A 63,821-nucleotide genomic window follows, 5' to 3' on the forward strand; every position below is an offset into this window, starting at 1 on the left:
AACAAAATGTTCCCCCTAAATAATTACATAAAACTCCAAATACGTTATCAAGTTATCAACAATTTACGATCTTACATCATATTTGACAAAATAGCTGCAGATTAATAATGGAATAAATTAATTATCAACAACAGATAAAAGAGAAAAGGACAGACAGCTGACGTCCGTTTTTTTTTGAGCTTCCTCGTGATAAGCAAAGAAAACACTACGCAAATAAATCACGTGGCAAGAACGTGAAACAGTAACGTGTCCGGATAGACAAATTAAACTAATTTGCGGCATCTATAATTACGCTTTAGTTATTATTTATACTAAACATTATCTCGTGTTTTGAAGATTACGCTTGTTTACCGATTATGTAGTTACAGTGTTAGTGGGTAAATAAAAGAGACACGGTTTCTTTCATAAATTATTTAAAAGCTTGTAAGCTGCGTTAAGATTTTATTGAAAATCTATTCGCCTTCTAAGTAACTGTATTAATATTAAAGAATAATAATGCGTTCCATTAAAGTACATAGAAATGTATGTGTTTGAAACTGATCTCCAGAAAGTCATTAACAATTAACTTGCTTTTTGCTTGGTGGTAAGGTTTTGGAGCTCACACTCTGTATAAAGTGGCTAATTTGACAGTGCGCCAATCTATTATAAAACTATATATGAACTGCAGATCGGGTCAATTGAACTTATTGTGACTGTCAAGAAGTTTATCAGCATTCCGAAGCTCGGCAGTGTTCCTTGCTCTGGAAATCACGAAGTAAGTTCTGCACTTAATATTTTTCCGATTTTATCGGATTGCCGCTCCAAAGAATTATGTGAGTGAAGGAATATAAATTACACTAGCATATGTTTTTCACACACACATGCAATAATATCTCCTACCACCCGAAATTTGTAAGTTACTTTCTTGTGTGCTGTGTATACTCTGACTATCTTTCAAGACTAAAGTTGCATTTTTTTAGTTGCCGTTAACAGATGAACGAGACAGTTTTTTGACTCGATATTAATTCAACCGTATGAAAACCTTAATGCGGGTGAAACAGTTGACCTGTTTTATGGAAACATATTTATATTTTCATACCTAAAGTACACTGTGAGAAAAACAACAGCGGCTTAGAAACACAGATAGGCTACGATGTTAATGATAAAGTTACTTTTTATCTTCATTTGTATGAAACTTGAACGGAAAAGTAATGTTAATGAAAAATACTTATTAAAACATTTTAAATATGTAATATTCTAGCTTAGCTTATTTACTTTTGATAGTCAAATTAATAAAGAAAACACCCTGAACTACGAAAAACCGACGAAGAAAAATCAGCATCAAACATATAAGTAATTTGTCGGCCAGCACAATAACAAAGCATTAATTTAAAAAAATAGTAAAACGTCTTTGGACGTTAATTTTGGAAATTAATTTAAATCTGTACTAACTTTTTTTTATAAGTTATAACTACACCTTAAAATGTAAAACTCATTCAGCATTGTTCATCAGCATATTATGTAATATTTAATGGAAAAAGCTCCAAACCTTCTCGTCAAAAATGGAGAGGAGGCCTTAGCCCAGCTGTGGGACATTTACAGGCTGTTACTGTAATGAAATCATAATATTGAAAGCATTATATTATATTTAAAAACAAAATACGGAAACACTTTAAATAACTTTTATATTACCAATAACACTTTATTTTATAGGTCAAGAAACTCAAAACGTAAACTTTATATGATTGTAGTATTTTACTTAAAACTTGTTGCTTTGAGGTTGATTCGCTAAACAAGCTGTTGTTTTCTTCTTTGAATGTCAATTTAATAATGAAAGAAAGAGATAAATTAGTGGTTAACTAAACAGACGCTAAACAATGTTCATAAGTAAGGTCGTAATATTAAAATTATAATGTGCGCAAAGTATTCTCTGTTTTCCAAAGTCGGAAGCTGCGGTAGCCAAATATATTTTAATATATACTTTAATGAATGATCTGTGTATTGTATAGGTTAAGATATGATGGGGATAACATGTTTAATTGGACAAAAGTCTAAAAAAAATGAAGATTAAAAAAAAATTTTCAGTGTGACGGAGGTCTGCAAAGCGAATGGTGAACAATATCTGTAAATATTTGTCCGTTCTATCGTTATGGAATAACCCAGTCAGAAATCCTGTCATTGACGGTTCGTAGTAGAAAGGCAGTCACATATTATTAATATTTTTTAATGACCATGGTAAAAGAATGAATCTGATGTTAACCTTGGGAACTAAGATATTATGTCTCTTGTACCTGAAGTTTCAATGGAGCCCTTCAACCGTAACAAATTCCTCGTCTACGTACGGAGCGCTTCCGAATCCGAGCGAATCCAAATTTATTATTCGCACTGCGAAACTGTGGAATACTTTGCCTGAATTTGTATTTCCTGATAGGTACAACGTTGGTGTCTTTAAATCCAGAGTAAACAGGTTTCTTCTAGACAAGTGTGTTACATCCTAGACCGTGTCGATGCTTAACATCAGGCAAGTCAACGGTCAAACGCTGGCCTATTAAGAGTAAAAAAAAAAAAAAAAACAAAATAATACCGAGTATTGCTATTTGGTAATGAGTGGGTGGTACCCAGACAGCACAAAGCCCGACCACCAAATAAAAAATATAAATATTTTAATTTATAATTTATCTTTTAACGTCATCAATAACATTTAATAAATAAAGATATCATTTTACTACGTTCTAATAGATATCTAAAAAAACTAACATACAGAAAATGCCACTATTAAACAAAATCAATGTTTATTAGATAAGATGACAGTGACCTAATTTCAAGTATGTAATAATTTTATGACTGACGTTTTAAGTTTAATAGATAAATGAAAAATTTAAAAACATTCCGAAGATTGTTAATTTGGGACAATGGCTCGTCACATCATCATCATGACCTGTGTTGTATATTATGATTGCTTTATCTGAAAATACTTAGAACTTTTATTATAATGTGAGAAAAATAGCCGAATATAACAATAATAGTCGAAAACTGAAGATTTTGAGTTCAAACCCGGCCAAACATTACTAATTTTCGTGTGATTTATCAGTCTTTATAATCATCAGCGTCTACATTACCACATGCTCTGCACTGAAGGAAAACACCGTGAAGAACCAACACCAACAACTGTAAACTTGCCTCTCAAGAAGAGAAAAGGCCTTAGGAACTAAACACTAGAATGAACAACTAGAATATTGCATATATCATATGAATTATTTCACAATAGAACTTGTTTTAATTCTCAATAATATTAGGCCTTTAGCAATTCTGGCGCTTATACGTCATATTAATTAAAATTCATTTTAAAAAATATACGTATATTTTATTTTTACAATGCCTTTTTACTTTAATAATACGTCTGTAAGTACTACACACCACTTATTCAGCCACTTAAGAGTAATACTTAGTAATGTTATGTAATGGTTTGAAGGGTGAGTGATCCAGTATAATTACAGGCACAACTGACATAACATATTAGTTTCCAAGGTTGATAGAGCTTTGAGGTTGTAAGGGATGATTAATATTTCTTACAGTGCCAATGCCTATAGGCGGTGGTGACCACATACTATCAGATGCCCCATTCATGCCTAGCTAGGCAGCCTGGTAAATTTCTCTAAATCCAAGCGGAATAGCTATTAATAGAAATTCGCTTCTCGTAAATGAGAAATAGAGTTGAAGGAGAGTTTTTTATATTTTTTTCTTATCATCGCGTTATATATACAAGTTGAACAATAATTTATGTATCCGGCAAGACAATCTCGGTTCGAAGTCCACTTATATCTCAACGGCAAAGTCTATCATTTCGCGATAATATGATGAAATATTTTAACGTTTGACCGTTTACGATATACGGTGTAACGACACGTGTGGATATTTCGTTTTAAGAACAAGAGTTCAAAGATTCGTTGTAATCTTTTCTTATATAAAATTGGTAGGCGGACCAAATGGGCCACCTGATAGTAAGTGGTCACCACTACCCACAAACATTGGCGCTGTATGACATATTAGTCGTTCCTTATATCTTCAATGCGCCACCAATCTTGGAACGTGAGATGCTATGTGCCTTACGCCTGTAGTTTTTTATAACCATGTTAAAATTATTTACTAATTTTATATAGTTATTATTGTACTTTATTACAATATTATTAAGATTTACTTTTTTTTATTATATACAAATCAAAATTTTAAATAGCTACTTTATTAATCATGGCTGCGTGGAATACTATGGATTTCCCGTAGAATCGTAATTCCGATGCTCTGGGTGACAAATTATAAGACGGGTAATATTACTCCAAGATTCGATTTCGATTCAACTGAAAACGGATCAAAAATATAATTTGTAAACTATAAACTATTAAAAATTTACGTGGAATTTGTTCATGTTATGAAAATAATAGTTGACTTAGTTACCAGAGGATTTGTCACGGTAGCATGCGAAAGCGATCCCGTGGCGCTCCATGTTAAGACGGAAAGGGTACCGCTGGTTTTTTAGTAGGTATTCCGATGTTCGGGGCGCACTCGGCGCCTAGTACACCGACGAGTCCCAAATACCCAGAAGTTTTTCCAGCATTAAAAAAAAAATAGATAGAAATATAAATTTCTAGTACTTGCCAGTACGCCTGGTGGCGCTCTAAAGAGGAATAGAGAATTCTAAGAGGCAACGGAATTAATACAGTCAGAAATGTATTGACTACTAACAAGAAGGCCGTAGTTAAAATCGCATTCAAAAATTTAGTTTTACATCTCGAATATATATAAATAAAAATAATACTTCCATTGTTCCCAGAAAAAAATTGAAACAAAACTTTATACCTACCTTACAAAAAAAACTAATATTGTATGTGATTGTGAACATAATTCGGGTCAAAATGTTTCCCGTCATTGTCACGTAGTCATGACAAAAATCGTAGTTGATGTTTGTCATGAAATATGCGTCATTAAAATAATGACATGGCAACACTGGTTTATTAATATTTCTGCAGTTCTATTCTGAAAGAACTCACTTCATTACTTACCCGTGAAATGTTGACAACCGGCTTCTAGTTATATACTATTTTGATGCGTAAATACATGAAATTATATAACTATTATAATGAATATAATATAAATGCATATCACTTCTGATATTTCACGATCGTTTTCTGCGGTGAGTTTTGAGTGTTCTTACAGATACAGAAGATAAAAGAAGGGATTCTTCTTTTATGAGCCTTTTAATAAAAGGATAATGACATAGTAAAGCAGATTCTGTTGTTCTACTGTCTTGTTCAAATTTCTATATATATTTCTGTATTTATTTATTTATTTTTTTTTTTTTATAGAATAGGAAGGCGGACGAGCATATGGGCCACCTGATGGTAAGTGGTCACCAACGCTCTTAGACATTAGCATTGTAAGAAATGTCAACCATCGCTTACATATCCAATGCGCCACCAACCTTGGGAACTAAGATTTTATGTCCCTTGTGCCTGTAATTACACTGGCTCACTCACCCTTCAAACCGGAACACAACAATATCAAGTATTGCTGTTTTGCGGTAGAATATCTGATGAGTGGGTGGTACCTACCCAGACGAGCTTGCACAAAGCCCTACCACCAGTAAAATTTATATTACAGTAATATTTATATTGAATACTCCGTTTACAAACAAATTAAAGTTACGTAGTAAGTTTAATGGTCTTTAGGTAGCATATCCACATTCCGAATTCCGGCGGTTGCGCTTGACGATTCATACTTTAAGTACTAGTCTATTTTGAATAAAAATTTACATATTAAGCTTATTCTCAAATGATAGTTTTATTTTATCTATCTTAAAATCGTACTGTAGTCTTAATTAACATCGGCTTTCGGCTTTTATAAAGCATCATAGCCTCTGAACCTGCTCCTGAATACCTTCTGTCCGCGTCGAATTTGCCCTCCAATCGCATTATGAGAGTGACGGAATAGCGTTTGCGGACACACTTGTTACATATCATGCGCAGATGGCAAGTTTCGAATGAGAGTGGCATGAAAATCGTTAAGAAGTTCATAATCATCATCACCTCACGTTGTTTCAATGGAATCGCGAATAATTCATCTTTAATATAAATGTAGCCCGAAAAAATACCCGTATTTGAATCCGCAACCTTTTTTTAAGTGTATTCACGCGTGGAAAACCACTTTTAGTCTTTACAGTTATTTCATTAAATAAAAATTATGCCGTACGTTGACCCTAAATGATAATCTACCAATAATTAGTTTTACTTTTAATTTAACTTAACCATACATTTTAACTATAAAATAAATTCATCTTTTATTAATTTAGTTTAATTTAAATATATATAATATGCGGAATATTGCTTGCAAAATCGTACAAAGTTTCAATACAATCAGGTGAATACTAATCTAGCTTTATCATTTATTTTTGATAATAAAACCAGTATAATATACTAACCTTTAAATATAATTTAATTATGTTAAATAGCGATACAAAGTTACTTGTAAGAGCCCACTTGAATAAAATATACCTTTGACTTTGATATGGAACAATCAAAGTAATAATAATTCGTTTAATATGAGCAAACATATAATTATTTAAAATTGTTTTTCGAAACTTATCGTAATAGTGAAAGTGATAAACATTATCTTAATGTACATCGAAATGCACGAAACCGAATTAATTACAATCGTTTTGTTTTGATAAGAACGAATAGACTTAATATAGAATAATGTTTCTATGTTATTTTGGGTATATAATTAAAAAATGATATCTTATACGCCAATTGATTGATAAGACTTAATAAATAAAGCAAAAAAGTGTCCTGTGTTTTATGAGTGCTCATAGAACGATAAACTTTAAGATCATGGGATTAAAATAATACCCCTGATATTTAAGCCGAATATGATTTAGTCCAAAAAAATAGGGTTGTTAAGTGATAATATAATTATTATATTAAATCGGGTATTTTAAGTTATGTGGATGAATTTTTATGTATTGCCCAGTGGTCTAGCCACTTGAATATACGTGAATGTTAAATGAAAATTGTGAATTCAATCCCGGGTTAGCACTAGTGAATTTTCAAGTGCTAATTTTTGTTTACAATCGATCTCGTACTTGACGTTGAAGAAAAATATCGTGAGGAAACCTGTATGTGTAGGATAAAAATCTTCCATATTTGAAGCAGTGAGGTACAGTAAGCAACCTTGCCCTCAAAAGGATAAAAGGCCTTAGCCCAGCAGTGAGACATTTACAGGCTGTTACATTATTTCTTTTCTTGAATTTTTTTTATTAAAGTTTAGGTATTTTCTGAACAATCCCATAGGATTTATAAAGGTTATAAAAAATATTTTGATGTATTATTACTTTTTTAATAAGAATACTGTTTTATAACTTAAAATCATTTGTAAAAGTTTTATAACTACTTTTATTTTCAGTCCAGTCAAACCAGCTAGTGGAAATTAATTCTAAAAAACAATTAAGGATTATGCGTGAATGGATCTTGTTATGTATTACTCGTGTTTGTGTCTTGTTCTATTAAATTGCAGATTAATGCGCTGATTGTAGTAACTTACCGGCATTTCTTCCTTCGATATCCCGCGTAATCCGCCCACTGCGCCCGCCGCCCTACTGCCGTGAGCAGCGAGCCTCCACTGTGCCAGCGCACCACCTGGCCCCATCTGAAGTCTGCTCGCGTGACCGACACTATCATCCTGCATACCACAAACATCGCTCTTACAACCCACCGAAATAAAATCTCTTTTTATTTGACGTTCCTCATTCTGATTTACATTCGAATTTGATGAGTCTTCGACATCCGCATTAGTTACGATAATCGTCGGCATATCCTTCCCATTACCAACTTTATCAACATCAGCACAAGAACCCGAACGTGCGGCGTTCCCGAATTTTTCTTTTATCGAATTAATAATGGCTTTCCTTGCCAATTCGTAAGTAGATTTCGACTTTCTCTCCCTCCATTTCGTAAGTACAATGTCCTTTGGTTTTACTCCTTCTGTCGCTTTGACTTTATGGTAAGTATTGTTTAGGAAAATAAATTGGTTGTTGTTATCTGTGCTTGTTGATTTATGTTTTGTTTTTGGTTCGGGTAAACTTATAGCATCAAAGTTTTCGTTGTATGTATCATTGCAATTTTCTTGTTCTTTATATTTTTTAATTTCCATCGAACTATTATTGATATCGCTAAAATTATTCCAGCATATCACTCCATCTATATCAATCGGTTCTCTAGATCTTGGTGTGGTCAACAAGTTGCATTTGGCAGACATTGTCACTATAATACACGGCAAAATTAAAAAAGCTTTTTGAGTTAATTTTACTTAATTTTATTATACTTTTTAAATCGGCAGGTGTAATTTTGCCGACGTGTGAAATGCAAATGACTCCTTATAAGTAATTTAGCGAAATAGCAAGTCAGTAACCTAATTATCTATAAAATTTACAAAAGACACGTCTTCCGATACTATGTGTGTACATTTTAAATAACAATGGCTTTTGTAGTAGGTACAAAAGATCTGCCTACCTATGCTAGGTTAGTATGTAGGTAAGGAATGCAGAATATGTTTTAGAACGTTTTGCTTATGTATTACGTAATATCTATATTGATTGATTCAAGAAAATTACCATATTTAAAAAGCGTTTCATTAAAAAAAATTACTGTAGTGTGTAACACATTTGTTTTTAAATATACTTATGAGACATATGTCAGAAATCTATCAGCACCCGATGTATACACTTAACATTTATAATAATTATTATTATTGAATATGTATTTTTAATTTTTAAGAATATATTCATTTATAAATTACATATACAATAATAATAATGTCTTCCTGGCCTTTCGGCCTCAGCTTTCAACTGCGCAAGACATACAATCGTATACAATTCACAAATATCTGCACAACCACAAGTTGTGCACACACACCCTGATTCACAAACGGAAAATCAATAACAAATACCTTTTTTACCTCGCTAGAAACATACTATAAGGCGTTTACTCCAAATTAAATGGTGGTATGTATGTGGGCCTCCCACTGAAAAAACCAGCGGTACATGGGTACTGGCAAATGTGCCACCTGGTCGTAAGTGCTATCGCCTATAGACATTGGCGTTGTAAGAAATATTAATCAATATGTTATGTCCCTTGTGCCTGTAGTTACACTAGCTCACTCACCCTTCAAACCGGTACACAACAATACTAAGTATTACCCTTTAGCGGTAGAATATCTGATGAGTACCTACCCAGTTGTCTATATTCTATATTAAACATTTTAAAGCTTCATTGGGTATTATATGTTCAGTAATAGCCTGTTAATGTCTCACTGCTGGCCTAAGGCCTCCTCTCCCTTATGAGGAGAAGGTTTGGAGCTTATTCCACCACGCTGCTCCAATGCGGGTTGGTAGAATACACATGTGGCAGAATTTCAATGGAATCAGACACATTCAGGTTTGCTCACAATGTTTTCCTTCACCATCAAGCACGAGATGAATTATAAACACAAATTAAGCACATGAAAATTCAGTGGTGCTTGCCCGGGTATGAACGCACGATCATCGGTTGAGATTCACGCGTTTTAACCACTAGGCCATCTCTGCTTTTTCTTATTTGTTATATGTTTAACGAGTCCAATACATGAACTTATTCGTAATACACGAACACGTACACGGAGCGTGTACCTACTTATTTATTAATTGCCATATAAATTGTAGGTGTTCCTCTTATAGGTGGTCTTTGTACTGATATCCAGTGATTTATAGCTTAGATACGCAGATACACTCAGATGTCTAGACTTCGAGGATACATTGAACTTAATATAGAGTAACAATTAATAATATTTATATAAATAAATCAATATGGTTGTTTGTATGTTTGTCCTTTATACGTTCCTTTTCTATTTATCCGATTATAATGAAACTTTATGAGTTGTTCTAAGTACGTCCGAGAAGATTCATGGGCAGAAAAAACAAAAACTTTTATTTATATGTTTGTCCTTTAAAATAAATGCTTTATTCTAGCCGTGTGATTAAGAGAAGTGTAACTTATATGTTAACATAAATGAATGTATGTAACGGAATTTTTCATAGATGAAGAACGCCTTGCTTATACGGTGACTTCATCCTAATCCAAAAACAACACAGGAAAATTGTAAAAACGTTTTTATCCTATTTATATTAATTTTTCAATCCATTAAAAACTAAAACCTGATAATAATTTCATTAATTTTTTTACTTTTACATAAACGATAATTGTTGATATGCTGCGTATATAAATATAATGTTATGTGAATATAATAATTCTGTCTACGGCAAATTCCGAAATCAGACATATTATATTAATATTAAAATGTTAAACATTTGAATGCGTTAAATTAAACTTTAGCTACGGCGTAGCAAGCTCAGTCAACCTGGCTACGCTAAGCTACTTGATTTCCTAATTCACTATATATATGTATGTATGTATAAGTTATGCTCTATTATTTCTAAACGTATACTATTTTTAAACTATAACGAATAATATGGACACAGAATTCGGATACACAGTCAGAAATTACTGAATTTAAAATGATTTAACTTAGAGTATTAATAAATTTAAGATTCTCATTAAAAAAAAATATCGGTTTATTACTCGATAAAAATCATATCTATTTTCATGCAGTATAAATAATTAATTTAACCTTTTTTCATGTTATGCTATGTTAATTGGTTGAAAACTGCTGAATTTGTTGCCAGTTCTAGTCTGTTGAAGGTGGGGTGAGGTTTCCGGATTTTAATTGATTATTTGGTTAATTAAATTGACATTGAGAGCCTGCCTTAAAACCTAATTATATCTCGCTATTATGTAAAATAAACATACAAAATATCACCCATTCTAGATTTAGGTCGTATCGTCTGAGTCTTGGACTTTGTACGTCTGCAGTCTGGTGTGATGGCAACGCGTTGACCCGAGAACTTTCCACGCGTGTGTCTTCACAAGCTTACTTCAACGTGATACATTAATTCTCAAAAATACATTTAATACATAAGACTTGATGAACCATTCTCATAAGTGGAAATTGTTTCGAAAAGACAAATTAACAAAAAGACATAAAAGTGTTAATGGTCATCATCCACTTCTAATTTATATTTAAAGTGTAATACTTACCGTATTAGTGGAGTCCAAATGCGACGACGGCCAGTACAGTCGGGAAGAATGTTCTGCTCTAGCCGCATAATTATTCACACATAAATTCTCATGATGAAGTATATGTTACGGCCGTGACTTTGTACAGGTCTTCTTTTGGGATTTTCGTATTAAATACTGACGGTATAACACATTATTGTAATATTAATTATTGTAGCCATTATTTATTTCAAGATTTTTACGTCCGATTTGGAAATAGTGATTGGTGATACAAAAGATGAATATAGATACTACAGTACATGGATCAAACTATTGTATTAAAATTATTATTGTTTATTTATCTTTTATATAATATATTACACTAGAAAAATTAGAATTTGCATTATTAAGGTCAAATTACGATAATTCGTGACATTAATTAATGTTTCATTGGAATTATTTCATAATAATTTTGATAAGAACAGAAAAGCATTTCATTTCAAATCATCATATTGATGATTTATATTTGGTTAAACAGTGTGCTTGAGAAATTGTTCCGATATTTTGAAGTATTTTAATTTGACTAATTTGTACGATTTATGACGCAGGTGTCAATTTTATGATTCTAAAAGTAGAAGATATATTGTAGTTACTTTACGGTACTTGTAATAACACAACGGAATATTGACAAATATATATTTAAAAAGGTATATTTTAGAAAGATTAATATTGCATCTAAAAACGTTAATGAGAAGTCATTAGATGAACAGTAATGACACATAAACCATTTTTTTAATTCCAAAGACTAATAAATGACATTCTTATGTTACTTTTACGAAGGATATACTCGTATAGTATGCGCACGTGATACGTAACATGTTGCTTGGCAACTGTTTATTTTTTAAATGGTTTTGTTATAGCGTTGAGCGTTTTGTTTTTTCCATTTTTTCCTATACATAAGTAATGGTAAAAGTTTCAATTATTCAACTTTAATTTAATATACACAGATACAAAAGTGAAGCTGAAGATATAAAATACCCACAGCCATTAATATATAAATATATATATAAAAAACATATTTAAATTTATTTGTTTTGCATTACTAGGTACTGTCGAAGGCAAGTATTCTAAAGCATTCAGTACGGTTATTGTAGCGAAAACAATTATATATCTGACATTAAATTAAACTGTCATTATAACTTTTGAAATAAAAAAAAAACTGCCTAATGTTTAATACGAAAAAAAAGATAAGCAATCACCAATAAGTCTACACCGAGTCTGACCTACACTGCACAACCTTGGACGATGGACACGAATTACAATATCGATGATAACATTTTTTTTATTTCCTCAAAGTATTCCCATTGTATTTGATTATAATACTACGCATTCGTTTACGAGCAACAAAAAAATATATTTTGAAAACATATTTTTTTCAACAAAAAATAAAATAAAATCAGACACTTACAATTAAGCTGCAACTTATTATCGTCAAAAATATACATACTTCTTAACTTTATTATTATTACTACTTAAGTTTATTTTTTCATTTTTCACCCACGAGCAGTCTCTAAGAACGTATTCATGAATAATTAAGAATCGTGTATGATTGAAACTTTATTTGGGTGTATGTCATTTGTCTTTAAAAGGATACATAAAAAAACTATAAATTAATATAATTAAACAAATACATTTATAAATATATAAACGTCGAATAAATTGTTTTATTTATAATATATTTAATTATGATTGTAAAAATTGTACCCCGAAATTGAAAATATCGTTGTGTTGAACCGAAATGGCCCATCGATTAGAACGCATGACTCTTAACCGATGATAGCAGGTTCATATCCAGACAAGCACCACTGAATTGACATGTGCTTAATTTGTGTTTATAATTCTTCGTGCTCCCACGATCATCGGCTATGATTCACGCGTTCTGAACACTAGGCCATCTCAGCTTTATTAAGTAATTTATTTATTTTAGTATAAAGTTTGCCTATTTACCTAATTAATGTTGGATATTTCCAGATTGATAGAGGAATTGAGACGTATCTAGAACTACATATAGAATTCGTTTTATTTCGTACACATCCTGGGTCAAGTGGGCAGACGAGGACGTGATAAACGGTTCCAGAGACAACATTTATATTAAGTATGTATTTAAAATAAATTATATAATGAGACTGATTATATTTATCAAGGGAATGAAAGGAAAAGTTTTACACGTATCCCGATTACAATACAATTAGTCATAAAATAATTATATCTAATATTATATAAGGAAGTTGCGGAAACAACAGCTTACTTAGCTGTTGTTTCCGCAACTTCCTTCGAATATTGAGCGAGAGATTTTTAACTGTCTTTTATTGTTATTTTAACCATTATATCATTCCAATCTCAATTTCTTTATTAGTTTCCTTATTAAACGTGCGTCTCACGCTTCAATTTTCATACTTCTTTTTGAAGGGATATTTAATAAATATTATAACGCAAAAAGTATTGCTTATTTATTGAATAAAATCCACAGATATATAAACAATTATTTAAAAAAAATCTTCTCAGTCTGTGATTATATTACATAATTATTAATTTGTACATTGTATTTAACTAACTGATTCAACTTAGTATACATGACGTTTATTTATTAGCGTAATATATTTTCTTAATAAAGACAAGATTGAATGATTCCAAATATCAAAATTTCAATATTGATCGTTTATTTAGTGTAACACACACGAAGATATGTATGTAATTAATATAGTAATGACATGGGCTCATAGTAAATAGTAAATCAAATACGCACCCAAATACCGCTATTACCGCAATAAATATTTATACAAAGATAATAAAATAATAAATCGAAATCTGCATTTATAATGTTAAGCTAAGGAAGAATATACATGATTGACAACCGAGCGGTATGTCAAATATAAAATAAGGAATTTGAGTCTGTAAAATCTTAACCACATATTGCGGGTTCAAACTCAGGCAAGCACCACTGAATTTTCATATGCTTAATTTGTTTTTAAAGTTGATCTCGTGCGTGGCGGTGAAGTAAAACTTCATAACGGATCAAAATCTGCCACCAACCCGTATTGGAGCAGTGTGGTGGCATAAGCTTCAAACCTTCTCCTCGAAGAAGAGGCTTTAGTCCATCAGTGGGACTTTTGCTAATTTTAGTGCTTTTGTTACTTTTAGTACTTTTTTTATACTAAACCTTATATACTCTGTGACTCAAATATGACAAAATTAAAATGTCCCGTTGCACGTATTAACCAGCTTTATGTTTGTTTAATAGACTTTGGTAGACACGCACGAGACGGCTGACATATGAATATTGTAATTTGTTAAAATTTACCCAGCGATAACGCATTTATTTTACTTTTGGAACAAGTGCCGTTAATATCGCGTGCGTTATTTATAGATATTATTTAATTACGCATAATTAATTTCGTCATTATAAGGATGTAGACGAGTAACCTCAATTTAGCTTTATATTGAGTTACAATACAAAATAATAATAATGGAAGTGCAGGTCATGTCACAGAAATTAATCTGTTTATTTTATAAGGATCTTTGGAAATTTTAACTACGAGGGAGACGGGTGGGTTACTTTGTACGTATTTTACGCGTTCGCCATTCGGAACAGGCAACGTGTAATATTTTTAACTTAATTGATGAATGCACATGTGATTCGATCCCTTAAAAATTATATAAACATCTACACGTGTAAATTTATCATTGATACGATAGCCTGCAACGTGATGCCGAGCCAGAACAAATTTTCTATTAAAACATAATTAATCAGATTAAGGGCTTAAGGACGATATTATTTCTTATCCGTCGTATTAAGGCAAAAATAAAAATTTAAATAAGTAACACAGTTTTTGTTTTGAACGCTTCGTTTTATTTCGAATCTTATAATGTTATTTCGATTCTTTATTAAAATTCCATTTCATTATACATATACGAATAAATATATATAAAGCTTATGTTACAATATATCAATACATAAGGCATCATACATAGACATACAACAAAATTATATAGACTAGTGTTCGTCCAGTGGCAGAAATTCATATACAATATTAAAAAATAGTTTTTATAAATATACGTAGCAAACGTAGCGTAGGACGCCTTCCAGCTAGGTGGAGTGACGATATATGCAGTGGCTGGCTGACGATGAAGATTAAGAGCTGAAAATCGAACTCAACGTGCCATCGGAGAGGCCTAGGTCCAGCAGTGGATGACGAAGGGTTGATGATGATGATGATAAATATAATACTAGATTTCACCCGCGGCTTCGTCCACATTTTAGGACGGGGGATGTTAGCTTAGCTAAAATAAAATAGATATTTACACCAGCTCAGCATAAGCTTATTAAATAATTTATTGTTCTAAAAATAAATACTACATTAAAGTTTTAAAAACTTCAGCACTATATAGAATCTGCGATCATTCAACTGTACGTACAGTCATTTAAATTCAAATCATTCACATAGTATATCATGCGTTAGCTATCACGGGCGGCGGGCATCTCCCGCCCGTAGCCAAGCACGCACGCGGCTTATGGCCGGTAATCACGACACAGTCAACTATTTACAAGCCAATCACTTCGCATACGTTATAACCTACTGCATCACAAAGCTATCGTCGAGAATATCATGTTTCTCAGCTCTGTAAAATCACTGAAGGAAATTCTTAGACTTGGTTAATATTGATTATTTGTTATTATTGTTATATTACACACCTATTGGCGCGCCTTGGGGTTAAAACCGACTGCTACGCCGTGACGACGTGGCTAGCGGCATGACACTGGTGGTAGAGCTTTGTGCAATCTCGTCTGGGTAGGTACTACCTACTCATCAGATATTTTACCGCAAAACAGCAGTATTTGGTATTGGTATTGTTGTGTTCCGGTTTGAAGGACGAGTGAGCCAGTGTAATTACAGGCACAAAGGGACGTAACATCTTAGTTCCCAAGGTTGGTGGCGCATTGGTGATGTAAGTTAACATTTCTTACAATGCTAATGTCTATGGTCGTTGGTGACCACTTACCATCAGGTGGCCCATATGCTCATCCGCCTTCTAAAATAAAAAATAACATAGTATTACTGTGTTCCGGTTTGGAAGGTGAGTCAGCCAGTGTAACAAACCATCTTAGCTCTCAAAGTGGGTGCCATTCAATGCGTAAGGGATGTAAGTTAATTTTTCATACAGTGCCAATGTCTATGGCCCGTGGACGTACAATCAGATAGCCCATTGGCCAGTTTACTTACCTACTGTAAAAAAAAATATTTTGCTCATGGTTATTGATTTGTACGTAAATTACAATATATACAACAAATAAAAATCATCTTTTTCAAAATAAAAATATAAATATCCTTATTTTTCTTTCTATTTAAACGTAAAATTGTAATAAGACTTGGGATAACGTTAACCCATGGGTTCAGAATCGGACCTGGAACTTTAGTTTTATAATAACATCCCAGTAATTACAACGGTTAGACCCAGTGATAGTATATGTGATGAGTATTTAGTACCTACGCAGACGGGCTTGCATAAAGTTCTACCGCCAAGTAAATGACATATATGCTTCTGTATAGCATAGCATGCATAGAATTTTTAAATGGTTTGTATTACGTAAACATAAAAGGGAAGAAAATCATAGATCCGAACTCTGGTCAGATAGACTAATTAAAACTTAATATGAATGATATTGAAGTTCTACAAATGCTTACGGAAAAGTCCACCTTATGGATTAAAAAATTGTGAATAAATAAAAACAATTTATAGAAAAAAAAATTTGTTACATGAGCTTACCGTTGCATTATGAGCATTAACAAGAAATATACATATAGTTTTATAAATATTGAAAGACTACATTTGAATTGAAAATGCATCGCTGTCTATCTTGCGCTTCAAGTAGGTACGCTGCGTGCTCTAATGTTATGATGAAACTAATTGTAATATTTTTTTTCTAAAGACATCGAACAAAAAGTAATAAAGCCTAATTTTTTTTTACTATTTATAGTCCAGCGGTTGACTGTTGACTTGCCTGATGTTAAGCATCGACACGGTCTAAGATATAGCACGCTTGCCTATAAGAAACCTGAACCTATGAGAACCTATGAGAACTGAAGCAAATATTGTTATATCATTTTGTAGTAAGTTTAAAGTCATGAATTTAAGTTTAAGTAAGGAAATCTTTGCTTATTTTTTTAATTGTTTTTTTATTAAAAAAATTAAATCACGAAACAAATCAAATCACGTGCAGCCATAGTAATGTAAAAAGCAGACGAATTTTCCAATAAAGTCAGTCAGTTTTTTTATTATTGATAAGTATTTGCCACGATTCATCGAGAAAGGTGTGCTCTTTGTCCGGTCGCGTCTGGTGACCCGGACGACGATAAAAGTTATCTACAAGTGCAATGCAGTATCTTCATAATAACATGTTTCAGGCCTTATCGTGTTGGATGCAGAAATATCTGTTTACTATTGGAAAAATAAGTCTTGATTCCACATTACAATTTATAATTACACTACATGTTATGTAGCTTAATATTGTTTGTGTTTTGTCTAGACAGATGGACTTTTTGTAACTTGAAAAGAAAACGAAATTCTGTAAATATAATTACTTTAATTCATTCAATTAAATTTATTGTTTGTCGTATTTTACATTATAATAAATATATATTATTATATTATTTTCGAATTCGTTTATATTAAAACAAGTTATCGAACATAATCCGTAGGTATTGATATATCAGACACTATCTAATTAATTATTATTGTAGACTTATTAGTCTACTTTGCTTTTACGCCCTAATTGATTGAAGGTTTGCTAATATAATTAATAACGCCTTTCCATTTGGCTTTAATTAGTTAATATTATTGGTCTTTTTGCAAGGTGTCATTAAAAAAAATAGTAATATTCCTGAATTTTTATTGAATAAAACAAGAATAAATAAGGGGATACATTTTTATCTCCCGTTACAAGTACAACATAATTATTATTATATGGGATAAAAAAAAACATTACGTGGCACCATTTGGACTTAAACCTAGATGCACAATCTTTGTGATCTCTTGACATCCTTACAGACTTTTTGATATAATTATACAAACAACATACACGGCATAACAAACGCAACTTATAACATAAACTTTTGAGTAACATTTAAATCATCATATATATACACAGAAAATATTTTAAAAAATATGAAACAAAACAGTCTAATAAATTATTTATCATACCTTTTTCATATTTTATTTCTGTATAAAAAATTATAGACATGTAATATTAATTCGTGAAATTAATAAAAAGTCTACAATCATAAAATGTAATTCTCATGTAATAATATCTACTTAGTAGTTACAAAATAATATCGTCCTCTGACTCCACGAACTTTTATCTGTCGTCCGAGCGAGAGGACAACTGAAACAGAGAGCGTGACTCCGAGGACAGCATCAGAACCTTGCACTCACGCACTCTTCAGGTACTCGAGCGTCTTAATAAATAATCACCTTAGCGACTATGTGAGGCATATCAGCCTCGCGTGAGGCTTTCAAAGAGGTAAATTTGGTGGAGTCTTGCATGGCTCTGGCGTCGGCGGCCTCCGATCCTCAGGCGATCGAGATTGGTAGTATGCGCAATAGGGTAACGGATCCCAAAATGCGAATAATGCTTCACGTGTGTCGAGCACAGTATTCAACAACTTGCCCACAGTCGCTGTATGACCACATCTTTTTGCTCCTTGACACAAGTAGGGCAGAGACACTCCGACGCGTGCTCCGATCGCGACCATTCCGCTTCCCTGTCCATTAGCCGTATTTTCTTCACGTACTAATCTGAATGATATGTGTCCCGTCATAGGCTTAGATGGCGAAATGCAAGTAACAAATCTTTGAACCCAAGCGTCGGCTTCTCCATCCTTTTGCGGCACAAGACCTTTTTTCGAAGGATCTACGCGACAGGTTACATTATTAACAGCGCGAGACTCTTTTAAAGTGGTGCAAGTTACAAACCTTTCTCCTTTTGGTTCTCTCACGATAACCCAAGGTTTTTCAACACTTATTTCTCGTGGAAATCTAAAATGTGCCTTATCTTCTGGCATAACAAATCGTAGTCGATCCCTAGCGCCTCGTGCACCAGCGCTAGCAATAAAATGACGGCCTTCCTTTGACGTACCGTTGTCGTACCACGCTCGTACATCCTCTTCACTAGTTACAACCCAGAACTGAGGTGTAGGCAAACTAGCCACACGGCACATTCGCATCAATTCCAACGGGTCATCCAAGGTAATTACGTCCCGCGCACTCGGTACGAAACATTGACAACCTATCACTTCTAAATGAGGCTTAGCTAAGGCGTCGTAGTATGCTGGCGTCGTTGAGCTGACAGGAATATAGAACACAACAGATTCTCTTTCCACTATTTCTTTCAAGGATCTTGCATATGCCAAGGGATCCGCTGGATTTGGCCGAGGAACAGTATAAAATTTGTGAACAGCAGCTGAATACTTTAATAAGGTAAATTGTCCTTCTACTTCGAAAGCAATCACTTTGGCTCCAGCAGAGTGAAAGTTTCTGGCTAAATGTAAGGCTTGAACAGAACTCCCTCCGCTAATGAGTACAGTCCGTTGCTGGTCAACATTCCTCGAGATCGCACTTCCGATCATCTTCAAAAATCCAATAGGGCATTGAACGCACTTCCAAAAAATAAAAAGCGATGCTGCGATCCATAAGGTGGGTAACACAACTAATATCTGTCTCCAGGCTGGATGAGCTATAAAACTGAACAGGGCGAAGAAAGGTCGAAGAAATTGGCTGGGTATCCATGTCAGAATTTGAATCAATCGCGGTAGTGATGGCGGATGCTCAGGCGGAACGGCTCGCTCTTCGGGGATAAGAGAAAACGTTGATGAGAAGGAACGCCGCAACGCCGTAAAGGGTGGTGGTTGGTGCGAACATCTCTTGACGCGCGGAGAGAGGGTGAGCTCGGTAGCTGACCGCATGAGGCGGTACTCAGACGCACAGGCCGGCATGGCGAGTGGCAACGGCAGACTGGCGCGCGCGCTTTACTCCTTCATATATAAACTGCCCTTATCTCGTTCGCCTGCGTACACTCTTCGAGTCGTCTTTGCACCCAATTAACTATTACCCAGTTAAAAATGAACCAACATAACGTACACGTCTGTTAAATTTTGTTTTTCACGTATTTGACCGTATTTAATTTTTTTTTAATTTAATTTAACACACTTTAGAATAGTATAGCCACTTTTAAAGCTTTTAAATAAAAATAAATTCACTTCTCGAGTACCTAACGGTCTAAGAGCTGAGTGTAAAGTGTTTAGGTGGTAGAGATTTTATTTTATATATGTACTCTATGAGCAATGAGAACAAATGAAATATACCTAATTAATTCATTATCGTGAAAATTATTTTTAGGGGTGTGAAAATTTTGATGATTCTCTATTTGTATTCAATTAATACTTGTCTTGAATTTGCCAGTATGGCTTAAGTTTGTAGTTAGAGCTCCGTCCCGTTAGTATATACATAGATACATATAATTATAGAAATATAGTTTCATAATAATACATTTGCGTACTCCAATTCGAAAAATCGCTAAGCTCTACTTAGGGATTTTTCGCACTAGTGACAGGCTGATCGACTGCTTTTTTTCTCTTTCTATAGGTTTAGTCGATTATTTGTTATGAAATCTCTATAATCTCATAAATCCATAAATCAATTAATCCATAAATCCCTAAGTCCATAAGTTTCTACCAAAAAAGACCTTAATTGAAATTTCTAAATCTTGGAACATTATGCTGCAGGTTGAAACCTTGTTGTTCGTTTTTTTTCTGACATATTATTAATTGGAAAACTTAAAATTACCCACTTTTCTGAAACTGGAAACTATGAAACAGATTCGAAAGAATCATTACTGTCGCTGTAAATATAAAGACAAGTTAACAAGAAAACAGATAGAGGCAATAAATAAAATATATAATAAATTCAATATATTTTGAAAATCATATACAAAATATATATAATAAAAATAATATAAACTATAAAATTAAAAACAATATTAAGTCAATACATCGGAAACAAGAAAAGAAAATAATTACCTTGGGTATATTAGTTTAAAATAACAAATTGTCGGTATAATTTTATTATAGATATAATAAAAAATGTGTTTGCGAGAAAACTTAATATTATAGTAATTTTTTTATTAATTTGATTATAAGAATATAGTTTTAGAAGTTATCTTGTTTTGTTAAAATCCTTAGTCCAAAGTCCAAAAAAACGGAAAGAAATCCTTAAATCCAGATGGCTTAGGATAAGACCAAAACTTTATTTTTTTCAATTATTATTGATATACAAATAGCTTTATAGGTTTTTTTTTTATACCTAATATATTTAGTTTGTATTATAACATGATGATATTTTCATATTTAAACACCACATGCTTTCTTTTCAAAAAATGTTATTGTGCTTACGTTTCTCATTGCTCAAAAAAGAAAAAGTGGACTTAGCCATTTTTCAAATTGGAGCAATTAATTATTTATATATAATTTTTGAAAAAGCTTACTGCCTTTGCCCAATTCGTTACTTTTAGTTTATAACTTTATCCGATTTAAAAAAAAATAACTGTCGTGAAGTTTATGTATAGCTTTATTTTTTAATTAACATTCAACTATCATTGATATTAATAACAACAATAATTTATTATTAGATACAAATTATAAATACTTTTATAATTACATAAATCGTGTCGTTTAAGTAACAACATTAATAGAAATCTTTAACGTTCTACGCAGCAATTACAATATTTAAAAAATACATATTTTTTAGTTTTTACCACTAATTTTAAAATTTTATTCAATACATAAAATAATAACGGGGTTTATACTTATATTTACACAAACTCAAGACTCTAACAGTAATAATAATGTAAAAAATGTATTTTTTTACCTACCACGACGTTTAACATAGGGTATATATCACCATGAATATTATTATAGTATAGTAACTTGGTAAAGTCGCCATTTAATAGCAATGTAGCAGTGTTTAAAAGTTTTAGTGTTTATAAGTATGTTATACTTAAAAAATAATGGATTTTATAATAATAATTGTTCTATAATCTGAGACAAATTTATTTTGTTAAATAAAATCATATGAACAGACATTTTAAAAATAGAAATGTTGTTTTTTTTTAAAAGCTTTCGTCTGTGGCATAGGCATTCTATGGCATAGTTTTCATTAAAAATGGATTTTTTATATGTACCTTATGTAGTTAATCAAATATTATTATTTTTATTAGAAGTTAACTTAAAAGTATATATATCTTCATGTCCAAAATTCGCACAAGTAGATCTGCTGTTCATCTACTAATGTAATATTTACACTAAGAAATTAATTAGGAACCAAATACCAACGCAAAGTAGGAATTCAAGTAAAGTAAACAATTTATTAAAAAATATTTTAAATATTTTGTTGTATTTTAATTTGGAAACTAAAATTTATGAATATATTCATAATTTTCTGTTTTCCTTTCATTAAATAACTAATAATTATTAATCATACTCAATTAATTCAAGTGTCTTAAATGCTTATTTTTAATAACATTTTTTTAAATAAAATATTCATACAATTTTTTTAATATACAATAACAATAAATCTAATATCTATAATTTGGCATACTATATTATTTAACAAATTAAAATATTAAACATACAATTCCAGATATTATATATAATATTATATTATAGTATTGATTCTCAAGCAGAAAACTTGCTTCATCTATCTAGCTTACTATATATAGATGTCCTAATTTTTTTATTTATAACTATTATTGGCTAGTAAAGCCTTACAATGTCGCCATTAGATGGCTCATAATCTCTATTCATTGGAAAATTAAAATAAATAACAAGAAACAGAATAACATTTTACTATGGCAAATACATTGTAAAATAAAGACATCATTGAACGCTATATTTTATTTAAATGCTTTTAAATATCATATTATTAAATAATAATTAATGCTTGGAAAAAAACAATGTTATATCTATCATACTTAATAAAATTGTCAAAAGTTTTATCTACATTCAGTGAAATACAATTATAATGCCATTTTAAAATAAATAACATTCATTTTACTTCATACACAATGACTAGGATCTCCCTAGAGTATTAGATTTACAAAAAAAATGGTAAGTTTGTGTCTTTCAATTCAATTGATCCATTTTTACAGACTATATGCAATTCATTTTGAGGTTCCTTTTCAAATCTGAACCTCTTTGGATGAGAATCATCCATAAACCTTCCGAGTTTCAATATTTTATCATCAACTTTAATTTTTTCTGCTATAAGATTAGTTGCTGGTAAGTTTTTTAGTATATCATGGACCAATAACTCAACTTTGCCTTTCTCATGTATAAATATACTACTTTTTTCTGTTAACTGTGCTGCATGCATGAATACTTCTCCACTTTTCAAGGAAGCTTCTAGATTACCCGAAAATCCTGTGATGTATAGGTTGCCTTTCTGTATAACATCTATTTTCACAGATCTGTGTAAGTTATCAAGTTTAATATTACCCATTAAAGTTGTGAAATGTGATTTGTCACTATAACAGGACTTTACAGATATATGACCCGCATGTGATGATACATTGAAGTTATTTGCCATGATACTGTGACACTTGATAGCTCCGTTAATTCCTGTTTTCAACTCAATGTTGCTTGCCTGTAACCGACCATCTGTTAGTACATCTCCAGATGCACTTTCTACTTTGATATTGTCGGCTTTTAAATCGGCAACGTTGACAGAACCTTTTTGAGTTTTGACCACGAATTCTTCAGCTTCCAGTTTCGCTAAATGTACCGACGCATTTTCTGTAGCTGTTACTTGTACCTTTAATTTATAGGGAACTTGTATTAAGCATACATCATTGCGGTCTGGTGAAGTATTCTTATTCAGTAGCTCAAGTCGCTTCGACGTCTGTTTTACTTGAAAATCATTCGTATCTTTTCCCTGACTGTACAAAGTCATAGTTAGTTTATTATGTGCCTTTATATCATTCACGTCGATAGGTTGCACCTTCACATGAATAGGACTTTCGATAAAAATACTCGTGTTATTTTCTATTGTTTTTTCGACAGTTCTTACAAGATTTAAAGTCTTTATATCGGGTAAACTGCTAAAATATACTTTAGTTAACCTCAAAATCTTGAGACACTTATGTAAGATACGTTGACCACCTAATGTAAACATTTTTTGCGTATTTATATTAACGACGAATTATAACAACATCGAATGTGCATATAAATAACTATTTTTTTGAAAATAGCATTTTTACTATAACATTTGACATTGTCTGACATCGATAGATCTATATTCGGACATTCCTGAGAGCAGCTGACTTTGACGTACAAACGCTACAATCCATGCATACCTTACTCTTTGGTACCTAATTCCTTTTTCAAATTATGAATCAATAATCTTTTATTATAAACATTAAAAGGATAAAAAATATTAAAAATTACACATTTGTGATATAAGTACGTAAAATATTTACAAAAGAATTGCCGCGAACTATTTTGAATATAAAATCATGTGTAAATCAATTTTAAAAACGTCGTCGCGAAAATAGTGCTGCCATCTTAAAAGCTCGGTCTACGAATAATATTATTACTAGATTACAATACAATTTCAGCGACGGCGTTTTAGAGAAAATAAACAATTTGTATGTTTATCGTAAATCAATTATCGGCTTTGGTGCTATTTGCAAGCAAGTCATCATTATTCTCGACTCATAACATAATAAATAACCATTAATGTAAATTAAGCTAAATTTAATGTCTAATCTAAAATTTAGGTTTGCTTATGGGCACTGTCAAACTACGAATTAGAAAATATGTGCACAGTAAATTATTAAATAATTCAATATTAAGTAAATTTCTCTAAATTTATCTTAAAAATAATATTTTTTACTACCTATAATAAAAATTACACATAAGTACATACATATATACATGTAGCTAAAATTAAAACTTACCAAAAAATATTATTTAACGTTTTAATATTAAAATGCAGTTAAAGGACTGTGCTATCTGGTTTTATAGGAATAAAGAGAAACATACTGGAGCATATTGCCAGGATCTTAAGCCGTATATTTTGAATATTGATTAGGTTTTAAATTATAAGTTTGACACAGATTAATTTTATTAGTAGTTGTCAGTTTGACAATAGACATGAAGATTTATTCCTCAAAATGGTTATTGTTTCTCTGATTTAAATATAACTATCTTAAAAATGAATTAAAACATTTCCATAGTGCGTTATACGTTTAACCCACGTGTTAATCTAAACGGCAAGATGAACGGCCACATGAAAGAGGCTTTTAGCCGAATGAAACCATTATGTGACTTAATTATGGTGAACCCTTCACCAGAGCATATATCAACATTTGCGGCAATGGTTTGCGAATTGAAAAAAGATTTATTGCAGGAACTACAACAGTATATGCTGTTTCCTTTCATAACTCACATACAGTCTAAAGAGATTGTGTATGTATAGTATTGATTTTTTCTTTGTATTTGAAAACATAATGATAATATGGTTGCTAATTTGATCACAACACTAGATTGCTTGCTTGTCCTCTATTTAATACCAAAAAGTGTTATTGATAACTTCTGTTATGTTCTGTTCATTTACAGAGGAAAATATGAATTACAAAGGCTTTTGATAGATGGAATGAAGGTTGTGCTACAAAGAGTTCGAATATTTAGTTTTGAAATGTGTATGAAAATTGAAATGGGACTCCTTGGTCTTGTATTTGAAAAACCCAAACCGGGAATGAGTAAGATTATTATGTGATGTTATAATTGCCTCTTCTTTAATTATTGTGGTTAACATTTATCATAAACCTGAATGTTACTCTATTATTTGTTGCACACATAAGTAAATAATAATTTACACAATCTTTTAATAACCCCCTCGTTACCCATGTTAGTTATTACATAGACAAAAATATTACTTATTCTGTACATAATAAAGTCACGGTAAGCAATGGAACTAACATGTTTAATCTCTTTTGGAACATAGACCCCTATACAATTTTGTTTTTTATGGTAGAATAATTGATGTATGGGTGCTACTTATCCAGAAGAGCTTTCACAAAACCCTACCCATCATTAAATATTTCTACTATATAAAGTTCTAGCTGAACAATCATTCTACTGCCTATTTATACAAAATATATATGGTATAAAGAAGGCAGCACTATCAATTTTCACTATCACTATTTATTTTATTACAACAAAGTGGATAGTATAAAAACTTTCTTCTAATATACATATTGCTGTCTGTTCCAACTTTGTCAGGGTAAAATTCATACAAAGTAACCTCTTTAATTTTTTAATTTAGCTTGGTGAAAACTTCCAAATTTCATCTGATGAAAAATTAATTTTGGATAGGATTTGCTTTGAATTCATCTATGTCACATAAGCAGTAACTATGCTAAATTTCATCTCAATTGGACCTATTGTTTGTGAAACATCATGACGAGTCTGTCAGTGTGTGTTATTTCGCTTATTTATATATAGAGTTATATATAGCTGTATCATTTTTTTTATTATAGTTGCTGATGTTCCGGAGGAATTGAAACTCAGTGTAATTCAGTGCTTAACGATGTTAATGCTGAATGTGGACCATCCCACACGGGTGAAATTGGTACAAACACAGGTGCCAATGCTGGCCCAAGCTATTTTTGTATCGGTTCATTTGGCTAAACTTGAAAAACTACGTGTTTTAAGGTATGGTAAATTATTATAATATTTATTGTTATAAAAATGTAAACATTATCTTGAAATACGCTACGCTTAATATTACAATAATATAAATTTAATTATTTTAGATTGGCTGCTATAAACTGTCTTTGCGCGCACACAGCTTCACACCCACAGCTCACTGATAAAGACTGTCATATAACCGATCCGGTGCTAGAGACAGCTGTTGTGAATATGATGTCATGCATTTTGCCGGGGGTGATGGCAGCTTTGCAGGATGTCGCCACTTGCACCGATAACCCCGGACATGCTATTGTTGTGGTAATGTCTCATTGTTACATTGACACCAGTATTGAATGCTACATCATTTAAATTTCAAGATTAATCTTGATAAATATGACTTCAGATCAGAAATTATCTTTTATATTTAAACAATACTAATATATATATATATATATATTTTTAATCTCCACTGACTAATTGTATTTATTATATATTTATATTGTTATTTAAAAAAGTAACAATGGATGTACGAGTATGTATGTAAGGTACATTGCAAGCATTAAATAAGCCTACACGAATAAATACTATTTTGGTTGAAGATTACCTTTTCGGATTCAGCTGCATTACGCTGGTAACTTCACTGTTCAAATTCGCTCATTCCAGCTCCTAGCATTTTACAGTCATTTACAGACTTTATATATATGACAAATTGTTAATGTTGTTATAAAAGCTAAGTTATCCGATTTATTCTCAAAATAATTATAACAAGTAGGAATTAATATAATATTTAAACTGGTGTTACTGAAATCTGCAATAAAACAAGTTAATTCTATAGCCACAGTGCTTAAATTTCTAAGCATAATTGTAATCAGGGACTCAAATCAAATGTTATATCTCAAAATTAAAATGCATGAATTTCATCCAACATTACTAAAAAATTTTGATGATCGAAACACCATGTACAAAGGATAGAATGAAAAATCAATGGGAAATGTTTTATTTCCAGGCGGCCCTTAACGCTACACATCGTGTGCTTTGTCTAACAATGCACAACAAACACTTGCCCAAGAAGGATAATATAACAGCCGACGACTTTGTCAGTATGTTGTCAGATAGGGCCATGACAGACAAAGATGTAAGCAGTAAGGGTAATTCATTTTTAAGCATTTTATTGTAGTTAGTAGATGTTGTTATTGTATCTGTACTAAGCTTGTACCATAAACAAAACTTTTTAGAAATTAGATTAGGCACTTTGCGTTAATAACTTATTTTTTTTAATGTACTCTATTCCATTTAAAACATCTTATAATATATACAATCATTATTTATAAAATGTTTTTAAATGTATTTTTTTTCTATATAATTATAATTAGATAGACCATTTCTCTAGCTTTTATATATTACAATTAATTTGCTCTTAAAATGAAAGCCATTATTATTATTTTAATAACTTCGAAATAATAATATAATTATTTTATACAAAATAAGAATCTTTTGACTATGAAAATGATTTTAACTTTATTTTTATTTAATTTATGATAATAAAAATTCAATTGAATTAAACTTATTTTCAAATGAAATTATGTAATCGTTCGTAAAAGAGCAAAATATAAGTATAATTTTTAATAAGACAAACTGGACATCTCAGAAGAATTAAAACACTTTTGGCTATTAATCTATTACACAGCGCCATAAAAGTTCTTAATACAAATATTTTTAAAATTAATAAAAATATTTTAAATTCCTATAACAAAAATCCCAATGACCTTAATTGTGGTTCAAATTTAAAAAAAAACTGCCTAATTATACCTTAAAAGTTAAACTTATTTAAACGACATTTCTAATATTCCTTATATCTATCTATGACTTTGAAAACGACTAATTTGTTACAAAATTTTTATCCAACCTCATAAGAAATTGGTAATTTAATTTTTCTATGTGCTCAAATAGTTTAAGTGCGCGGTACAAATTCTAACTTATTCATTCAATTTGGACCATTACTTATTGATATTAAAAAAAAAAACAAACATTCGAAAAAAGAATATGAGTACTCTGACATGAGAAGAACCGGCGAAAGAAACGGGATTTTTTTGAAAAATTTTGTAATTATTTAAATAAAACAAAGAAATAGCTAGAAGGCGATCAATATTTACTGGATAAACCATATAAAATATTCTCTTTGAATATTTCTTATAAGCAAAGAGCTAATTGGAGGACATATTAACGAAGTTCAAATTGAGAAACGGAGATATTGAAGTAATACTTTAACAAATAAACATCTAAAATTTTACTAACAAAGAAATGAAATCGGTGGAAAATTTTATATAACTGTATGAAAACCATGAAATATTTTTGACACTCATATTGTCGTCTTTAAGACAGCCAAACTCAAAATCTTCACAGAGGAAAAAAAGCGGACTGGAATTCTTAATATCAAAAGAGATGAAAAGCAGATTATTAATGAATGGAACTAATGACTAATACTTGAGGATAAAATGGCGCACCACTGACAAACCGAGAATATTTTGAAAACGAATAGAAAAATAATATATAATAAAATATTCATAGAACGGTGGTGTAAGACAAAAAAAAAATTAAAACTCAACAGATAATAAAAATTTAATTATAATTTTGTCCGTTATCTTTCTCTAAGCCTCTTTATATATTTATTAAAAACTTTTATTTATCATTGTTGTTAAACGCTGCATGAGATATATGTGCATATATAATTCAAAACGGAGACAGTATGCTTGTATTTATGAATGAAATATGTAGATTTGAAGTTCAGTTTGATTATTCGAAACGAAAATAATCAAGCTCTCTGAAGAATGTATTTATTTTGCGCCTCTGTCAGTGAATAAGAACCAGACAAAATCAAAATGGTGTATTTTTAAATTAAAGCAAAAACTCTTTTGTAAAAGAAGTATGAAGTAATACATCACAGACAGGGGTGGCTTGAGAAAATTAGTTTCATTTGAATGGACAAATGAAGAGGTTGTAAATAATTTGCAGATATTTTACGGGATGTAACGTTAAATGCTATAATTGCGTCAAGAGATTACCATTCATTGGCTGAATTTATTAGATCTGGGAAAGATCTGGAAGCGAAATCGAATGTATCGACGAATAAAAGGGACAAGGGAAAGGGGTCTAGGGCAAAGAATAAACGTTACAATAACGGTAATAACTCCAGAGATGGGAATCACAATAGAGATGATAATGGTGATAGAGCTTCAGCGACATTTAAGAACTCAGGTAATAAGAGAGAAATACTCTTATGAATAGATGTTTTGAAAAAAGAAATTTCAAATGTGGAATTAATTATTTAAATAAATGAAGTGAAACTTTGGATAGGATTATGTAATTTATTTGTCAAAACCAACATGTAGTACAAGGAATTTACCCAATAAAACAAAAATTAATATCGGTACGTAAGTAATTGCCTACTAGTTTTTTACAGGCGTTCTAAAATTTCTTAAAATATAGTCACCATCGTAAAAAAATAAAATTAACAATAAAGTGGCGACATTATGAACAATAATATTAAGATAAATTTTTTAAATATATTTATGTTAATAGATTAAAAATAAAATAAATAAAAATAGTTGATTATAACTTATGTGCACATTAATGATTTATAAATTTTGAACGAAATTAATATGTTTAAATTAATCGTATTAAATTTAATGTTTACAGTTCATATCAAATCTCAAAGACGTTAATAATACTGCGGATTCATATAATATAAGTTAACAATTATTATTAATATACATAAAAGATTTTTTTTTTAATTAATATTAAAAATATAGCGCTCAGACTTATAAATTGAGTTATTTGTTTCTTTATTTTTATAACAATGTGATAATTAATGCTTAAAGTCCGTTGCGATTTTTTTTTAAATATTTTTTTGGTACATAATAATTCATTAAAAGTACGAATTCCGGAACAATAAAAAGAAATCGTCGTAATTAAATCGCTTACCTTGTTATCCTCACGACCACGTAGGATATGTTGTGTTGAAATTACTAGAATGATCTACTAATCCATTTTTCACCCCTTTAGATTAGTGTAGTATTAATTTGTTACAGGATTAGCACCCAAAGACATACCAAAGCGCACCCCCGAGTGGTACGCCATGGCGGGCGACAAGTTGACCATGGTGGTGAAGAGCCTGGTGCCGCTCGTCACTCACGAGCACTACAAAGTTAGGAAGGAGCTCGCGGTTCTCTGCTACAGGATCGTTTCTGAATGTAGCTCGTAAGTGATATTTATATTTTTGTACACTTTTTTTTAAATATAATTTTAACAATGGCCATTTTAAGGAGTTATATTATGATGTTACTATTTTCTCCTCCGATTGAGCGTAAAGCTTGTGTTAGGAGTGGGGACGTCAATAGCCCAAGGGTCAGATCGAACCTGCGATTTTTAAATTATTAGGCGGCCCATAAACGCTTATATACGTTAAACGCGATGTATGTGAGTCTTATAATAACCTATTTTTACCGTTTCGTCTGAGTTGCACCTATTATGCTCACAAATTGACTGGGACCTCCGTGTGCCCTTGTAGTTGACTGCGCCAGTTCTCTTCGTCAATCGTCATTACACTTTTATTGTAGCGTTATAGATTTCTGTTCTTATTAATCGCGACTTGCTACATTTTGCAGTGTCAGTATGACCAATGGTGACCACTTACCATCACACGGTCAATATCTTTTTGATCGTCTGTCTTTATATATATAGAATAGGAAGGCGAGCGTATGGGCCACCAGATGGTAAGTGGTCACCAACATCCACATTAGCATTGTAAGAAATTAGCATTGTAAGAAATGTTCACCATCGCTTACATCACCAATGCGCCAGCAACCGTGGGAACTAAGATGTTATGTCCCTTGTGCCTGTAATTACAGTGGCTCACTCACCCTTCAAACCGGAACACAACAATACCAAGTACTGCTATTTTACGGTAGAATATCTGATGAATGGGTGTTACCTAACCAGACGAGCTTGCACAAAGCTCTACCACCAGTAAAATTAAAATAAAGAACTAAAAAATAGGGACCGATTTCATTCCCCTCCTTGTAACACTAAAAAATTGTACGCAACTTATATATAAATATATACAGATATAGATATTAATCATAAAAAAAGGTAATTGTTTTCCTATCCATACTTATTTAAAATTGAATTTGTTTCTTTTAGAACAATGCAGCTCTCGTTAACAATGGCTCTCGACGTTTTGATATCTTTGTCAAACGACCCATATAAGGAAGTCTCGGAGTACGCCTCGAACGCCATCAACTCCTTCTTCAGCTCCCAATCTGAAACAAGCAAGACGGAGGCGATCGATAGTATGTGCGAGAACTTTTTTACGACGCTCAACTGTTTGCCGAGAATATTAAATAATATAGGTATGTAAAACGAAAAGCCGTGTGTTCGCAGTAAAGGCAACTCAGATTTCAGTCATTTCAGTCAGTTCAGCCAGTAATTCTGTGCTCAAGTCACAATATCTTCCTCTTGTCTCAGACTCGAACAGGAAGCTGTCTGCGCTGTACCTGCTGCTGGGCTACCTACGCGTGCTGTGCGGCGGACGACCGCAGAGACTGACCGGCGCGCTCTGCGCCAGTGACGGCTACGACAGACTGTGTGATGCGCTGCTCTGTGCCGCCTCGCACCACTCGCGACACGACCTGCTCGTGCGCCACTCCGCGCGCGGTACGTACCCGGCACCGCCTCGCACCACTCGCGACACGACCTGCTCGTGCGCCACTCCGCGCGCGGTACGTACCCGGCACCGCCTCGCACCACTCGCGACACGACCTGCTCGTGCGCCACTCCGCGCGCGGTACGTACCCGGCACCGCCTCGCACCACTCGCGACACGACCTGCTCGTGCGCCACTCCGCGGGCAGGATTTTAAAATAAAAATCATTTCAATATTAGTGATACAGGACTTAAACATGTACACTGTTGTGTTGACTCTTTTGATAAGATTCACCAAAACAGTTATAAACGCCAGCGTCGCAAAACCTGTTTAGTAGTTATTGTATAATGAGTCAATAGAATTAAATTCTCTTTTTATCAATATTAATTCTCTAAATGTGTACTAATACAAAATGTTACGACAAATAACAATAAAATATTTTTTATAGATATATCTTCTCCAATCCCCTCGGACGGCCCGTGGCGCCGCCTGCGACACCTGGACACGCGGGAGTGTGAGTTGAAGCTCCAGGAAATCTGCCAGAAGCTAGGCGAGGCCGAATGCGCCGAGCTATTCCTCGACAGACTCCTGGAACTATTCTACGAGCGTCGGACCTGCGAACTCGTCTACGTCATCAATTTCGTCGGTTCAGGTAAGCATATCGAAGCCGAGTCGAATGAGCCCGTGCCTCGGAAAGCACGTAAAGCTGCTAGCCCTGCGCCTGAACTACTTCCGGTCGTAACGGATTGCTGTCTCACCGGATGAGAGGGAGGGAATAAAGAATGCAGTTGTCTAATCTCTTGAGATTTGCCGACGTAGCCGAAATCGATCAGAATGACATAAATCGAAAGGCTGGTGCTGGTTTAATTTCCTCAGCTCCAAACTCGTCGGCGCAGCTGGCGAAGCGCATAATATCGGCGTACACGGAGGAGGACGTGTGGTACCGGCCGCTCGAGCTGGGCGACGGCGAGCCGCCCGCGCGCGACACGCTGGACCGCGACGTGTACGACCCGCGCGCCTGGACGCGCGACTGCGTGCCCGGTACGTCGCTCGTTGTACTGCTGTAGCGTATAGGCTATCTTGAGATACTGAGGCGTATGTAAGCTAGCCAATACTCAAAGACCGAACCAATAATATATTTTTATTTACGACTCGTCACAATTGTTTGAGTACCCTGTACCGACTGATTAATGTATTATAACAATCTTATAAGAAATTGTTATGATTTCGTCATCACGCCAAATATGGATTAGAATTAAAAAGGCGATATGCTGACGGAACAATGTTCACCCTTCAACCGTGCTTTAACTCGTGCTTTAAGTCGAGGTCGAGTTTTTACAAATTAAATAATACATATTATATTATGTATATTCTATTTACCCGCGCTCCGCGACGTGTGTCATCCGAGATGACAGATGGATAGATACACAGATAATACATATTCATATTATAAAATACTAATTAATACATTATTGTAGACGTGTGTACACTACACTTGTGTTCAAAGAGGACCGAAATGTAGACTTACAATTCCTTTAAACTACTGTACAATCTATTGCATTTGGATAAAACAGAAGGGCTGTTTAATCTTAGCTTATTATAGATTTTTTTTTTATAAATATTTAAGCATTGCACTTATCTTTACACTGGTAATTGAATATAAAAACATTTTTACTGGTTTATTTAAATTAAATATTTATCGTCTTCTAATTATACGTTAATTAACTCGTGTAACGTTACCAAGTAACGTTACACGAGTTGCAAGCAGAAGTCGGTATGCGTAGACGTTTCCCGAAAGGAAAAAAACAGTCGCACCCGCATCTACCCGCCATTTAAAACCGCCATTTATAAATTTACATCTTGCGAATACATACTGCGTTTACTCTGTGGTAGGGCTTTGTGCAAGTCCGTCTACCAAGACGGTACCACCCACTACTCAGATATTTTACCGCCAAATAGCAATACTCAGTGTAGTGTTTGTATCTATGCAATAGATACAATACATTGTCTCATGTACACGAGTGGAGAGGGTAGCTATCAATCAAGCAGCCTGGTGTTAGACAGCTTGCGTGTAATAATGAGCCAGTGATAAAGTGATCACTACACTCAGTATTGTTGTGTTCATGTTAGAAGGATGAGTGATCCAGTGAAAATTCAAGCACAAAGGACATAACATCTTAGTTCCCATTTTTGGTGGCGCATTGTCGATAATATAAGAAATATTAACAATTACTTACAATTGTTAATATTTCTTATGGCTTCAACGTCTATTGGCGATAGTGGCCACGGCCATAAACGGTGTTCCTCAAATATTCAGAGTGTTTTTGTTTTGCACAGCGACATCATTATAAATAATTTATAGGTCTCTTCGAAGGAGCGACAGAAACTCGATACACAGATATTAGCCTCTGTCATCCGAGGATGAAGTACGTGGAGCCTAACACGTGTGCGTCACTCTCGGACGCGCAACGGAACATGGCCTTCTGCTGTCTCGTCACTGAGGGCCTGGGACTCATGGCCAGGCGGCTCAAGCGGGAATATCAACCATACTTGCTGAAGACGCTATGTCTGATATTGGAGCGAGTTGGTATGTCATGAAATCAAATATACTATATCCATGTAACTTTTTTATCCGTCCTATACAGGGATAAATAAAACGTAATTTAATTAAGTTTATCGTAGATTAATTAAAACGCATTAGCTGCCACGGTTCGAGTATTGTTGATATAAGGCTTAGTGAATCGCAGGTAATGACCGGTCACGGTTGTTTTGGAGAATACCTGTGATCGGACGCGAATCGACGGCGATGTGTCACCACTGTGGCGCGGACGGGGACACCGCTCAGCATACGTTGGAAGTGTGCCCCGCGTGGAGTGCGGAGATGGAGATCCTGGTCCGTGAAGTCGGACAAGACCTGTCTCTGCGAGCAATCGTGTCGGCGATGCTTCGCAGGGAATCGCCGTGGAGGGCCGTAGCCTCCTTCTGTGAGACCGTCATGGTTCAGAAGGAGACGGCGGAGCGGGAACGGGAAAGGGCCGATCCTGCTCGGCGGAGACGACGACGGCGTCGTCTCGGCCCTCCCATAGCCCAGACGCCCGGGGCTTAAAAGTAAGGGCGTACCCTGGGGCCGTGGATGCGTGAGGTGGGGGCCTCACGTGTCCTATTTCAGAAGGCCCTGTGGAGGACGGCAGCCGTGATGGCCTCGCGCTGCCGTACGCACTAGCGAGGAGTTCGGGGGGGGGGGCGAAATTCGCCCCCTGATGAGAGCTCCGCCGAGCCACGAGTGGAGCAAAACACGGGAAAGGCCGCGGATGCGTTATATCAACACGATCCCGCAGCCTCTCCGATCCGTGCTGAGGACGGCCATCGCAGTGGTTTTAGTGGGTAAGAATCCCACATAACCCGGTTTCACCCCCATAGGACCCGGGTACCTTTCTGAAGGTTTCACTGCGAGAAAAAAAAAAGGCTTAGTGAATATTTTTAAAATGCCTTTTGCGTGTCTTATAAACGTAAATAATATATCAGATTCGCATAAATATTCTACCGTTGATGTAAGAAATAAAAATCGAATTAAAAAAAGCAAGCTTGGTAAATCGGATTGTGTGAGAGCTTCTCGAAGCCGTGTGCTAAAGCAACAATATTTATTTTACTTTTTCTCATAGCAAGTCTCTCAGTTTTGGTAATTTAGTTGTTTAAAATATAAAATAATTTATTTATATATTTCAGGCAGTCAATATCAATATCTCCACGAAGCCGGTTTAATGGCCATCAACAATGTCGCCTTCGCCTTCGATCACGAGAAAGTTGCGGATCTGATTGCTGAAAATGCGGACTATTTCACGAGTCAAATCACTTCTCGACTCAAAAGGGTAAGAAATTCCATTATTATATCTTAAATGGCTTACAAGGCTGTTGATCCCAAAGTTTTAGTGAATAAAATTTTTCAACGCGTGCTTACCTCCATATCTCATTGCCCCAAGTTCAGAAGAGATGTTCAGAAGTCTTCTGAAAGAGTTCAGACTATATTATTATTAGTATCGATTAAACTATAAATGTATTATTATTTAATGTTGTTTGTACAGGTGTCCGGCTCGAAGGACCATAAAGAAGTATAGCTTGTTTAACTAAGCATCTCTTTTTTTATGAGTGAAATTAAACTAAATTAAATATTAGTATATGTATATTGTTCATATACTTAAACTATGCTAATTCTAAACTAATGATGGGTATGAGACGAGTCCACCGTGTTGTCGGTTAAGACGTAGACTAACTAAAATAATTTTTCGTACAGCCTGTGAATGTCCCATTGCTGGGCTAAGGTCTTCTCTCCCTTTTTGAGGAGAAGGTTTAGAGCTTATTCCATCACGCTGCTCATTGGAGCAGGCGCATTCCACCAAGCATTGGCTCCACACTGCGCCTTATTGGAATACACATTGGCAGAATTTCACCGAAATTAGACACATGCAGGTTTCCCCACAATGTTTTCCTTCACCGTAAAGCACGAGATGAATTATAATCACAAATTAAGCACATGAAAATTCAGTGGTGCTTGCCCGGGCTTGAACCCACGATCATCGGTTAAGATGCACGCGTTCTTACCACTGGGCCATCTCGAAATTAAAATAATTAGATTAGCGTAATATTGTGAAGGCGCCCAACTGATAAATGAAAACGTTGCAATGAACCGTACCAGTTTAGACTACAGTTATTTGTATTTATTGAACTATAAATGTAATATAATGTAATGTTGTCTGTACAGGCGTGGAATACGGAGTCGGCTCTGCAAATACTGTCGGTCGTGATGGAGTACAGCGACCAGAGTATACTGGACTGCCTCTACGGAATTGTTGAGGACGTACGTCATTTACATTATAATATGTATTATTTTATATTTTAATTAAATTTTATTTTTAGAACCTTTGGAAGTTTTCTGCGGATTGGTTGATATAATCGTATGCAGGTTTCCTTACAGTGTTTTTTATCTTTGTCTACCACGACATATTTAAAAAAAAATAGCTTTGTTATATTATACGCTACAAACAGGTACAGTACTCGATTAAAATATATTTATTTACAACACTAATCGTCTTTGGCTATATTCACTATAATTTTTTTCCCAATTTTTTTGGTGAGTTTATAACTAATACCATAGACTATAAAAGATCTAGATGATGATATAATGTCAATTCTTTTGCATTGTAAACAATGGTTAACATTTCTTACAATGCAAATGTCTATGAGCATTGATGACCACTCACTATCAGGTCGTCGATTTGCTCGTCCGCCTTTCAATATTAAAAATAAAAAAAACTTATTTTGGTAATTTATTTTTAGGTTCTGGTACAGAGCTGTGACGAATACTACGACAGTTATTTGTCTTCATATTTACAAGTCTTCGAAACATTCATAAAGTGCATTAGGAATTGGTTCCCTGACGAGATTAAGCCTCAACCGTTTCAAGGGCTCGATTTAGAGTACATCGATGTCATCAAGGAGACCATAGACTTCGCAAATAATACCGAGGAAGTGGAGAGATTGATGAATACGGAGGAGTTCGAGGAGCGGGCCGGGCGGACCGTCGAGGAGATGTATCAAGAAGACTTAAAGAGGAGAGAGGAGGATATTCTGGACTACGACGATACCGTCGAATGTACGTCAAACACCTTTAAGAAAATTAATATTATTACATATTAAATACAAAATAAAAATACAAGTTAAACTAATTTTTTTTAACTAAAATATCATTTTTTTCCGGCCACTCGGCTACCTCTCACGGCCCTACGAATCCCAGACGGAAGCGAGGTGGACCCGCAGTACATCCAGGTGACGGTGACGATCCTGAAGCGCTGCGTGCACTTCGTGTCGTCGGCGCCGCCCACGTCGCTGCAGGCGCTGCGCGTGCTGGCGAGCGGGCTGCCGGCGCTGCGCGCGCGCGAGCACGCGCTGCTGCCGCTGGCGCACGCGCTGTGGCCCGCGCTGGCGGCGCGCGTGCGCGACGGCGGGCCGGCCGCGCTGCGCGCCGCGCTGTCCGTGCTGCTGGCGCTGTCCGCGCTCGCCCGGGACTTCATCCGCGCGCGCGCCGTGCGCGACGTGCTGCCGCACCTCTACAAGTACCTCCGGAGGAGCGCCAACGACAGCCATCTCAAGGACACCGGCTCCGCCTACCGCATCTCGCAGGCCTACTACTTGCAGGTGGCGATCATGACCTCGATGTCGAATTTCGTGATCGACCTGATGCTGGACGGGGAGCATCTGGACGACGCCATGTCCTGCGCTCAAATATATCTGTCGAAGAACCAACCGAAGCCCCTGCAGGTAGTGTTCGCTTTATAAAATGCATCAGAGCCGAGGGCGAGTCCCTTGTTTTTTGATTCCCTTGATTGTTTAAAGTGTACGACTTAACCAAATGTGTACTGTGAATTTACCAAAATTAAATACCTTATAAAGTTTATATTATATTAACTTTGCCCCCACAGATGCTTGCCGTGAAATTTTTCAAAGACATTCTAAACTACAACTACGGTGCCGCCTGGAACCATCTGCGCAAGCTCTGCGCGAACGACTGCGTCCTCCGTCCCCCCCATACCAAGTACATCCGACTGGAGCCGGTCGTAGGAACGCCATACGAGACGATCAACACTAACTACGATACAAATATCAAATTAATATTCTATGTGCATAAATAATTTAAATATCATAAACTGTAGTTTGTTCTTGATAAGTGTCATGGTATTAATTTATATGCGATAACTTTAGGCGATTGATGTGCTTGTAAACACGTTCCATTCAATGGTCGTCGCTTCTTGGCTGTTATTATGTAGTTTTTTTTTATATTCCAATCCTTTTTTACATAAATTAAGGACGATCTCATTAAAAACATACATTCTGTCGAAGTACATGCCAAAACGCATAATAAATGTTTGAAACATTGCGCAAATGTAGAATAAATAGTATTAGATTATTGTAATTTCGAATAAAATTAAATGTTATGTTATATACCATTTAAGATCTACTAGACGTGTAAACGATGTTTTGGTTCGTGTAAAGATTTAAATGTGAAATAATATTAGAAGTATTTTCATATTGTGTTAAGTATTGAAACCAAGTTTGTCTAAGAATTTCTCAAGGTCTATAAAAAGCCTAAAATAATTTTCTATTAGAGTTATCACGCATACATTACATATGTATTTGATTTCTGATAAGATATATGAGTATATATTTTGGAAGGTGTGTAAATAAAAGACGATATTGGCAGTATGTATTAACTTTTATTCGATATAAAAACAAGGTCTTCAGTGAAAACAAAATTCCCCATTTATCCCAAAACCTATCCTATTTTAATGACTTTTATTCCTTTACTTATTAAAATCGTTTAATTGATATTCAGTATATAAATAAAAATAGTTTAAACATAATATTTAACATTATACATTCGCTATGCCATCAAAATAAGCTGTTTATTCAATAACACTAGCAGATTGATTTCTTAAATTTCTTTGATTTTCAATTCATAAATTCAGTTTTCTTTTTGTTATGTTTTCGTACACTGTGTATAAATGATGTCTAAATCAAACTCATAGATAATTCATGATTCATTGTAGCATCTTACATAGGTGTTCAATAAAATTATAAAAATCAATTAAGGTAAACAATCTATCTTTAAGTAATTGTTTTAATGTTAGTATAGTGTTTAAAAAATGTATAACCCAATAATAAAATGGTTAATTTGAATTTAATTTTTTATTACTTCCAATTTTCATAGTAATTTTCATTCATTTGTTATTATAACTTAAGTTAAATTCAAATATAACAGTATATAATAATACTTGAAATCTTAAATGACATTTTCAAATTACTCTTTATGGATAAACAATACGCTTTAATTGTTCGATTTTAAGAAACAGGACTCCGCTAATTATTTACATGAACATGATACAAAGAACAAAGCATTAAGAACAAACTTATACACTTTTGATTGTTTCTGTACCAGGCGCGTATGACCGTATAATACCGTAGAGCACTTACTTGACTCACTCACTTTACTACTTTTTGATTATTATAGTTATACTGTAATCATGATTGATGATTACACATTTTAATCGTAATTCATTAATCTGATTACGTTTAAATTATTTTCATCTACGAACGATTTTTATATACTCTGTTGTTATTTGTTCAAAATAGAACATATGAACGATTAATCGATAATAAAACGAAACATTTATTCTTCCCAATGTTGATTTGTGTTAAAAATTATTGTATTAAACTATAAAAAAATATAAGCCTGTCGTACCTACATCCTTGTTTTACTTTATCGTTGTGATAAGAAATACTAATTAGTACTTCCTAACACATGTTAAGAATATGAGGAAACATTGGATTGTAATGGTCAATAGTTTGAATTTTAAATTGAGTCTTGTTATATTACATATATAACTCTATGGAGGCAAAACTTCTTTTGACAGAAATTTGTTAAAAGTAAGTTTATACGTAGTCTCACTCTCTGTAAGAAATGTTCTTTTATTCTCAAGAGAGACTATCTAACCGCTCTTGACATATAGTGCACAAGTGTGTGCGCAAACACAGGTGCACTTCCTAATCCCTCGCTCTCATAATTCGATGGGACGGCATATCCGACAGCTGAACATACTTTCCGAGGCACTGCCGATTTTCAGACTCCGGGCTGCTACTGCTGAGAATTGCTCAATAAAAAACCCAATAACCTTTTAATGGTTCAACTCGGGGTTTGAACGCAGGACCTCGGGATCTACATTATAGCTAGCCACTAAACCAACTAAGCAGACATACAAGTACACAACAATGACACGATTATGTAATACTCATTACCCAGATTACTTTCTAACACATATAAAACTCACCTACCCCGAGTCATTAGTAAATATAACCAACAGTGTTACAAGTATCCATTGTATGTTTTTGTCTTTGAAATAAATATTCCAATTTCAAGTCAATTTGTAAATGTTATGAAAAAAAAAACAATAAATTAAATTATTTTATATAAGCACACAAATTTCAGGCAACTCTTCATTCATGCTATTACATGAATCACTTACTGTATGTATATTCTAATAACCAAAAAGGTCAGATTTTAACAAAAAAAAAAATGGTGGTAGAGAACAATTTTTTTCCATTACATTGACTAGCCTGTTTCAATGACATCGAATATCATAGATCTTGACCAAATATTGTTTATTTGTATTTTGTCCTCTGGCCGTTGAAATAGGCTACACAAATGGCCAGCATTAATTACAATACTAACTATATCCCTGGCCTGATGCTAAAAGGGCCAATATCAATAACTCTTACTTTTAATAATCAAAATTTTGCATAAATAAATTTATTATTTCTGTAATTATTTGGCAAATGGCAAAAGGTATGTTAGACATTTTACTTAAGAATGAAATTTTGACCCTTTTAGCACCAGGCCACATATATACTGTCTTTAGTAATTATTTTAAATATACAAATGCGTTCTTTGGTTATTTTGCACTTTATGCGTAGAAATCGATTGAAAAAAAAAAAGAATCAAATCCAAAAAATGTTTATAATTTTCGTGGCTTTTCCAGTGAATAACTAATTTATTCAAAGCATCAAAAATTTATAAAACATTTATAAATTACTGGTAAATAGTTTATTTCAAATGTTTTTAAGTATAAATTAATATTTGATGTTCTCCGCTTGGAATGGTTATTTTCAAAATAAATAAAATATACAAACCACCATTGTAATAAATAATATTCCTAAATTGCACTAACTAAGCATAGTTAACCTTAATTAAATCTGTTTATTATCTGTTCATTTTATATGAGAACTTATTTTATAAGAAATATACTTATCAATAGAATAAATATGTTTCATTGATAGCTCACATTTTGATAACAAATAAATGAATAAACTAAAAAAAATGTATATCATTCAACTAGCTCTACACTTCTAATATGATTGGAATTGAATTATTGTATCTTAATATTAAATTTTAAAGTTGATAATTTAATCATTGTTTTGTTATTAGGGCCATATGATCGAGCTATCAAGTTAACCGTATTGAATAACAATAATTTAAACTCGTTAATGAGAAATTTATTAATAAATCCTGGCCGCCAAAAAAATCGACCCACCCGTATTTTTTTACTTACAAAGTTGTTATCTTAACTATGCGACGACCTAGGTGGATTGTTTTACTTATGGGACATACATTTAACATTTTATTACCCACTTGATATTGATTTGGAGGAGTTGTAAGTGTTATTGAGGATATTTAGAATATTTTTAAAGTATTGATAAGAAAACGTTACTTTGTGCACAAAGTGCATGGTTAGTTTATTTCCAGTTCTTAACGCGGAGTCATCTCGGTTCGATGTTTATTATTGATTAAGTGTATGAAACTTTGTTGAAACAATAATTTTAATAAGTTTAAACATAAAAAATGGATACTACTGAAGCAGAAGCTGCTCAAGTCGTAGCTCTTAATCATGAGGGGTTAAGTCAGCGAAATGTGGCTAGAACACTAAAATTAAGTCGTTCAGCGGTGCGAAGAGTGTACAAACGCTACTTGGAGACTGGGGAGTATCGCCGGAGACCAGGATCTGGCAGGGGGCGTGTCACGAACCCGACCGATGACCGTTTTATTGGTTTGACGTCTTTAAGAAACCGACATCTTTCGGCTGTTGACGTTCAAGGTAGACTCCGAGAAAGTCGTGGAGTGTCTGTGAGTGAAAATACTGTAGGAAGAAGACTTCGTGAGCAAAACTTAACCCCTCACAAGCCAGCAACAGGACCAAAACTCACAGCATCCCATCGACAAGCAAGACTACAATTTGCTAGGCAGCACGTCGATTGGACACTGGACCAATGGGAGACAGTATTGTTCAGTGATGAAAGCCGAATGTCTCTAGTAGGCTCTGATGGACGACGTAACGTCATGCGAAGGCCAGGAGAACGCTACTTTCAGTGTTGCATTCGAGAAACAGTCCGATTTGGTGGAGGCTCTACAATGTTTTGGGGAGGTATTTCTTTGACGGGACGCACAGAGCTGGTTTTTTTCCGTAATCGTGCTGTTAATGCTGAAACTTACATGACGGACATTCTGGAGCCTCATGTGATGGCTTACGCTGGATATATTGGGGATAATTTCCAACTTATGCACGACAACGCACGACCTCACGTTGCTAGAATTGTTAAAGACTATCTCAGGGAAGTCGAAATTCCAGTTATGCAGTGGCCAGCCAATAGTCCGGACTTAAACCCGATAGAGCACCTCTGGGACCAGCTAAAACGTACGGTTCGAGCACGAAACCCAATTCCAGAAACCCTGAATCAACTGGGTGCTGCCCTAACTGAAGAATGGCAACGGACCCCACAGGAATACATTAAAAAGCTAATCAGGTCACTTAATAGGCGTATGCAGGCAGTGATTAGGTCAAGAGGAGGAAACACTCCCTATTAAAGTAAGATTTAGGCACCCAAATTTAAAAACAAACGGCATAATCGTTTTGTACACAAAAAAATAAAATTGCGTAAAATTTTGTGTTTTCGTGTTTTGTCACATATTTACCTAAAAACCTATTTTTTGCGCACTATTTCTGTTTTTGTACAATCCTACAATTGCATTTTTTCATTATCAATCTTAAAAATATAAATATGTGGTAGTTTAAAACCATACAATAGCTTTTTTACAAAAAATGTAGGTGGGTCGATTTTTTTGGAGGCCAGGTATATATTTTTCACAGTATGAAAAAAATTAGGTACTTGTCTGAAGAAACCTAACCCTCCATTTTCTGGTGACTACATCTGTATAAAGAATGTAGAACATTATCTAACCGCTTACAACATACTATGCACAGTCACAAATCTATTATTTATATATTCATATAAATTTCCTATAAGTCCATATTAAAACACGAGTTTGAACTATATAGCTTAGGATAAAGTTTATACAACTTAAATTACTAGCGGCCTTACTTATAAAATATGGTTTAGCGGATACAATTCTGTGTCTTCTTCTTTTAACTGTCAAATCTATAATGATAGAAAGAGCAAATCAGTGTTTATAATTTTTTTTTATTATATTAGGTGGTCACTGCCGTCCATAGACATAGGAGATGTATGAAATATTAACCATTCCGTACATCATCAACCCACCACGAACTTAGGTAACTTAGATGTTGGCCTTTGTGCATGTAGTTACACTGGCTCACTCACCCTTCAAACCAGAATACAACAATACTAAGTATTGCTATTTGGCTGTAGAATATCTGATGAGTGGGTGGTATCTCCTCAGATGGGCTCACACAAAGCCCTACCTAGTAAAGTTAACTAAACGGTAACAACATTTATAAGTAGGCTGTTTGTGTTTAACTAATCAATCGCTAAGCAACGTTTTATGAGTGAGGGCGTTAGTGATTTCGAAGAATTGTCCTTAGCTTAAGTAAGATATTATTCGGCAGTGCATATAATGTAAGTCATAGGAGATAGCTTAGAAGAAGGAAAGAAAGAAAATTTTGCTGAAATATGTCTACTATAAACAATGTTTATTTTACATAATTATTTACACTGTATTTTATAGAAGAATAAGGAAATTTTAATTATTTATAAAAATGCTTATTATTATTTATTACAATATGTAACTACTATAAGCAGTTATATTATATTGCTATAAGGCTTATTTCATTCTATTTATGACAATAATATAATTGTTTTAAAACGCGCAAGTGATAAAGTATTTGTAACGATAAATCAAACATACACCAAAATATGGTCGATACAAAACATATTGAAAATTATTTATTTGCAATGTATAAAATTTTACACTTAATATTCCCTTCCTTCCCTTCATATTTATGATATTTGTCTTTTAATTTATTGCTTACATAGTCAGTATGTCGTTAAATATAATACTTACACCGATGTACACATCCCATCATCTCAGACACTTTACCACTTCACAACACACTGATCTCCACCTTATCACCGAGGTATACAGTTCAAACTCGTTTGCATTAGCAATAGAAACGCGATCATCACTTCCATGCCTGCTTGAGCATCTTGCGGGACGCGAAATACTTGGTACTGTAGGTGGCCACGATGAGCGCGGCCAGAACTATCGTGATCAGGTAGTAGTCGAAGTCATCCTTGAGGAGATCGAAGGTTTTCGACGGCGCGACCCGAGTGTAGAACAAGTCTGAAAGTTTTAATATTATATCACAATATATAAAGCAAATATGCCAGGTTGTAATAAATCTTCAAAACACTTTTGTGTTGAAAGCTTGCATACTCGTCACCACCCTGTGACAGTGATCCGGAGCCGGCCGCACTCACCCAGGCCGGTGACGAGCACGAGGCTGGTGGACTCGAGGCCGGCGGGCACGGCGTGCAGCGCGCCGACGCGGCTCAGCGTGCGGTTGTAGTTGAGCGTGGCGTCGGCCGGCAGCGGCAGCTCGGGCGCGGCCGCCGGCAGCGACTCGTCGCGCCGCGCCTCCAGGTACGCCCACGGCAGCTCCGCCACCGCGCCCGACGTCAGCCCCACTGCGGACACACGGCTCCAGTAAGGGTACCGACACACTTAATCACTTTACATGAGTATTAGCTTGATAAGACGTTCTCGTATATAGTTTTCATACAAACGCTTAACGATCATAAAAAAATTTTTGAAAAATGCAGTAGAATCTAGAACCTTCTCTCTTTTACGAAGTAGGTACAACAGTAAATTTTTTTTATTAAATAATCAAGACAGAGGGGACACTGGTCCGTTATGGTATGTCGACTGTTTTTTTTATATCTATTAGTTATGACCAGCAAGGTGACTCACGGAGCACGTGTCGGTCGGTAAGCGAGCGCTCGGTGATGGTGAAAGTGACGGCGGTGGGCGTAGCGGGCAGGATGAAGGCTTGGTGTTCGACTATCGGGACCTGGTTCGACTCGAGCGAGCTGAATGGCACGCCCGCCTCCAACCATCGCTCCTTACCTTCGTAGAATTCCATCGTAGCTGTAATTTAATATTATCACATATAGGTACTGCTCGTCATGACATAATACAGTATAGTTATTTGTGTAAATTCAAAGTGTGAAAATCGGCAGTGGGTTCGCACCGAGTTCTAGCCGCCGATGCTTCTCGCTGCGGTAGAGGTACACGAAGCAGTTGTCGGCGTGCGCGGCGAGCGGCAGCGCGCGCGCCCGCCGGTGCGCCGCCGCGCCCGCCAGCGCGCCCGACACCACGTCCAGCGCCACCGCCACCACCTCCTCTGCGACGCGACCGAACACGGAAATCAATTCACATACTACATTTTTTTTTTATATATATTCGCCGGGAGGGCAAATGACTCTACTCCACCTGATGGTAAGTGGTAGTAGAGTCCAAACGCGACGACGGCCAGTACAGACGGGAAAAACGTTCTACACTAGCCGCCTTCGCCTTGCCGGCCCGCAAAAGATAATATGGACATCAGACGCTGTCCATATTATCTTCTACTTCGAAAATCGAATTATCAGCATTATCAGCTAATGCTGATAATTAAATTCATCGGTCACTTAAATATTCTACCACCTTCAAATTTAACTATATTAATATGAACAAAATTTAGATACACAAATTTAATACATTGTAACAACGCCTTTTCAATGAATCAGCATTCATACTTGTATATTATCAACGGCCTCGGAAGTCGATCGACTAATTAAATCATACCTCTAGTGAGAAACGAAGGCATAGCCGACCTTTATAGAGCGGGTCGAGCCGCTCGACGACGAAGAGCACGAGGTTGGGGTTGGAGTACTTGTAGAGCACGCTGCGGTCGGGCAGCGCGCGGCCGGGCGCGCGCACGTGCTCGAGGCGCGGGCGCGCCGCCGTGGCCGCCACGCGCGCGCCGCCCGCGCCGCCCAGCCGCGCCGCCCACGTGCGCTGCGCGCGCACCGTCTGCGGCGCACGTGCACAACGTCACAGTTCCGACTCAATCGCATACAAAAAATTCCAAATTCAAATATCTACTACTAACTTTTCCATCAAATCTCAATGAATATCCCTGCACCTTTGCCGTATCTCTTTCGGCAACATACATGTAGACGTCCTCCACTAGCGATGCCGCGGACGACGGAAGGACCTGTAATTGTATGAAAATATTTTTTAATGTATTCGAGTAAGAAAGAGTCATGTAATACAGAGCCGAATGCATTAAAACATTTTCATTTATTAGCATCAAGTATTGACCATTTTTTTTAATTTATTATTAAAAAAATATGAACATAAATTAATTAAAAAGGCACTGTTTTGATGTTTAATACATATTGTTTAAATGCTTTGTACTTGCCTGCACATTTTCTCGTTCGTCTAACAGCACAAGTGCGTGTAATTTCTCAGAGTCAGGAACATGCAGCAACATGGATTGCAGTAGACGAACATCCAGTATGAGCTTTCCCTCACCGACTAATTCCCCCGTGATAGGGTTAAGACTAAGGATGAAGCCGTTTCCTGTCTCCTGTAAAAAAATATATACAAGGAATATTGAAATATATTTAATTTTTTAGGCAAATATAACTTAAATAAATAGTTATAAAATAATAATATGTTAATTTTATATTATGGTAATATTCTGTTTAATTATGTATAAACGCTTTTAATACACAATCTAAGCTGACATGACAAATTTTGAAATAGTAGAAGTGCGTGCGTGCGTACCCGTTGCGTGGCGACGACGCTGAGGTAGGCGTGGTGCGGCGGCGTGCGCGCCGAGCGCCGCGTGAGCACGCTCGCGGACTGCGCGCTCAGCCCCGCCTCGTAGCGGCGCCACAGGATCTCGCCCGACAGGTTGTCGATGCCGAATATCTGCAGACACATATTTGTTGGAGAATATTAATCGGAGGCTAAAAGATAATTATGAAACGAACATTTCTATCTAGTGAGTCATTTATTGTAATAAATATTAGTAAATTATTTGCAGTACCTTTCCAGCATCAGTGACGATGACAATAATTCTATGAAGGTTGAAGTAGTCTCTGAAGAGGGACGACGGCGAGTTCTGGACGGCGCTCTCTCCCTGCAGGCTGCGTATCAAGTTCTGCAGCTGCTGGTACTGAGTGAGCAGGCGACGGGCAAACGCGGACCACACTGAACCTGATCAATGAATAACGACATTAGTTAATAATTAATATGTAGTATTGAAAATTGTTACTGAATAATAACAAATAAGAATAAGAAAAATGCACAGGTTTTTTTTTATTTAAAATAAAGTTGTTAATATTAATTATTTGAATTTAAAAACAAAAAGTCTCAATTCGCTACAAAAGATAACACTCCACGAAAATAAAAATACATAAATGTTATTATGTCCTATAATAAATATAAAGCATTTATGAAAATGAAAGCATTTTGAAATTATTTGAATCGCAGCAAAAGAGGCTGGTTAGATACAAAGGGAACCGTCGCATTGGTTCTAGAATTATAAAAGATAGATTGCAATAAACACTGTACTTACTATACACCTTGGCAGCTAAAAACAAGAGAATATTGCATAAATAACTTTTTTAAATATATATTAATTGGCGTCGACTCTGTTGGGCCAATCTATAGCCGATTCCAACGGTATCTATGGTATTTATATGTTTCGATTTTAAAAAGGTCGTGGAGAAACTTGCGAGATAAGTGTAAATATTCCAAAGTCAAATTTGGGTGCAACGTAAATGATGTAACGTTTACCGGTGGTAGAGCTTTGTGCAACTCGTCTGGGTAGGTACCACCCACTCATCAGATATTCTACCGCAAAACAGTAGTACTTGGTATTGTTGTGTTCCGGTTTGAAGGGTCAGTGAGCCAGTGTAATTACAGACACAAGGGACATAACATCTTAGTTCCCAAGGTTGGTGGCGCATTGGTGATGTAAGCATTGGTTAACATTTCTTACAATGACAATGTCTATGGCCACTTATCATCAGGTGGCCCATATGCTCGTCCGCCTTCCTATTCTATATAAAAAAAAACGAATAAACAGCGTCACGTGTAGGTGAGCGTTGTCGGACCTTCCTCCTGGTCGAACTCGGACTCGAGCGCGGCGTCGGTGTCGGACACGGGCAGCTCCACGAACTCCACGGCGCGCGCACGCGACAGCGCCTCCTCGCGCAGCCACAGCGCGCGACCTGCCCATAGGTGGTGGTGAGGTGTTATGGTCTTCATGTAGCAATTAAAAATTTCCATCGGTAAATTATAAGTGCTTTACTTTAAAATACATAAATTGATCCAAACTACAATTGGTTTTGGATCAAATTTTAATCAATCACACCTCTTTGCTTTCAGGTTCAAAACTAGGCAAACACCACTGAATTTTCAATGGTTAATTTGGCGGTGAAAGAAAACATAGTGAAGAAATATGCATGAGTTGGATAAAAATCATCGATGTGTGTATCCATAAATCCGCATTGGAGCAGCATGATAAGGCCACAACCTTTTTCTCAAATGGAGGGAAGGCCTTCGCCCAGCAGTAGGACAATTAAAGACTGGTTTTACTACTACCTCCTTGCTGCATGAAATATACTGCATCATCGGCTGCATTGATGAGTAGACGGCAGACATTTTGTTCTCTCGAAGTGCGAGTGCACATTACTGCGAGAAGTTCAGGCTTGGGTATATTTAATGTTTTGTCTGAGCAATAGATGTCTGTCACCTCCGTACCAGTGGATACGCTGTGAGCTGTTAAAGTAAAACCCTGCAAGAATAAAATACATAGTACATATATATTCAGCTTGTACTATTATATGATTCATGGAACAAAATTACTATAAAAATATATGTTAATTTATATAAAAATTTTGAATATGTTAAAGGAAAGAAAATTACACACAATTTTTTTTTAATCTGTGGAAGACAAATTTAAGGGTCATTCACAGATATCAACAAAAACTGAAACGATCAAACACACTTGTTACATCACACATATTTACATTGATTGTAACATTTCGTTTTTATCAAAAAAATAACTACTAAAAATAATCAAAGACTTACTTTCACATCATCCATCCAAGTTTGTACTAAAATATGCCCATTAGCACCATCAACAACAGTTGCACTAGCTGACTGATCACCCAACTTAACTTTTGACTTTTCAAAATTATTATCTTTTATAAATACAATTTTATCATTGCCTATAATAAAACCGGGAGTAATAGTGTTTCGGCCAAGTGGCCTCAAATTCACACTGACAGTTTGTTGGATATCAACATAATCGGTAAGTGGCTTGCTTATAATCTTCACAGCATTAGATGTGACATCTATGGATAGAAGGAGTTGGCTCTCCTTTGGACCAGATATACATACATAGTGGGGTGCTGTGAGAATACACCTGGAATAAAAAATATTTTGGATTTGTAAAAATTTAAAATAAATTTAATATTAAATAATTTACTTTTAAAATGTATTTATATAAATTGAATGATTGATGCATTGAATATGAAATAATTTCGAAATCATTATTTAACCCTTTATCGAATATATAACCAATTCAAGAAATTTGTACAGAAATATTTAAGATTTAAATATTTATCAAATAAATAACTTACAAACACTATCTACTTCTGTCATTGTAACAAAAGAGAATAAGATTGTGGTTAAAACAAAAAAAAAATCCATTTTATGTCTATTGTTTTAAGAAAATAATAATTAACTTAACAATTTTTGTCTTCACATTTAACTTGTCATTGTACAAACAAATGTACTGAACAAATTAAGCTCTTATATTTTTTTTTTATAAATGTATGATCACTGATCATGAAATATCATTCCTTAGAACTTAGGCTGCTCAATGAAAACCTTTACTACCTGCAGCTCATACTAAATTTAAAGACATATAAATTATATATTTATGCTAAATTCAGAATCCATTCAGGATTACAAATATTTACAAATTGTATATATATATAATTTCTAAAACCGCACCTCTCACTGGTCCAGACTGCAGGGAGCATAGATGATGCACCTCGGTTGCTGCCAGTCAGCAGATTATACATAGTGACTTCAATGTGAGAACCAAATACCGGCAACACATGAACAAGCATATTGTTCTGCACCCACCATTGGGAGTATTCTGCTAAGTCATTTTGTACCATCAATGACCACTCCCAGATGAGAACCCCTGAAAATTTTATAACATATATTTTTTTAACATTGTATAACAAAAGTATTTTTAGTAGAATTGTAAAGATAAGGTTTCTGATATTTATTTAGTAATATCAATAGATGATAGATTTGCTAATTTCTTTTGAACAGAATTGAACTTGTTTATTTTTAAAGTAGTAGTAATTTCATACGAGGATTGTTTTTATAAATGTATCTTTATTGCAACAGGATTGCAAACTATTTTAATTTAGGATTTTCAGATTCTTTTTAGATATTGTTACCTGTGTTAGAATCCCACCCCCTGACCAGATAAGGATTTGACCCAGTGACTGTGGTGATTTTCTCTCCAACATGCAATAACTGAATGTTACCGGTTGATGTAGATTCAAACACATGACGCCAAACCACTTGACCTAAGCAAGATAAATTTAGATATTCTTTTAGGTTATTATATAAAATAACATACATTTATGTATTTATTATAGTATATAAGTACGAAAAGTTACGAATACATTGATATTGTTTATAATTATAATTCATTAAGCAAACAACTTATGTCAATTCAATTAAGAAAATAATAAGTTAGTAAAGCAATATAGCCAATCTTTTATACTTATGATGATATTCGGATATGTTTTCTATTGGGATATAAAACTGTTTTATGTATTTAACCGGAAACTATCAATAAAACATAGTTTACCCGTCTTCAAATTTAGGGCAGCCAATACGTTCTCCTCTGTAGCGACAATAATTTTTTTAGCAGTGGAAACAGTGTCAAACTGAGCATATTTTATTCTGCCCACATAAGTTTGACGCCTGAAAACAAAACTCTTTAATTATTCATTGAACTCCGACCCTGCGAAATCGTACAACTGGCATAACCTTAAACTTATAATTACCAGTCGAATTTTCCAATTTGGTCTTCATAAATACAAACTGAAATATTAATTAAACTGAAAAACACAATAAACCAATTCATGTTGTTTAAAAATTTTAATAAACCCACAAAACTGGGTTTTAAATTACTTGACAGCACCCCCATTTCTCAATGACTGAAAAGTTTTTTACCACAGATAGCAATAGATTAATGTCACAGTTTTAAAATAATAGTAAAGATTATTTTAATAATGTAATATTCATCACATTTTCTAAATAGTTTTTCTATATTATCTTTACAAATATTAAATAGGACTTTTCTTTTATTGACGAGATATTATGTATTTAATAAAATATAAATATGTTGTCACACTTTTACCAATGAATCAAAGTTTTAATGATAGAAAAATTTTAATGGTTATAAGTTGTTGTTGGGATAAAAAAAAATAATAACACATGATGTTTGCATTTTAATTAGTTTGAGTTTTAAGTATCGGTACCTTTTAAATACCTACATAAATTGCATAAATGCATTGATATAATTAAGTTGGTATTATATTATGTCAATGTCATTATTGCAACGAGATTATAGCCTTTAGCTTACTTATTGATCTCACTTAGATCTCATTTGCCAGAAAATGAAATAGATCTCATTTAAATTAACTTCCTACGAAAGGGTAAGCTAAAGGCTCAGTAATTGCTACGTAATGTAAAGGAAAGATTCAACTAAAATAAAATTAACTTTATATTAAGCTAGGGTAGGTCAGTACCAGCTTGGTTGTCATTTATTACACATTTAAAAGTAGGTTTTCGAGATATCAAAGAGGATAGAATTGTAAATCTTAATCGGGTTCAAAGATGGCAGATTTAAATCGGATAAGCACAGTGGTGCTTATCCTCAAAACTCAGTGAAGTTTTCATGTGCTTGAGTTGCTAATTTATTAAGTGCTCTCGCTGTACTTCTCATGTTCATCTGTCACCATGCTTTAGAGCAGCGTGGCGGAAAAAAGTTAACTGTGGGCTACATATCCTAACTAATCCTAGCTAACTTAAGCTTATGGTTAATCTATATGGTTTACATATAAGGAATGTTATATGTAAGCTATATAGATTAACCATAACCATATGAATTACTGGTGGTAGGGCTTTGTGCAAGCTCGTCTGAATAGGTACCACCCACTCATCAGATATTCTACCGCAAAACAGCATTTCTTGGTATTGCTGTGTTCTGGTATGAAGGGAGAGTGAGCCAGTGTAATTACAGGCACAAGGGATCTTAATTCCCGAGGTTGGTCGCGCATTGGCGATGTAAGCGATGGTTAACATTTCTTACAATGCCAATGTCTATGGACGTTGGTGACCACTTACCATCAGGTGGTCCATCGTCCCCTACCTATACTTTAAAAAAAATGCCTCCATATATGACGCTTACTTAAACGCTACTTGATTTATTATAATACAAGTTAAAGTAGTTCAGCTTACTATAAGATACTACAGGTTTTATATCCGCTAAGATACGTTAATAATTCTACAATAATTTTGTAACTTGATAATAGGGGAGAGGGGATTTACATTATATCACTAAACATAGTCAAGACTTCGTATAAAATAGGTATATATTTATAATAATTATACGCTAATTATAATACAATAATAATTATTACACGTTTGTTTAAGCAAGTACGAGTACGAAAGTACCTTCTTTGAATATCTGTACCTACTTAGGTACCGGTAGGTACCGTTTTTATTTTACGTTAATATCATATTATGTAATTAATATAATATCTTACGTAACATGCCGTGTGGTAGTATTGCCTACCTATTTATGAAGAATATTTTTTTTTTATTATAAAGCAATAAAAGAACAGAAAAAATATTTCTTGTAAGTCCTTGAGATGTTTATGTTTTTGATATTTTATATTTATCACAGGGCAACTAATTCTATAAAAGACATCACGTGTGTTCACTTTTTAAAATAATCTTCAAATAAAAATTTAAACACGAATAAATGACGCTTTAAAAAAAATACTTATAAGCCTATAGTAAATTCATGTAACAATGATTTCATACAAATGCAATATCAAAATGTATAATTGAACACTTCCGTTATAACAAGCAATCCATCGGCACAGAGGTTAAATGCATGCGGGAATGCACTTACATGGTACACCTGGGCAGTTCGGTGAAAGCTGTCTAGCCTAGGTCGGCCCTCGATATACCAGGTCTTTATAATAACAGGATTTTATTAATAACTAACCGCCCGCTCCGGCTGTGACCGTATAATGCATTTTTGAATAGGGTCACCATAATTATGTATGATATTATTTATTATATTATATAGATAAATAGTTATTCGATCAATAGCCCAGCTCTTACTCTGTCTGCGCCTTTTTATTACCTTGTTATTGTTGTAAATAATTCGTGCGTTAATAATTTTTGCCTTTTAGGCTCTGCACAATTAGAACAAAATATTAAATGTCATGTTTTAATATTAAACATTAAAGTATTACTTTAATGTTTAATCATAACATTAAAGTATAACTTTAACGTTTAATCATCTTACAATGTATCTACATCTTAAAGTCGTTTAAATAGTGTTGTCGAGTACTATTACTTAAAAAATCATAGACACTTTTTATTATTTCTTTACCAAGGAAATAGGTGTTAAGCCTACTATTTAGTAAATACAAAATGATAACCCTATTTTTACATTCTCTCCCAGACACGTGTGACACATCTTGATAATTTTTACAATATAAGATATTTAAATAATAAGGCGACAATAGGTTATTGAAAACTGTATCGGCCAGTCTTGGACCAGTATACCTTTGTCATACCGGATGTTGTATCCGGCTTTTCGGAGCACAGAGGTGTGTCTATTCAATTGATTTTAGACATACATATTATTGTATTCCCTTTTGGGCAAAAGCGACAATGAACTTTATCAATAAAATAGAAATAATAGTTACACTCAAATTATGCTAATGACAATATGTTTATGATTAAATAAAAAATAAATATGACAACTAAAAATAACGTCAAAAGATAGAGTGTTACAGAATACGCGACGCCGCGCCGTCACAAAGTAACCTAAGATGCGAAAAGTGCACTTTTCATTTTTCTCTCCGCCATGGTTAAAATCTAAAAATAGTTTTTTTAAAACTACACAGGCTTTAGAGGCATGCATAGCGCCTATTCACTACCTCTGAACCGGCGGCCGTGCGAACTATGTACCTTAGTTAAAATTTCACCTTTATTGTACTGAGAATAAAAACTACAGATGACTACGTGTGGAGAGGAATTTATATAGCTGTGTATATAGGCATAGGCATATTATAGGGGCTGTATGATTCGTAATATTAACATTAAGTAAATAAATAATATACAAAGATATTGGCAAAAACAGATTAGTTTTAATTTTACATTAATTTATAACGTCACAGATAAGACTTATTTCTTCGAAACTATTTTTTTTAATTTAATTTATTATATATACACTAGGCAAATATACAAATAAAGATGCAAAACTCATATCATCTCAATATATTTTAAGTAATTATAAATTTAATAGTATATATAAGTATATACGATGTTTAATAGCAGAGTTTATGACGAATTCTTGACATAGACATTTTAGCTTGACAAGTATATAAATTAAATGAAATAGAAATTCCAATACAGTGAGTAATGTAACAAAACTCCTTCTAGTCATCGGCAGTCTATTTGTCTATCTCTTTCGCACTTTGCGTACATGCACATAAAATCGCGTAATCCGTTGTATACGTATATGTAAGTACATGGCCCAGGCGACTGCATTGAAACACTGCAATGCCGGAGTAGCGCAGCTTTCGTTCATTAGTTTCTTTTTTGCACCTCGTTACTTGAACCCGCGTAAAAAGGTTCGCGCTAACTTTTTAATAAAACTTTTCACGCCAAGACAAAACAGCGTACGGTTAAAGAATTTGGGTCTAGTTAAAAATATTTTAAAATAATTTATACTCATGATTTAAATAGACAAAAGAGAAATTAAATTAAAGGGTTTTTTTTAATTGATGTAGATTTGTAATCATAATACGTGGTAACATAGGAGATTGCTTAACTTTATCGAGGTTTCTTTAAATAATATTAATAGTATATACTATATTGCATCATAATCCGTAGTACCCGGATAATTAAATTATATTATAGTTATTTAGACATGCTATTGCATGTATGTTGCAAAAAAATTGAAATCTACTCATGTTAAGAAGTGGATTAGAAAATACAAATTCATTTTAAATTGAGAAAAACTTTATGACGAATCGAATAATGCTATCAACACTTAGATATATATATTAATATTTTTAAAATCATATATACCAATTGACTATCAACGCACAGCCAACATTACTGATTCTAAAAAACTGTTATTTGAAACATATTTTATAATGTATACATTCGCTGTACAAGGTTTTTTGGGGTAATTTGAACTTTAACGATAATAAGGTATGGACAAGGAATTTTACCCATACAAAGTCGGGACAGCTAGTAGTAGTTTATATTTTAAAAAGGAACATTATATGTATTCCTTAAAATAACTTTGCGTTTATCGAAATAAAATTGCGGCGGACGTGATCAAGTTATATATAAATGATATATGCAATTATCCGAGACACACATTATACGTACTTAGTTCAATAGAAGCCTTAAAAACGAGTTCCTGTATACACGCACGCACGCGCCTGCCATCTGGTGGCGCGTTTGGTGCGTCAGTGCGTATGCGTACCAATTACTAGTTAGATCCTCTTACGTCATATACTTCGTGCTACTTCTTTTAATTTGCTATTTAAATACAAGATTTTGTTTACAATTTTGTTACACTTTGTATTATTTAGTAAGAAATATATTATATGGACATTCATCTGCAGGCATGAGTTGGTTTACCCATTTATTCTCTCGCCGTACATCAATACTTTCTAGTTTTTGTTGATCCAATTTGAAGGGTGAATGAGCTAGTATAATAAAAGGTCGTAACAGCCTGTGAATGTCCCACTGCTGGGCGAAAGGCCTCCTCTCCTCTTTTTGAGGAGAAGGTTTGGGGCTTATTCCACCACGCTGCTCTAATGCGGGTTGGTGGAATACACATGTGGCAGATTTTCAGTGAAATTAGACACATGCAGGTTTCCTCACGATGTTTTCCTTCACCGTAAAGCACGAGATGAATTATAATCATAAATTAAGCACATAAAAATTCAGTGGTGCTTGCCCGGATTTGAACACACTATCATCGGTTAAGATTCACGCGTTCTTACCACTGGGCCATCTCGGCTCTTTAATAATAAAAGGCACAAGATATTTAGATATTATATAATGGGTGGTGGTCGGTTAACGTTGTAAGGAGTGGATAGTCAATAGTTGGTTTTATTATTTGTAGTTTCAGAATCTTTGAAGGAAAAAGACTGCTAATCGTTAAGTCGACCATCGAGCCTTTGAATTCCTAAAAAAAAAGTTAACTTAACAGATACTGGTGGTAGGGCTTTGTGCAAGCTCGTCTAGGTAGGTACCACCCACTCATCAAATATTCTACCGCAAAACAGCAATACTTGATATTGTTGTGTTCCGGTTTGAAGAGTGAGTGAGCCAGTGTAATTACAGGCACAAGGGACATAAAATATTAGTTCCCAAGGTTGGTGGCGCATTGGCTATAAGCGATGGTTGACATTTCTTACAATGCCAATGTCTAAGGGCGTTTGGTGACCACTTACCATCAGGTGGCCCATATGCTCGTCCACCTTCCTATTCTATAAAAAAAAAGATCTGTAAAGCTAAAATTTGGTCTTAAAATTCTATGCTACTACTGTTACTATTAGCTCGAATTCAAATGTTGTCAATCTCGCTTGCACCGTGCGCGAAACTATCATGATATTTACAGATTACGTACAATAATTCATAAAAGCTTATATCTTTATATCAATAAACAATTATTATATTATCAATAAGCAAATTTTATTGCGGTCATATCCCATTCGTCCAATAGAAATCGTGTCACTTATACGTAGTACGTTTTAATATGCATTTGCACAAGCGTTATATGTTATCACAATATATAAGTATGAGGGACATATACATAAATTCAACTCTTTTTGATGAATTAATCACTTATTATTTACAAAGTGATTAATTGAAAAATAGCTCTACTAATGACATAATTATATCTTAAGGCAGAGGTGACAAATCTACGGAAAACAACCACGGCTCCGCCTATTAAAATTGGATGAGTTATTCGTCTACAGGGTATTATGTAGATACAAACATGGCTTATGTATAGTCCGCTGTGTCTGAGTTATAAATAATTAATGTCCGCGGTAATTTGGTAATAGATTACATACCCTCTTAACGTTAAGACTTACTTGAATAAATATTCTTCATTTAATAAATAACAGTAGTGCTGTGTCGTAACTTTGAATAACTAAATAGCAATTTAATTTTTTTTGCAAAAATTTAAACAAACTCATCCCTTTTATTACCTTAAATTTAAAGGAAAATCTTCCTTAACGGTAACGTATAGTATAAAATGAAACTCGTATGCAAATTTTAATGGTGATGACCCCAGTAATTTGGGCTGTGCGATGCTGTCAATCAGTCGACGATAGATAAACTTACATATTATATAATAATATAAATTTGAAAATGGTACTACTGAGAATTTTTTTATTGCCTTGATTTAAAAATGGCAATTTTAATCACATTACTGACAGTATCTCTACAAATAAATACACATTTTGTTAAAATTGGGTCTACCCTGAACCTTGGAGAAAGAAATAGACTACTATTCTTAATTGAATAAATTGAATTTAAGCATTTAACTAAATCTTTAGGAGATAAATGGGGTTAAAAATGTATGTATGGGTGAATCGTACTACTTACTCGTAGAAACATGTACCAGTGTAACAATAAGCACTCTAAAGCATCTTAGTTCCCAAGGCTAGTCACGAATATTTCCTATATATGGGTGGTGTTGACCACTTGCATGTCCTCGGATGCCCCATTTGTCCAATTTTCCAGTTTTATACTCTAAACTGTCGGCCCCTCTGATCATTAAAGTTATTAAAAATTTAAAAAAAAAGGTCTTAATCTCCTAAGAAATATCGTTTTCATTTGAATATATAAAACTGAATAAATTACTATATTTAAAAGATTTTAAAAATTAATAGCTGTAGCAGTAATCAATTTTATACTAATGAGTGTGTATCACACACCACTTGTGGGTGATTGATAAACACAAAATTTGATAAGTTAATTAATTTCAATGTACTTTTCTTAATACGTTTTATATCCTATTTTTTTCTTAAGATTATTTTTATTTTATTTTATTTAATAAGGCACAACAACTAAAAATACATGTGCAAATAATTTGATGTTGTATACAATATATATATATTTGATGTATATTGTTGTTTGATGTGTATTTGATTACGTTTTGCTCGAATATTTTTTCTGTATCTTGTATACAGAAAAGGTCATAGAATATCTACCTCACCTTTCCCTTATACGCGGGCGCAGTTACGTGCTTTCCGAGGTAGAAGTGTGGAAACAGTAGTTATATAAAATTAAAGAAAACGTGCATAGTTGATGCGATTGTTAAAAAAATGAATCTAACATATTTAAAACAAGCTTTAGCTTATTTAAAGTAAGTTAAGTTATTTAAAGTGTGCAATATTTTAGCTCAATCAATTGTCACCGAACTGTATATATTTACCAAATATACATTGTTTTGTGTTCAGTAGAAGCGAGTTGAAATAAGTTACACAAAGATCGTCATAGCTTAATTTCAAGTGTCATAGCTTATTTATAATTAACGAATTTAAAAAAAAATACCCACAAAGAAATTTATACCAAAAGTAAATTTGGTGTTGGGGTTGCCAGAAACATGGCAAAATAGAAAAAAAACGGCCATACTTATAAACGTTTTTTGATGGTTAGTTAGTTAAACAATGATGTGTCTTTTTCTTTCGAATGTCAATTAAATAATGAAAGAAAGAGTGAAATCTGTGTTTAACTAAACAGCCACACATACACACACAGAAAATTTTGTAAGTAAGATCGTTACCACCCAAACCCGAGTGTAACAAATTAGTCTGCCTTAGTAAAATTGTAGGTCGAGATTTGAAAAAGATTAAAGATGTTGAATTTAAAAAACCTTCTCCTCAAAAAAGAGGAGAGGAGGCCTTTAGCCCAGCAGTGTCACATTCACAGGCTGTTACGGAATTACGGAATTACGGAATTTAAAAAAATGTGAAAGAGGAAAATTTTTACGTAAAGTATTCACCATAATATACAAGTGGGTCTTGAGTGATACATTTCAAAAGTCTGAAGATCTTTAGAAGAAAACTTAGGTCGCTACTCTAGTATACCTATTTTCTTTATTTTTTTTATAAAGGTCGTTCTAGGATTTAAAAGGTTGGAAGCAAAATTAAGGTTTATTTATTTTTTCAGTAAGTTTTAAATATTTCTTATTCTGTCCTTTTCAAATCAGCCGACTTTTTTTTAATAGTTGTTATCTAAACAAATTCAATCTAGATATATATTTTTTTTAATCTTATCATCAAAATGATATCAAATCAATTTTGTTTAATATTTATTAATTGGTAAATTCATTAAGCTATCTAATAAAGTTTGTGGCTAAAAACTATAGCCAAGTCACTTCATCGCTCATCGTATCATCGCTGTTGATATAAGCATGCGTATCATTAAGACTTTTCCGGTTTTCCAAGTTTTGTCGTTTTTCAAGCTTTTTCCTTTACGCAGAGCACATTTTAATTTTAGCGCAAAGTTAGCTGGGATTTAAGACAAGGAAAGAGGTTAAGATTATAAATCTGCCACTTGTGTATCCACCAACCCACATTGGAGCAGTGTGATGGAATAAGTTCCTTTTCCTCAAAGGGAGTTGATGCCTTACTCTAGAAATGGGTAGATATCGCTTTACTTTTTTTACTTTTAAAGGCATTTTTGAACTTATTCTATACACTTTATAATTTTGCTACCTATAATTATAATAAATAATAAAGGTAGGTTTGTATATTTCACATGTGTCTTCAAATTAAAATGGAATATAAATTTACATATTAGTTCAAATGACTAAAATAAAGGGCAGATCTTTCAACACATTAAATAAAAAAAAAACAACTATAACTATATTTGACAAAGATAGTTACAGTTGTCTAAATATAGCAAATGATGATGATGAGGTGCTCTTCGACAATTTGGGCTACGGCTGCCATTTTCAAGCTACATTAGCAATTTACACCGGACGTATTATAGTGCATAACTGTGAACGCAACAAGTGTATTTTCTATTCCCTCACTCGCATAATCTGATGCGATAGTACAAACAGCTTTACGTGTTTTCCGAGGCACGTGGGTGTAAACACTAGCAACTGCTATCAGAAACCTGTAACTTTTTATTGGCCTGACCCGATGTGTGAATCCAGGACCCTGGTGGCTGCTGTCTTGAAAGTTGGCTACTAGACCGCCGAGACATCAAATAGAATACTAATATCATAATGCCCAGCGATAATTTCTAGTTCAACGACTCGTACAGTGCTGGCTTTTCCGACAAACACTGTACTAAGTAGGCTGTACTTAAATAACTTGCAATAAAGTCGTTTCCTTCGCCTGTACAAGGTGAAACACAAAATAACACTTCTATACAGCTACTATAAATTAAATAGACAATTTCTGCTGAATAATAACTATTTTTAATCTTTATCAAGTTAATTTATTATCTACTTGTGTTGATTTTGTAAAAAAAAATGTTGGCAAGTAGTTTCCGTACGGAGTGCTATGCTATGAATACGTGAAATGGATTTTCAAGACCAGAGGTCGCAGTTACTGACAAATGTTCAAAATACGTTGAAAAAAATGACATAATTTATGTATGTATATAAGAATATCTGATTTACAAAGAAAATGTCAACGAATAATCAAGTTTAATAAATAGTACCTCGAGTTATGTTTGAATAATGGTATGTATTTAAAATGGTATTTAATTAACCACATGACAACCGCAGACTCAACTTTCAACCGAGGATATATAATATTAAGTGTCAGAACTATGCGGTCATAGCCTTTGTATCCGTTATAGAGTTATTTCTTTTACAATTCCGGGGATCTGTTATTGTTAATTTTAAACAGTTTAAATTAATTTTAATATGATAAAAGTATTGTATAATAATTACATAGTAGAGTATTTATAGACAACAAATTGATGTAATATAATTTAAATCATAGACAATGGCTTTAAATTTTTATGGACAATTAATGATGAATTTGTGAAAAAAAATTTGAGTTATTTTATTATCAAAAATACTATTGAATGGTGATATTGGGTACTGAGTACAAAAATAACCGAACTTAAACCTTTTTGTTTATCGATCGCAGAAGACATACAGTGGGGCTATTCTGTACGAACACACTCGTGAGCCCCGAAAATGTTCGTTAAATGTTAGAAACATGCGACATTGACCATAATAATTAGAAAATTTCAAGAATACACGCAACAAAATAGTATACCACAATAAGGCGATTGTCAAGATTTCCGTAGCAGCCTGTGAATGTCCCACTGCTGGGCTAAAGGCCTCCTTTCCTCTTTTTAAGGTCCTGGTCTTCTCGGTAAGTCGTAAATACGTGTAATGACGTAACTACGACATAAGATGAATTCAACTTTGACCAAATCATGTCAATATTTCACGGGTAAGTAATTAAGTGAGTTTTTACAGACTAGCACTACAGTTCATAAATTACAAAGATCTTTTCAATTTATGATTTACTTATCTACAGACATTATTATTTATTTGCATCCATTCCATCCAATGAATGAGTATAAAAACGTGTAATGAAATGTTATGTAAAAAACTGTTACACATTGTGAAACGACCCGGACCTAGGGTAATTTTTTTATGCATCGAACACATTTATAAACATTTGATAATTTTTCAGCTAATAAAAAAAAGCTTTTTATAAAAGCAGTCATTGTTTTTAGATATAATAATTAATGAATACAAATGGAAATGTATGGTTGGTCACGGTGCTCGAAATGGCAACATCTGTTATTAAAACTGTACAAATAAATGTTGCAGTGTAAATACTACATAGGTATAATTTTCTAACGTTTTCATTAAAATTTTCCTTTTATCTTTACCGGAGCGTTCTTTTAGAATAAATGAGTTCTCCTGGG

General features: G+C 33.9%; 4 protein-coding genes across 8 annotated transcripts; 1 reads left to right on the forward strand and 3 right to left on the reverse strand.

Moving 5' to 3' along the window:
* Nucleotides 1–408: 408 nt before the first annotated feature.
* On the forward strand, nucleotides 409–39,871 carry LOC126773045 (TELO2-interacting protein 1 homolog). Of its 4 annotated transcripts, none has more exons than XM_050493671.1 (16): nucleotides 409–583; nucleotides 668–754; nucleotides 26,764–26,938; nucleotides 27,040–27,232; nucleotides 27,921–28,062; nucleotides 31,003–31,171; nucleotides 32,114–32,322; nucleotides 32,438–32,626; nucleotides 33,063–33,266; nucleotides 33,491–33,655; nucleotides 34,977–35,201; nucleotides 36,341–36,483; nucleotides 37,374–37,469; nucleotides 37,949–38,264; nucleotides 38,406–38,929; nucleotides 39,091–39,871. In XM_050493671.1, exons 3-16 carry the CDS (start codon nucleotides 26,814–26,816, stop codon nucleotides 39,298–39,300), a joined length of 2,910 nt encoding a protein of 969 aa, XP_050349628.1. In that variant the 5' UTR covers nucleotides 409–583; nucleotides 668–754; nucleotides 26,764–26,813; the 3' UTR covers nucleotides 39,301–39,871. The 4 variants fall into 4 exon arrangements, with proteins under 4 accessions (XP_050349628.1, XP_050349627.1, XP_050349625.1 ...); XM_050493668.1 differs by lacking the exons at nucleotides 409–583; nucleotides 668–754 and adding exons at nucleotides 25,365–25,690; nucleotides 25,841–25,983; XM_050493669.1 differs by lacking the exons at nucleotides 409–583; nucleotides 668–754 and adding exons at nucleotides 25,365–25,690; nucleotides 25,841–25,983 and having other exon boundaries at nucleotides 27,921–28,056.
* LOC126773053 (uncharacterized) lies at nucleotides 18,047–20,430 on the reverse strand. The gene has a single exon (XM_050493688.1). It carries the CDS (start codon nucleotides 20,162–20,164, stop codon nucleotides 18,686–18,688), a length of 1,479 nt encoding a protein of 492 aa, XP_050349645.1. The 5' UTR covers nucleotides 20,165–20,430; the 3' UTR covers nucleotides 18,047–18,685.
* On the reverse strand, nucleotides 22,790–24,501 carry LOC126773062 (uncharacterized). Its single transcript, XM_050493702.1, has one exon. The coding sequence runs from the start codon at nucleotides 24,393–24,395 to the stop codon at nucleotides 23,319–23,321; it is 1,077 nt and encodes a 358-aa protein (XP_050349659.1). The 5' UTR covers nucleotides 24,396–24,501; the 3' UTR covers nucleotides 22,790–23,318.
* Nucleotides 39,863–52,773, reverse strand: LOC126773048 (ER membrane protein complex subunit 1). 2 transcript variants are annotated; one of them, XM_050493679.1, is made up of 17 exons: nucleotides 52,631–52,773; nucleotides 52,432–52,547; nucleotides 52,013–52,144; nucleotides 51,552–51,747; nucleotides 50,622–50,958; nucleotides 50,133–50,325; nucleotides 49,643–49,759; nucleotides 49,102–49,116; nucleotides 48,571–48,740; nucleotides 48,306–48,452; nucleotides 47,938–48,105; nucleotides 47,626–47,730; nucleotides 47,348–47,546; nucleotides 46,723–46,875; nucleotides 46,443–46,619; nucleotides 45,953–46,159; nucleotides 39,863–45,815 (listed from the first exon to the last, which is right to left on the reverse strand). In XM_050493679.1, exons 1-17 carry the CDS (start codon nucleotides 52,771–52,773, stop codon nucleotides 45,655–45,657), a joined length of 2,736 nt encoding a protein of 911 aa, XP_050349636.1. In that variant the 3' UTR covers nucleotides 39,863–45,654. The 2 variants fall into 2 exon arrangements, with proteins under 2 accessions (XP_050349636.1, XP_050349637.1); XM_050493680.1 differs by lacking the exon at nucleotides 49,102–49,116 and having other exon boundaries at nucleotides 52,631–52,772.
* Between the last annotated feature and the right edge of the window lie 11,048 nt (nucleotides 52,774–63,821).

The sequence above is a fragment of the Nymphalis io genome, chromosome 13 (genome assembly GCF_905147045.1).
Source record: "Nymphalis io chromosome 13, ilAglIoxx1.1, whole genome shotgun sequence".
Lineage (NCBI taxonomy): Eukaryota > Metazoa > Arthropoda > Insecta > Lepidoptera > Nymphalidae > Nymphalis > Nymphalis io.

Excerpts from the sequence above, each read along its gene's own strand:
- LOC126773045 (XM_050493668.1), top strand. The coding sequence starts at position 25,500 with ATGAACGGCCACATGAAAGAGGCTTTTAGCCGAATGAAACCATTATGT. Across the intron at positions 38,265-38,405 it reads CTACGACGATACCGTCGAAT|ACGGAAGCGAGGTGGACCCG; the intron begins GTACGTCAAACA and ends TACGAATCCCAG. Across the intron at positions 38,930-39,090 it reads ACCAACCGAAGCCCCTGCAG|ATGCTTGCCGTGAAATTTTT; the intron begins GTAGTGTTCGCT and ends TTGCCCCCACAG.
- LOC126773062 (XM_050493702.1), bottom strand. The coding sequence starts at position 24,395 with ATGTTTACATTAGGTGGTCAACGTATCTTACATAAGTGTCTCAAGATT.
- LOC126773053 (XM_050493688.1), bottom strand. The coding sequence starts at position 20,164 with ATGCCGGCCTGTGCGTCTGAGTACCGCCTCATGCGGTCAGCTACCGAG.
- LOC126773048 (XM_050493679.1), bottom strand. The coding sequence starts at position 52,773 with ATGGGGGTGCTGTCAAGTAATTTAAAACCCAGTTTTGTGGGTTTATTA. Across the intron at positions 49,760-50,132 it reads ATATTTCATGCAGCAAGGAG|GTCGCGCGCTGTGGCTGCGC; the intron begins GTAGTAGTAAAA and ends ACCTATGGGCAG. Across the intron at positions 45,816-45,952 it reads CGTGCTCGTCACCGGCCTGG|ACTTGTTCTACACTCGGGTC; the intron begins GTGAGTGCGGCC and ends TAAAACTTTCAG.